The following is a 65,715-nucleotide window of genomic DNA, read 5'->3' on the forward strand; positions in this document are numbered from 1 at the left end:
GTACCTGTTGTTTTTGTACATGTTGTAGTTCTGTCGTCACCTTCTATAAATTCGCCTTGTTTGCATTGATTGCCGCGACACAGTTAACATATTTACAGAGAACCCTATACCAAACACTCTTTAAAAGTACATATTATCAATTTTGTTTCTAATAATTAGATTTAAATTTATAAAATAGTATACAAATTTACAAAAATTCGATTATTAGAACAATCGACTTATAAAAGACCCAGATGGTCCATTGAATTAAAAATTGTTTTAACAATAGAACCCTAAAACAAAGATAAAAAATAAATGGTTTCGTGTCATCCTGTTATTTCAAATTTCACATTCCTATACAAAATGATACATCTGTGTCGAATTAAATAAATTACACGTATCACCTTGTTTTGAAAAATTTTCTTTTATTTCTGTCGAAATTTTATTCAGGCGACTCGGTTTTGCGTGTAAAAAAGGTTTTTTGGAAGACATAATTTTAAAAATACAATTGATAGTTTGTATATAACAGGTTAGCCCATGTCGGTAAGTACTAAATGTGTGATTATTTTGGCATTGTGGCTGTTTCTATTATAGAAAATAAACATGGCGATAGCATTTGTTGGTGATAAACTAATGATTTTTTACATGCATTTCTCTGCAGTAAAATGTCCGACTCTGAAGAAAGTAACATATCGGACAGTGGTTCTGAAGATGGTTCCGTCGGATCCAATAAGTCGCAAAAAAGTGCGCATTCACGATCACGCTCACCTGTTCGGTCCAGGTCTGGATCAAGATCTAGGTCCGGATCAAGATCCCCATCGAGATCAAGATCACGGTCTCGGTCCCGTTCGCGTTCGGTGGGTTCAGAATCTGGTTCTGATAATTCTGTAAAAGGACACAAACAACGCCCTCGGGATGCAGAGGAAGAAGAAGACGAGGATGAAGTCGATGGTGATGATGTCGACTCGGAGGAATATGAAGAAGATGAAGACGATAGACCAAGGAAGAAAAAGAAGAAGGATCGCTTTGGTGGCTTTATTATTGATGAAGCTGAAGTAGACGATGAGGTAAATGGGCATGAATTTCACAATGTGATTAATAGAAAAAAAATTAAAATATATATGTATAAATAATAGGTTGATGAAGATGATGAATGGGAAGAAGGTGCCAATGAGTTGGGTATAGTGGGCAATGAAATTGACGAATTGGGTCCAACAGCCCGAGATATTGAAATAAGGCGACGTGGTACGAATCTATGGGAGTAAGTCAATGTCAAAACATGTACATACTTACAATTAATTAAAAATCATTTTTTTTATTACAAAGCACCCAGAGAGAGGACGAAATCGAAGAGTATTTAAGAAAGAAATATGCTGACGAATCAATTGCAAAGAGACATTTTGGTGATGGAGGCGAAGAAATGTCTGATGAAATTACCCAACAAACATTGTTGCCGGGTATAAAGTATGTTAGGAAAATAATTTTGCATTCATAAGATTTATTAAAAAAACATCTATCTGTATATTTTTAAGGGACCCTAATTTATGGATGGTCAAGTGCCGTATTGGCGAAGAGAAGGCGACTGCATTGTTATTAATGCGAAAATTTCTAACTTACCTAAATACCGATGAACCACTTCAAATAAAATCTGTTGTGGCGCCAGAGGGCGTCAAGGGTTATATATACGTCGAGTCGTACAAACAAACCCATGTAAAAACCACCATTGAAAATGTAGGTAACCTTAGGATGGGAAAGTGGAAACAGGAAATGGTACCCATTAAGGAAATGACAGATGTGTTGAAAGTCGTAAAGGAGCAAGTGGGCTTAAAGGTAAAGCAGTGGGTAAGATTGAAAAGAGGTCTTTACAAGGATGATATAGCCCAAGTGGATTACGTGGATTTGGCTCAAAATCAAGCTCATTTGAAGCTGTTGCCACGCATTGACTACACCCGCTTGAGAGGAGCACTCAGATCAACAGCAAGTGTAAGTCATATTTATTATAAACTAAAAATGAGTAGATTGTTTAATGCTTGTATTCTTATCAGGAATCCGATGATAGTAAACGTAAGAGAAAACGCAGGCCAGCTGCAAAGCATTTTGATCCAGAAGCCGTTAGGTAAGCTTTTACAGAATATTTTTTGTTTTAAAAATTAAATTGTAGAAAATAAGCTTGTTAACTAAAACTGTTTTCTATTTGAACTAAAATTCGAACAAAGTTGCAGCAATTAATTATTTTTTTTTTATTAAATTTAAATTAAAGGGCCATTGGTGGTGAAGTTCATTCAGATGGTGATTTTTTGCTATTCGAAGGAAATCGTTACTCCCGCAAGGGCTTCTTATACAAAAACTTTACCATGTCTGCTATTCAGGCTGAGGGTGTCAAACCAACTCTAGCTGAATTAGAAAGGTTTGAAGAACAACCGGAAGGTAATTTTTGTTTATTAAAAAGTTAGTGGCGACAACTGATCACCGTATATTTTGCAGATGTGAATTTAGAAATTGTTACCGGGGCTAAAGATGATCCCACTGCTGGCCATTCTTTCTCCATGGGTGACAATGTTGAAGTATGTGTGGGTGATTTAGAGAATTTGCAGGCAAAAATTATTGCTATCGATGGTGGAATGATCACTGTTATGCCGAAACATCAGGATTTAAAGGTAATTTATTGATATTAATCAATCATGCATTTAATTATGGTCATATTGTAAATTATATAATATAAATATTGTATCCCAGGAACATTTGTAGAACTTGTTCCAAAATCACTAACAGAACTACTTCAGATTATTTTATAGTGATATTACAACTACTTCTAGAACCAGTTCTGAAGAACAATTATCTAGACGAGTACGAGTTCTATATAACACAAACTAGTTCCGAAATAACCTTATGGAACCATTAAGAATTCTTTGATGAACAATAATGAAACATAAGATGAATTTGGAGGGATCAATTGTTTTCATTTAAAAAAATTTACATCGATTTTTTTTTTTTTAAATATTTTTTAAGAGTATTCGTGAATGCAACAAACGTTAAATAGATGCAAAGACAGCTTTTTAAAATAAATTTTTGAAATACAATGAAAGAAACAAGTTCCAAGTATGACTATTTCAAATAAAAAAACAATGATGGAAGTAATTAATTTAACGGTTCCGTAGAACTAGAGCCGAAGGTGACAATTTCAACCAAAAATCAATGATTGGAGAACTGGCTCCAGAACCATTCCAATTCCATAGAACTCGTTCTGAATGTGACAATTTCAAACAAAAATCATTAGTCGTAAAACCAAACTAGAATGGGTACTGGATATGAGTTTTAGAACTAGTTGTGGAACTAATACAGTTTTTCCTGGGATAAAATAATAATAAATTCTAAAGAGATAAAAAAAGTAAAAATATTGTTTATCATCCGAGTATAGGATCCTTTGGTATTTAAAGCAAACGAGTTGCGAAAATACTTCAAAACTGGTGACCATGCTCGTGTCTTGGCTGGACGTTATGAAGGCGAAACAGGTTTAATTATACGTGTCGAACCCACACGAGTCGTTCTTGTGTCTGATTTGACAAATCATGAATTGGAAGTATTGCCCAGAGATTTGCAGCTTTGTTCAGATGTTGCCACTGGTGTGGATTGTCTGGGTCAATTCCAGTGGGGTGATTTGGTGCAACTAGAGTAAGTGGTGTGGTGTAGATTTAAATATAATTAAAAAACTTACAAATATTTGTATACCTTCAATAGTGCTCAAAATGTAGGTGTTATTGTTCGTTTGGAACGTGAAAATTTCCATGTTTTAGGAATGCATGGCAAGGTTATAGAATGCAAACCTACTGCTCTTCACAAGAGAAGAGAGAACAGAAACACTATTGCTCTTGATGCCGATCAAAATCAAATTAGACGCCGCGACATTGTTAAAGTTATGGAAGGACCTCATGCGGTAAATATGAAGCCGTCGAGTTTCTGTTAAATTTTGCTAATGTGTATGTGTGTTTCTCGTTATAGGGACGGTCGGGAGAAATCAAACATTTATATCGCAGTTTGGCGTTTTTACATTGTCGCATGTATACGGAAAATGGTGGAATATTTGTTTGCAAGACGCGTCATCTTCAACTAGCTGGCGGCAGTAAATCACAAACCAATAATTTCGGACCGCTTGGAGGTTTAGGTTTCATGTCGCCACGCATTCAATCGCCTATGCATCCTTCGGGAGGACGTGGTGGCCGCGGTGGAACTAGAGGTGGTCGTGGTGGTTTCAAGGTTACCAGAGATCGTGAAATATTGGGCAAAACAATCAAAATCAGCGGAGGCCCATACAAAGGTATTGTATTATTATTATTATTGTAGTGTTAGTGTAATGCAAGAGCAAAATGATTTGTAATGCAAACTGGTTTCATTTAAAAGGTGTCGTGGGCATTGTCAAGGATGCCACAGAGAGTACAGCACGTGTGGAATTGCATACGTCGTGTCAAACAATTTCGGTTGATCGTAATCATATCGCCATTGTCGGTCCAGCTGGCAAGGATGGAAGTCTCTCCTCATACGGACGCACTCCAGCTCGTACTCCTGGCTATGGTTCTCATACACCAATTTATGCAGCAGCCGGCTCTAAGACACCTTTGTTGGGTAGTCAAACACCCAATTGGGATTCCGAGGGTCGCACTCCCTATAGCAGTTCGATGACACCGTTACATGATGGCAGCATGACTCCACGTCATGGAGCTTGGGATCCAAATGTTACAAACACACCGGCTCGCAGTAATGACTTTGATTATTCTCTTGAAGAACCAAGCCCAAGTCCTGGCTACAATCCCAGCACTCCTGGTTATCAGATCAACACACAGTTTCCACCACAAACTCCAGGCACACTTTATGGCTCGGATCGCAGCTACAGTCCCTTCAATCCCAGTCCAAGTCCAGCTCCCTCTCCATACCCTGTGGGCTATATGAATACGCCATCGCCTTCTAGCTATTCGCCTAACACCCCCGGAGGCGCTCCAAACTCACCTTATAATCCTCAAACTCCTGGCGCAAGCTTAGAATCACCAATTGGTGACTGGTGTACAACGGACATCGAGGTGAAAATCCATACCCATGACGATGTTGATTTGGTGGGCCAAACTGGCATCATACGCACTGTTTCTAATGGCGTCTGTTCAGTTTTCCTACAAGAGGAAGACCGCAGTGTTTCGGTGGTAAGCGAACATTTGGCACCAGTTTTGCCAGAAGTTGGAGATGAATTTAAGGTTATTTATGGCGATGAACGCGAATCGGTTGGTAAGGTGGTCTCGCATTCAGACAAAGACACTAGCATATGCCAGCTAAATGGTGAAATAAAAATGATACCGACAGCCTATTTGAGTAAAATGAAATCCATCGATTAAACCAATCAGTGACAAGATGAATTGCAATGATACGATGGTAAGAATACTTTTAATCTTTTTTTTTTTCCAAACACAAGTTTCATGGAAACCCAAATACATAAATAATATACTTACATACAATATATTACAACAACAACAAAAAGAAATATACAAAGATTTTGTAAAATCTTAAGAAAAACCATTTTTTATTTCTACTCATACAAAAAATATGGGTTAGTTAGTATGTATTAACGTAACATATGGAATAGTAGTATAAATGGAGCCCTGTACCAATTAGAAAAAAATTAAAAATTATTTTAAATGCGCTTGCGAATGAGATTTTCCAAAGCAACAGCATCAACGGCAAATTTACGAATACCCTCGGAAAGTTTGTCGGTAGCCATGGCTTCCTCGTTAAGCATCCATCTGAATGTAGATTCGTCCATGCTAATCTTTTCCATATTCACTTTGGCTGCCTGTTCAGCACTCAATTGGGGTGTAATTTCATCAGCATCATTTTCGAGTTCCTTGAGCAGAGAAGGTCCAATTGTCAACAAATCGCATCCAGCCAAAGCTTTAATTTCACCAGTGTTTCTAAATGATGCACCCATGACGACAGTTTTGTAGCCAAATTTCTTATAGTAGTTGTAAATTTTTGTAACGGAAACAACACCAGGATCCTCTTTAGGCTCATATTTCTTTTTGTCTGTATTGGCCACATACCAATCCAGAATACGGCCCACAAATGGGGAAATGAGTGTTACATTTGCCTCGGCACAGGCTACGGCCTGGGCAAAGGAGAACAATAAAGTCAAATTACATTTGATATTGTGTTGGGATTCCAAGATTTTGGCGGCTTGTATGCCCTCCCAGGTTGAGGCCAGCTTAATGAGAATGCGATCCTTTCCGACTCCCATGTCTTCGTATATGGAAATCAATTTTAAAGCCTTCTTGACGCTTTTTTCGGTATCAAAGGATAGACGGGCATCAACTTCAGTCGAGACACGTCCAGGAACAATTTTCAAAATTTCACAACCAAATAACACGCACAAATAGTCCATGGCTTCTTCGATTTTATCATCAGAGGATCTACAAACAAACAAAAAAACTATAATTACCGTGTCTAGTTTCTACAAAAATTCGGTCATACTAACACTCCGGTTTTGTTTCCATATTGTACAGCTTTTTCTACAATATCCTGGTAACGCTCCATCTTAGCGGCATTTAAAATGAGAGAAGGATTTGTTGTAGCATCGGTGGGCTTGTAAAGCTTCATGCCTAAAATCAATACAATATGTAATCTATTATTTTTTTTTTGTTATGAAGATTAATCATTTTAACCAATTAATTATTCCTCAAACAACTTATTTATCATAAGTGTTTACAAACAATTTACATACATACATGCATATGTATCTATATTCATACATATTTGTGTATCTACGTATGTATATACAAATTAATCTATATTGTTATTCTTTATTCTAATCTAAGACGATTGAAGGTTAGACGACTCTGTTGAAAGTAGTACTATATGTAGTATCTAAGGTTACAACTTTTCATTTTTGCAAATCACATTTTGCAATCTCACATTCAAATACCCCCCACATACGTTCACATTTTTACAAGTTGCCTGCCCCTTTATGTAAAACAATTGCCATAATTTTTGAAATGCCCAATAAGTGTGTGTACTCACTTTCAAAGTCACCGGTATCAGCCACAATAGTAGTGTATTTTTTTAATTGCTCCAAAGCCGACATTTTTGATCTTTTTTGCTTGACTTCAGGATCCATTCTAAACGCACTGATTGTACAATTGTTCTACTTGGAGACTACTTAATTATCACGTGTTGCAAAGATGCTTAAAAACGTATGAAATACAATTTAATACTAAAATATGGGAAATATTTCGTACTTTTTATAAACGTTCATTTGCGAGAAGACTGTCTCAACTCAACAAATTAGAAAACTAACGATGCTTTTGTGAGTAAAGCATCTGTGAAAGATTAAACTAGTTTTATGTCAATGAGCTATATAAAATTTTAATAAAAAAAGTCGGGTTAAAAAGAGCTATATAAAATTTTAATAAAAAAAGTCGGGTTAAAAATTATATACCCTTCACCAAATTATATTTTAAAATAAAAATTTTTAGGTAAATAAAATTGAAAATTTATGTTTTAATTTTACACAAAGTACATATCGTCCCCTTAATAAATCAATAGTGCATAATATGAATCTACATAACTGATTCTATATGTGGTCAAAATTTGATGAAATTCTACTTCCACAAAGTGGGTCAAAATATCAATTGAAATATTACTTTTGTTCTAGATGAAAAAAATAATAATAATCTAAATAATTTACATATGTATGTAATTTATGATAGTTATGGATTTTTGTATACATATTATGGTATTTATAGATTTTATATTGTATGTTATCAGGCAATATTTGCTATGTAATATAATTATTTTGGCCTTTTTAGGCTTTGTATTACAAATAAATGAAATAAAATTAAAAAAAAAAAATTAAAAAGATGTCTACTAACACAAAAATTTTATACTCAATTATGTATTTCGAAATGGCAAACAAATTATACACTATTGTTTTATTAAGGGGACGATATATTCTGGAGCGTTATATATAAAAAATCTCATCAAGCAGCTCACTTGGCTCCATTCATAACTGATTCCATTGAGATATTTGGATGCTTCGGAAAATTGATTTCAACATACAGACGGATATATATAGACCAAGCTATTGTATGAACAATTATTTCATTTTCCAGAAAATATTCTGGTCGTTATAGATAGCGGAGTCGGGTATGTTGAAATCAACTTTTTGAACCAGCCAAATATTTCAATGGAATCAGTTATGAATGGAACCAAGTGAGTTGCTTGTTGAGTGGCTGTAGTCCAGGTTCGGTTGATATTTAAATTCGGGAAAATCGGTCAATAAATGGCTGATAAGTAAAAATCAATACTAACTTTTTTATCTATATCTTGATTACTAAGTCATTAAGACTGACAATATGGATATGGCAATGGATCAAAATCGGGAAAAATATTCTTTCCGATTTTTTTTATATTAAAGTATACAAACATAGATGTGATTCGGCACAACCGAATATAGGTCTTAACAGTTAATATTAACATATGTACTCTAAACCGGGTAAAATTTCAGAAATGTATTTTGAAGTACTACACAATGATATGCATTTTCCGACTGGTCCTAAGTAATTATGTACATGGTTTTGTTGTATAAATTACAGAAGCGAGAGTTCTGAGTACTTATTATCGAGATTCAAGCTAATGATATTCATATTTATAGAATAAAAAGAACCAACTTATTTGTTTTTCTCGCTTCTCTCAAGGATCTAAATGTCCTTCAAACTTCAAAACAATCCATTGTTGATGTTTTGAGTAAAATCTCAAAATATCGCGCCATCTGGCGTATAAAAGCAAAACTTCTTCACATATGAAAATTGTTGTAAAATTTGGTGCATTATTTCTTGAGTTTATAGATTACGATATATTGATCTTATTAATATATCAGAAATATTTACTAAACAATCTGTTTCTACACAAAAAAAATGTAAAGAACAACTGTTTTTGCGACAAGTATTTTTACGGAAATTTGTAACTCATAAAAGAACATGTTCTTATTAAGTTTTAAATAAATATTTGAAATCTTTTTTATTACATTATATTATTGTAGTTGTACATTATAAATTTATTTAATTAAAAAAAGTACAAATTGGCAAATTAAATAATTTAGATAGAAGCTAACATAAAAAACCAACAGAACCTTATTTTTATATTATTGGTATTTGAGTTTTCTTTTGCATTTACTGACTGTTTTTTAATATCGTCCGACTTTCAGCGAAATAAAAAATTATTGTATTTTATCATATCGAGTTTATATAAGAAAAATAAAAGAACAACATATTGAATTTTTTTTAACAATCTAAAAAGTTTGCAGCCATCAAGAGTTCCAAAGCTATTTCAGGGGCAATCGGGAATTCTGGAATTTCTGTCGAGCTATTTGTATAGCGCACTTTGTATGTAAAGTAAATGCAAACCTTTTGCAAAATATGAGAACTATAAGAAAAAGAAATAAAGTGTTAATATTAAGTATTTAAATTTTAAATATATTTTTTGTGTTGTTTTTGCATTTCACATAGTTTTTTTTTGACTAATACATTCCCACCACTTGGGTTTTTGACAACTGAGTTAGGTCTTTGACAGAAGAGTTTACGATATATGCTTAATAAACTATGACCACAACCATTTTGAAATTTTATTATATTTGTTTTCTATGAAAATCACTCAATTTTTAATTTTTGAGTGTTTTTTATAAACAATTTTGAAAATTGTTTTGAATCAATCAAGCCTATAAGAAATACACAAAGACCGGCAACTAGAAAAAACTCAAACTAAAAAATTACTCAAAATATGCACACATATGAGTGTTATTCTTGTTTTCACATAGCTTTTTTTACTAATACATTGTCACCACTTAGGCTTTTGACAACTGAGTTAGGTCTTTGACATGAGAGTTTCCGATCTATGTGTTTATATCTACGATCAGGCCCTTAAATTTGTTTAAAAATGCGGATGCATTCATTTTATACCTGTGGTTTCTTTCTTGGGCCGTTGCTTAGAATTCTCGAATCATTCCTATACGACTTTTTACTTTTTGTTGCAGCCATACAAATCGCACCCAAATTGTCGATTAGAATATGTGTTTTTTGATTACCGTATTTCTAATTAGAATTCTGATTATATTTGAGGCGATTTTGAATACCAAACTACGTCCAGAATATATTAGAAATTACAAACATATATGTATGTGTCCTTGCCGCCCATAATAAGTATCTTTATATTCTTTGAACCAGTTCATCTGGTATTTTAAAATAAAATTGGAAATTGAAAATTGGAGAATGATGATTTAAGTTTTTGTATATTCTTAAGAAAAATTACTAAAAATAGATGTTTCTTTGAAAGGTTAAAGTTCGCTTTTTTATAACCCTTCATAAAAGATAATTTTACAAGACAATATGGACGGACAGAACAAAATTAACGCGGATGTTGGATATTAGTATAACACAGTATACTTTGTGATTATACTTAAAATATTAATCAATGATAATTTTCCAAAATTTAAAGTAAATAATATGTATGAGTACTACTTCATTATTTACTGGCATTTATTCATACATATTTATTTATGTAGTACATGTATTATGTACATATGTATGTACGTACATAGAAATGCATTTGTCATTAGAAAATAGACCCCTGCCGAAATGTATTTGCAAAAACCCGTACACCGGAAAATATAGCTAATTGAGAGATAATTATTTGGCTAGCAAATACTTACGGTATCTCGCGAAAATGTACTTCATTGGCTTCGTTTTCTGCAAACTGTCCAGGTCCCGACAACATAGCCTTGATGGTGCCAGAGGTTAAAGCGTGTTCCCGTTTGACTATAAATTCGTGTCCATCGGAAGATATAAGCTTCACATACATGGCATCAGGACCTTCACATCCACCATATATTTTATCGCTGCGTTGATCTTCCATATTAATATAATTAAATATACTTTTGTATAAATTTTTTACTTTTTAGCCGTCTTCGTTTTGATTAAAAAAAATATGTGAATTATTTGTTCAAGTTGCCAGATAGTTGTGAAACTAAAAGAGATGCCAATAATACTCTAATCAAATAAAAATTAAGACATTTCTTGAATGTCATTCAGGCAGTTTAATGTTTGTATAAATATTTTAAGTTTGTTTTAAATTTTAGATACATATGTATGTATATAGGTTTAGTAGTCAGGATTTTAAAAATCTTATAATAAATATCAATTTAAAACAACTGCGAATTGCCAACACAATGTACTTGCAATAATAAATATTTTATAATCACCCTGTAATTACAGTTTTGTTGGCAATTCATGTGTTAACAATAACATTTAATACAAACTGAAAAAGCTGACAATTTAAAAGCAAAAATAATTCTTATTTGGAAAAGTTTATGCAGCTAACAATTAAACATGGCTAATGATAGAGTTTTAATAATAGACAATGGTAAGTTCTTGTTAAAGAAACTGAATACAGAATACAAGTAAATATGATTATTTTTAGGATCATACAAGTGTCGCATTGGTTACAATGATTCGGAGAAACCATTGTTGGAATTTCGGAATCTGGTGGCCAAGCCCCGTAAGGACAAAAAGAAAGAACCGCCTGCTGTTATAAATGAAAATGCTTTTCAGATTGGAGATGAAATAGATGTCGATGCAATGCGTTTGTTGGTAAAAAATCAGTTCGAAAGAAATGTTGTTACTCATCCCATTTATCAGGAACACATATTCGATTACATATTTCGAAAGTTGGCTAAAAATCAGGTGGATTGGCAACCTCAAACGGTTTTAATAACAGAGCCGCTGGCCAATCCAAATTATTGCAGGCAAAGTAAGTCGTATAGTTTGTTTCTAAATGCATTTAATTTTTTAATGTTATCCCATCAATCATTAAATCCAAAGCGATGAATGAATTACTGTTTGAATGTTACGGTGTATCATCAGTGTGTTATGGTATAGATTCGATATTAAGTTGGGAGCACAATAAAGCTGACAATAATGAAAAGGACTGTATGATTATAAGTTTTGGTTACCATACCACGCACGTCGTGCCCATACTAAAGGGAGTTTTGCAACATGACAAAGTTCGTCGTCTCAATTTGGGTGGTTATCAAATGATATCCTATCTATATCGATTACTACAAATGAAATACCCCGCACATTTAAATGCCATTTCCTGGACTCGTATGGAAGAGATATTCCACAATCACAGCTTCGTTGCGTTAGACTATAGGGAGGAGTTAAGAAAGTGGGATAACATAGAGTACTACAATCAAAATGTTAAAAAAATTCAACTGCCGTACGTTCAACCGGCTGCATTTAATCCAATGGCAGCTGAAGAGAAACTCAAAAAACGAAAAGAGATGACGAAAAGGTTAATCGAAGCCAATCAAAAAAGGCTGCGGGAGAAAAAAGGAGAAGAGGTAAATTTATATATTTTTGCCACTATATCGTCATAAGTCGAAAGTGCGATTAGAACTCACAAATTTGAAAAAAAAAAGTATAATTTTTGCGATCAGTCGGTTATTTCGGGTCAAAAGCCAATAAATAGCTGAATGGTGAGTTTAATGAGTCTATCGCAAATTGACGGTGGAGCAAAAAAGAATATATATTAATACTTTATGAAATATTGGCTAATTTATTGTTTTTATGAATAATTATTAATATCTTTATGTGTATACATTGATATAGTCGAGTGCAGATGCTGTAATTTTGCCTACTATAACCCCGGTTACATCAAGTCGGGGTTCTAAATTCAAGCCACCCTCTGGCGTTTCATTGGAGGATTGGCTTAAAGACATAAGAAAGAAACATATGGATATAATAGAGAAGAAATCAAATCGTAGTAAACGGCGACAAGAGATGGCGAAACGACACACGGTGGCGTCACAAGAGCGTATGCGTATTATTTCGCTACTAGCATCAAATGAAAAGGGAAGCGACGAATTTGGCAAGGATGACAAAGATTGGGATGTGTATAAAAAAATTAGCAACGAAAATGAAAGTGATAGTGATGCCGAAAACGAGAAGCTTTTTGAATATGACAATATAATGAAATACCATCATGCTATAATGGATAGAGACAGAGAAAATATTGAAAATACGGCCGAACTATATCAGGTAAGTTCTTTCTTTAGCTTTTGGTATTTTATTATTAAATACACATTTCAACACAACGAACAAACTAAACTTAATTTAAATTCAACTATTCTAAACGATTTCTCTAAAAACTTTGCTTGAATCTTTGGATACTTGTGCCCAACACATCATTTTCATTGTAAGTTATATGTAGAGGAGGTATCAAAGCTGTAGCAACCATTCGATTTTCCGCATTTAAGAAATTAAATGTAGCACATGCCTAAAAGTTAAAATATTTGTTTAGAAGTTCGAAAGATAGTCGGTTTGAAGTAACTTACTTGTTCGGTTCTTAAAACTTCTACATTAATTTTATACTTTTTCATAAAACTCAAAATCTTTTTGGAGAAACTGGGCGAAGCTGTTTGGTCTCCAATACCTATAATTAATAGATCCAATTTCGGCTCCAAAGCTGTAAATAGGGACAAGCTTTCTTCGTTTATGTCATCAACCGATTCCACATTCCATGACAAAAGAGACCTAGAAAATGTTTTTTATTACAGAATGTTATTTGCTTATATAACTTAACTTATATGTATGAATGTACCTGGGAAAGACTGCAACTGGACCTATAACAACCATATCGTTGTTCATGCGAAAGCCATACTGACTGTAGCCAGTAATCATTATACCCAAATCCTGTTGTGTATTGAATATGGTGATTTTAGTTTTGCCATCATGATCATAAGCTTTACTACTTGTCCTAGAAGTGCTTGTGTATATACTACGTTTTATCAATTGAGGGGCAACTAACGTGCAACGTTTTATTAAATTGCTAAAAGACATTTTGCAGCGGCTGTCTGTCCACCGACTGTGTAATCAAAATTAAAAATTATAGAAGACTTCTGGTAGGAATTCGAATTAGCAAATATTAAATAGAGAGGGTGACTCACGTATAATTTATTTACAAATACAATTGGTTCGACAAGCCATACGCGTCGTAAAATAATCAAATAAATTTTATTATAAAATAACATATTTTCTATAGCTTCATGTTGGTGTTGAATCACTGAGAGCTCCTGAATTGTTATTTCAACCAAGCATGATTGGAATGTCCGAGGCTGGTGTAGCTGAGCTTTTAAACTTTGTTTTTAATCTGTTTAATGCGAATGATCAACAGTCATTAGCTAAAAATATCTTCATTACTGGAGGGTGTTCTCAATTACCAGGTATTATTTGTTTTTATTTAATTTTTTATTTTATCATAACAATATATGTATATAAATTGCATTTAGGTCTTAAAACCCGACTACTTAAAGAACTGCAAGAAATGCGTCCATTTAATTCGACTTTTGCGGTAAAGGAAAGTAAAAATCCACTTTTAGATGCTTGGTATGGAGCAAAAGATCTGGCCAATTCCTTAGAATTTAAAAACATTTTAACTAACAAATCTGATTATTTGGAAAAAGGACCAGAGTATTTTAAAGATTTTCCTACGAGCAACAGATATTTGCTAACACCAAAGAATATATTAAATTAAATCGACCAAACAATAATATATCGTCATTTCTTCTTTGGTAAGTATTTTCCAAGTACATAAATCTATACAATTATATTAAATCTTATATCTAAAAATGAGGAATAAATGTTTGTGCTAAAAGTATCATTAAAACTAGAAGGATATTAAATTTGTTGTATGGGTATATGACAGAATTGTATAAACAAATGGATTTATTTTTAATCACGGTTTAAGGTCATCTCATACATTTTGCAGTGAAACCAAAACCATGTTTTTTTTAAAACACTTCAAAACAAGAGCTTCGAATCTTTCACCAAAGTATACTTTTAGACAAAGATTGAAAACAATTATTGTTTAAAAACAAGTTAGAGAGCTATATTCGGCTGTGCCGAATCTTATATACCCTTGATCAAATTATACTTCAAAATAAAAATTTTAAATATTTTTAGAAAAACAAAATTTATTTTTTTTTCGAATTGTTTTTTAAATTTAATTTTTTTTTTTAAATTTTAGAAAAATGTTTATTTGTTTTTTTTTAATATTTAGCGAAAAAAAAAACTTTTGGTGAAAAAAAATCGGGTTAAAAACTATTTTTTCAGATTTGGCCCATTGTAGGTCCAACTTACTACGGTCTTATATACGTCGTTGCAAAGGTCTTTGAAATATCATATATATGGTCAAAAATCGGGTTGTCCTGGTTTTTTTCCTTATATCTCAGACATTTGTGGAACTATTTTCTCGATTTTAAATATCAACCGAGCCGGAAAAATTCTGGAGATATTGATGTATGAATCGTGTATGTAACTTATTTGGGGGCTTCGGAAAGTTGATTTCATCAGACGGACATGGCTTAATCGACTCCGATATCTATAAGGATTCAGAATATATATACTTTATAGAATCGGAAAATTATATTGTGTAAATTACAAAGGGAATGACAAACTTACATACCCTTTTCACGAAGGTGAAGGGTATAAAAATTGGGAAAAAAATTTTGGATAAAAAAAATATTTTTTTCGGTTTCAAAAATATTTTTCCCAATTTCGACCCATTGCCGGTTCCATCGACGCATTTTGACGACGTTTTATCCTTGTGTGTACAAAACCACGCCTTGAGAAACGGAGGGTGATAAATAATTTTAATGAAACATGTGTAACCCTGTTACTTGAAATGTCAAATTTTATATTTTTGTAAACAACATTACCTTGTTAGTTATGTCATGGAATTAAAGTGACCCAAAGTGAGGAGTGTTCTATTTGTATTAGCATTGGATTTTGTTAAGGATGTTTCTACGCTCAAAGGGATTTGTGTGTCCAACATACATAAATATATCAAAGAGACTTCTGTCAAACGAAATCAAAGAAGTGCTTAATACACGTTTGGATCATCCAAGTGGTATCAATGGCAATCAGCTGCAACTTGCTGTTGTCAGTAAAAATTTAAATGCACTTAACCTCGATTTGTTCGTAAATAATCTTAACCAATATGAGGACAGAAGATCCGCCGTTCTAGACTTGCTAGCAAATCTACGAGCAACGAAATTGGCTAATACTTGCTTAGAGTCTACACATTTTGCAGCAGTTAGACATTTGTTGGAAAATTCTACTATTCAAGAGGTATTACCGGTTCTTCTGGACCGTCCACAATACGGAATTTTTTTAAACGACTTCACAGGTTTTGCGGTAACTCAAACTTTACACGATGAAAAAGAATACATTTTGGGATTGCCATTGGCCTTAAAGCTAGTGTTATTGGATGAATTAGAAAGCATATTCGTCCAAGCATTTGCTTTAAAATCGTCACTGGAAACTTTAAAAAAAGAACTTTCCAGCGAGCAACCTAGCGAAGAAAAAGCCCCAATCCCACCCAAGGGCAAGGTACAAGAGGTAAGCTAAAACTGAATTGGCTAGAAATTGTTGCAAAATTTAGTATTTTTATATTTTAGAAAAAAATACGAGTAAACTTTCTTCGTAACAAGGAGGAATTTGATCAAAACAAAGAAATCGGTAAAGCAATTTTAAAAATTGCGCCCAAAATTCTGGAAGGCAATACGAAAGACAATGCTGTAGTGTTAGGTCTAGTGCTAACTGCAAATTATGCTGAATTAGATAAGACCTTAAGTACAAAATCGATCGAAATAAATGCGGATATTGCTGATATCTGCAAAGAGCTTCTATCGCGTGGCAATCAAGCAGATTTTGTCAATAAAATTGAAAAACTGCAGTCTCAAAAGTCGTTTGGGGAGTTTATCGATGGATTCTTGAAAGAAGCTGCCGTCAAAGAGGCCATATCTTTAGCTGAAAAGCAGAAACAATTATTACCAACATGGCAACAATTGAGAGCCCAAAAGAAATTAGAAGTTGAAAACGAGATAGTAGAGAAGGAAAGAATGGAGAATATTGAAAAGATAACAAATGAAATTGCAACAAAAAAAGAGTTACTTTGGTTCTTTAATCATGAGGATAAACTTGACTTGGAAATATACAAGAAGCAAGTATTTTATCCCAAGAGATGGTTTGGTAAGAAAAAGAAGCCTCGTGTTGTAGATGAACACTATGTACCACCCCAGATAAGAAAAATAAATTAATTTTTGTTCCATAAACATTGTATGTTTGTTTTTAAAATAATATAAAATTGTTTTTATTAAATTTTTATACTCGTGTATTGATTTTTGATTTATGTTCGAGTAAAAGTACATAAAATTAATGGGATATACATAGGTAGATGTGGATGACTCGAAAAATGCAGTTTCTTTAGCTTAGTAAACTTTTTAAATTACATATATTAAATATCGGCTTAAATGTTTAAAACAAGGTATATAAGAAATTGAGAAAAAGTAATCGGATCGGATTTAGTCAGCTGTAGCTCCGGGATATCTTTCTAGGAGCATAGCGACACCTTGACCGCCAGCGGCACAAGCAGCTACTACACCAAATTTACCATCCTCTCTTACAAGACGGTTGGCAGTATGCATACATAAGCGTACACCAGTAGCAGCGAAAGGATGACCAATGGAGAGAGAGCCACCCCAGTTGTTAAATTTGTTCATGTCTGGAGCTCCATATTTTTCACTCAAACCCAAGTAGGTCTTACACCACCAGTCGGATTCTAAGGCTTTAATGTTTGCCACAATCTGACCGGCAAAAGCTTCATGAACTTCCCACGTGTCTACATCCTTTAGGCCAAGACCGGCTTTGTTCAACAACTTGGGAATACCATAAGCAGGTCCCAAAAGTAATTGGTCCACGGGATCCTGGGACACATATGTAAACTCACGTAAGTAAGCCTTAGGTTTTAGGCCCAATTGCTTAGCTTTTTCTTCAGTCATTATGAGGCAAGCAGAAGAACCATCAGTCTACAAATATAATTTAAATATATAATTAAAGTCCCCTGATTCTGACTACAATATCGAGTATACATACAAGAAACGAGGCATTGGCGGCAGTTATGGTACCATGTGGCTTAATGAAAGCTGGTTTCAATTTACCCAATTGTTCCTTGGACGACACTCGAATACCATTATCTTTAGATACCAACTGATCAACTCCAGAAACTAAATTTTTTTTTGGTTAGTTAAGAATTACAAATGATTGGCTAGTGATTACCTTTAAATGGCACTAAATCTGTGAAGTATCCTTTTTCTTGAGCTTCATGAGCCACAGTGTGGGATCTTAAAGCGTATTCATCCTGTTCTTGGCGTGAAACATTGAATGCAGCAGCCAAGCGATCGGCCGAATGACCCATTGTTTCTCCAGATGAAAATTCTGCAACAGCCGGTAGTTCGGGCACCAAAAAGTTAGGTCTAAATGTCGAGAGCAATGCCAAACGTTGGCCCAATGTCTTGGCCTTATTGGCTCTCAGCATGAGGGAACGCATTTTGCGGGAAAATCTAATTGGAACATCGGACATAAACTCAACACCACCAGCTACAATAGTATCATAAGTGCCGGTAGCAATTAAACCCATGCCAGTAGTGATTGCCTGAAATGTTTCAAATTGAAAAAAGTCAATACTGATTGATTGATGTTGGAGGCGTATTGTTTTGATTATACCTACCACATTTGAGCTAATACAAGCCATGGTAACCGTATGAGCGGGAGTTTTATTACTAAAACCAGCTGCTAAAGCTGCCTCACGGGCAATATTAGATGTCTTCACTTCTTGTATAACTGAGCCATAGACAATATAATCGATAAGTGACTTGTCTAGTTTGGTTTTACGTAAAAGACTCCTGTTAAAAAAAAAACAAAAAACAAATAGACGTGTGTAAATAATGAGCTACAGAATAAAGTTCATTTGTGGTCAGTTGGTCGTATGTTTATAAACTTAACACTTACAAAAGGGAATGGCGCGCCAATTCATGTGGCATTAATTTTGAGTAAGTTGTTCCTGATAATAAAAATGGACTTCTCACGCCATCAACAAGTACAATATTATTTTTCTGAGTTTTCGTAGTGGGCGTTGAGGTGGACAAATTGCGCAAAGCTCCTGTAAAAGTTATAAATATTTAAAATTTTGGATTATTTGTATCTAATACACATAGTTATGCACATAGTATAATCAAAAATCTAATATATGATTATGATTAGAGACTTTCATTTTGTTGTTTTTGGCATATTGTTATTGTCTAGACGCAATCTTATTTATTGGACTTTGACCATTACTTATGACAAACAACAAAAATGACTAAATTTAAAGCTAAATCAATTAAACAACAAAAACTAAATAATTAACAGTTATTTTCTTATATTTATTAAATGTTAGTTAGATATAAATGACAATATTGGCCCTAAATTCGATTATTTTTTTTTTTTAAATACAAACATATTCAAGTACATAATTATACAATTTTTAAAATTTATCGAAAATATACATTTTGTTTTTCTCAATTCATTTGTTATACTTACCAATGGTGCACAATTTCTTGGCCGAATTTGTAACAGCAAACAATTTAATATTTGCCAACATTTTTGCAAATTTCGATTTAATGTTAATTAGTTAAAGTATAAAATGAAAATATATCGTACGCCGGGTATATAAAAAATCAAACAAAACTAAAATTTAGTACACGGTACAAAGATCACTGAGTATTTGCGAAAATGTCTCTGCTTGCTGGTGGATACGTCAAACGAATTTCGAAAACAGCTGATAACAAATTGTCACAAAAAACAAAAACAACAACGTTGTCCGCCAAGATAGCAACGAAATGGAATATATTGAAATTAACAATAGTATATATGTTCATAGTAAATTGTAACTTGAGGTTACGCGATATAATTCCCATATGATAAACATAAATCCCAATTTGCATGGAAAATTGTTTGGTCTTATTAATTTTTTGAAAATCGGTCAAAACATTTATAAACAATCAAACCGATAAATATGCTCTTAAAATTTAAAAAAAAAAAATTGCACTACTAAAACATTAAATCTGTATAATTTTTAAAGCTCAAACAATTTTTTTTACATATTCAATACAGTTTCATTAGTAACAATATTTGCATATTAAAGAAATGAGAAAAACATTTAAATTTTGCAAGAATTGAAGTCGTTTTTATATCCTTCACCATGAGTGGCAAGGCTATATATAAGTTTTTCATTCCGTTTGTAATTTCTACATTTTTAATTTGCGACCCCAAAAATTATATACATTCTGGATCGTTATAGATAGCGATGTCGATATAGCGTATGTTGAAATCAACTTTCCGTAGCCCCCAAATAACGTACAAACATGATTGATACATCAATATATAGGGAATTCTCTCGGCTCGAGACAATCGGGCCACAACGGGCTGAGAAAAACCGGAACAACCTCGATTTTTGGCCTATTTTTTTTTTATCTATATCTGGATTACTTTGTCATTAATATAGAAGAAAACCCGAATTTTTTTATCCAAAAAATATTTTTGTCGTACATTTTTTTTCACTAATAAATTAAATTTTTTTTAAAAAAAAAAAATGAAAAAAAATTGGAAAATTTTTTTTTTTTTTAATTTTGAAAAAAAAAATAATTTTGTCTACTTAAAAATATTTATAAAGGTATTTATAGACGCCAATATTGAGTATTAATATTTGTCAAAAACTCAAGTAGCATTAATTTTTAAAGTAATTTATTTGGAAATAATTTAAGGTTTATTATTAATATAAATATTATATTTTAATCTATTTATAGTTAAGAATAAATTTATTTTCGCTTTGATTTGTCCTTTTTGGAATGATGTTTTTGATTTTTTAAACGTATTTGCTGAATTAACCATTGTACACCCTCGTCAAGTCCGTCCCCAGTTTTAGCACTACTAGAACTAATGTGCCACGGCTTATCCATTACAGATGTTAGGTCCAAAGCTGCAAAATGGTTTAACTCGTATATAAATTAAATTTTTAAATTTTGAAATATGAAAAATTGGTTCTTTTATGTACATATGTTTATATGAACTCTAAAACTCGGTTATAACTAATTCCTTTGGAACATTACAGATATTCAGCAATAAAATTTATTAAACAAGTTAGTTGCTTTAGAGTCTTTACAAATATCCACTTATGATGTTGCTTTATATCAATGTCTAAAGATTGACTACCGATTCGAAACGGTAACTCTAATTTGGATTATTTCGGTGACAAGTATTTTAATGGTAACGGTAGTGAACCTAGACTATTTAAAATTCGAGCATAGCAAAATCTTTTCTCATTTTTCCAGTACACATTTTTGGGAGTTAGTTATAAATGTAAAAATTGGAATAATATTGATTCTATATTTGTCAAATTTTGTTGGAAATTAATTTAAAAAAAATTATATTAACCGTGTATTCGTTATAACAGAGTTTTATTGTATTTATGAACTTCATCATTCTGTTTTGTATCTCGGAAAGACGGAGAAGTAATTACAGACCAAATTAACTTATGTATATCGTACATTAGAGTGTTCCGGGAACGGCTTTTATAGAATAAAATGTAGGAAACTGAGCATTGATGTCCTGAATAAGGAAAAAAATCAGAAAAAAATTTGAATACGGCCCTCAGCTCCTTACCAGAGATTGAAAGAAAATCAAGCCTCTAGAAACAAAATGCTTCGCCATTTTTTAGAAATGGGTGTCAACAATTTCGTAATTTTAAGCTCAAAAAATTGGCTGTAAGGATGATATTACTGACTAACAAATTTAAAATATTTCTCTTGTTCTGTTGGAAAAAAATTTTGAATGTTTTATTTCATTGATGCCCAAAAAGTTCTTTCCTTTAGTAAAATGTTTGCGAAAGAATTTTATAAATATTTTTACCATAATAAACTCAAAGTTACGAAATGTTTCCATCCACATCGAACAATTTTGCTAAACATGTTTTGTGGAGAACTAAAGACCTAATAAAAATTTGTTTTTCAAATTTCTCACGTATTCAGCTCTTCATAAGTGAGGTTTAATACCATTCAAACCATTTGGCACTACAGGACACTCTAATGTATATAAATGTACTTTGAATTTTTTGGTGAAGGATATAAATAAATTCGGTAAAGCCGAATTAAGAACTTTTACAAAATTAACCTGCTGCAATATTGACGCTGGATAAAGAATTTTCACAATCATTTTTGTTTGCGTAGAATAAAATAGGAGTTTGTCGATTAACCAAATCCGGATGTTGTAGCAAGATATATAGTTCCTCTTTGACAACCACTAGTATGAAAAAATATCACATAAAAGATACATCATATTAAGTATATACTTACATACATATTGTATTAGGTGAATGACAAACAACATAACTTACCCATTCTCATGTTATCACTAGAATCAATAACATAGATTATACCTTGACAGCTTTTGAACTGATGTTGCCATAGGTTTCTATATTTCCAGGCACCCGACATATCTATTACTGTAAACTGAATACCATGACCTAAACAAAATTTAAAAATTTTAAAATTTTGTTCAGAAAATTTGGTTATTATATAATCATCATTCTTTTTACTTACTGTAAAATTCCTCATTTGTAAAACCTACTGTCGGCACTGATATATACGAATTGGCTTCATTTTTCCTTTTAAAGTTGTTTATAATGGTCGATTTTCCACTGTTGTTCAAACCCACAACCAGCACTGTCATTTTTTCTTTATTAATCTTTAATAAACTCAAAAAATTATCAAACATTCCCATAGTTTGGTTAGATAAATTTTGGATAGAAAATTTTATAACTTTTTAAAATGGTGGAATGTATGTATTTTACAATTAAATGTAGTAAACAATGTCCTTAAGTGTCCTGTAAAGTTTTTTGTATGCATTTGTTTTCGATAGTATTTCTATGGTAACGTATTATGGGTAGTACTTACATTCTTACTTAGGGAATTTTGCATGGTTGGCAACCATTTTTAATACGAATACATTCCTACGACAGCGGGTTGTACATACCGGAATGGCCCGAGTTCACTGGGCCAAGGGATATTCTCAGCAACAACTGATGTTTAAAACACCTTAAATAACATCACTTATATATGTATGTACATTTATTTCAACACAATCATCATCCTCAATATAATTTTTGTTTACATTTTCAACATCACATTATTCATCTCTTTCTTCTGAGCTATCATTTTGATAAGTGCTGTTTCACACACGCCAATTTTACTTGAGCAAGTCTTGAGTTTATAGAAGAGAGAGGAAGAAAAAGAGAAACATCTTTCCAATCACCTCTCTCTTCAGTGGAATCTAGACTTGCTCAAATAAATTTGACGTGTGTGAACTAGCACTTAGTATTATTTGTTTAAACATAAAGTATTGGTATTCTGCCATTATTTCAAATATTATCAAATTAAGCCCGCCTCGTCGTATGTGGATCCCACAGCTGTAAATGATCCCAGAGCTGTATTTGAATTAATTCGCGAATCATTCACACAAAAAAATGAATTGAATGAAATTTGAATCAATGAATTTGTTAAAAATGAATTGCAATTCGTTTTCAATTCATTTGAATTCAATTGATTCATTTGAATTGAATTGATTTTGAATTATTTTTTCTAATTCAATTGAATTAATTCAAAATCAATTCAATTCAAATGAATTGCTAATTCTTTTTTCTAATTCATTTGAATTAATTCAAAATCAATAGAATTCAAATGAATTGAAAACGAATTGCAATTCATTTTTACCAAATTCATTGATTCAAATTTCATTCAATTCATTTTTGAATTGCATCTAATTTCTGCATAATTCGTTTGAATTGATTCAAATTTCATTCAATGAATTAATTCAAAATTTAGCTAACTCATAATGAATTGAAATCAAAAAAGAATGATTCATTTACAGCTCTGGTGGATCCTTTGTACAGTATTTTTATTAACATCATTTATTTACAATATTATTTCAATAATTATTCGTAAGAAATTGTTCGATTATTCGAATGAATACTAGTACATAGTACATACATACACACATACATATTTAATTGTTTTGTATGCCTTTTTGACATTGGCTCCTTAAACTATGCAATGAAATAATACCAAATATACTAAAATTATCCCTACATATGGTCATATTAAAGTAAATGGCATTTTTAGTTCAGTGTTCCGTTAACGACAATTATGCAATTATTTTGTTAACGGTATTTGAGTATAAAAGTGTGAAATCACAAGTAAATTGTAAAAACCGCTGCTTTAAAAACAATTTTTAAGATTTTATTAACATTTTTTAAACAACAAACATACATACATAGTTGGTTGTCTTTTAGCAATGTCTACAAAACCATTTTAATATTTCAAAACAAGTGAAACTTTTGTTGTTAATTTGTAATAGTTCTACATATAAAATTAAATGTATCTTAAAAACTAAGATGTCAATTCAAGGTCTTTTGAAGTGAAAGTCTTTAACAAATTAAAAACACGCAATGCCAATACATTTTATAAGCAATTAGTAGTTTTATATTAAACATGTGTATGTTTGTACATATCTATCATTAGCGACAAGACCGTCATAACTCATAAAAAAGTATAATAAAATAAAAATATAAATTCAAGCATTAATTTAGACATGAATGACTTTTTGTTAATAGATTGAATTATATCAGCTAAACCGCTGATTATATTTATAACCCCATAATGTATATGTACATACATATATAGCGGATTCAATATAGCGTCTATCTGTTGAAATCAACTTTTCGAAGATCTCAAATAACTTATGAACATGAATCATAAATCTGTATATCGGGCATTAAGGTATAAGAGAAACCCCGTCTATAAACTCATTTTCGATTATGTGTTTCGTGTGATTTAAAAAATAAAATTTTTTCTCCAACAATATTTTTCATTAAATTAAAAAAAAATTTGATGAATGTAGCACTGTAACTTGTTAGATTTTCTATTGAAACTTTTGCTATATCTCAGCCATTTGTGGGCCGATTTTAAATAGCAACCTAAGCGCGGACTATGAAAGTTATTTGGGGGCTTCTGAAAGTTGATTTCAAAACACAGATGGACATGGCTATATTGACTCCGCTATTTATAACGATCCAGAATACATGGAAATTACAAACGGAATGACAAACTGCTATATACCCTTACCACTCATGGTGATGGGTATAATAATAGAATTGAAAAGTATTGATCTAAACAATTGATCCCCAAATAATTAAATGTAAATTCTAGATGGTAATTTCCTTATAAAGTGTTTATATATGCACATTTTATATAAATTACTTGAATTCATGTGACGTCGCAACACACAATTCGTGTTGAATTTGGTCAAACTTGTTTATTCATTATCATAAATGTCGTGTCATCGTTTTCCAACAAAAAAAAAAGAAAATAAATATATACTTTAACGACACCAATACTTAAGTCAATTACAGAGTCTACAAGAAATTGATTCTTCTTTTGTTCTTAATAACTTTTTCATATTATTGTTTAGAAATTAAATTTGTTGTTATTTGTAATCGGGTCTGTCTTTTGAAAGGAAATGTTAAGAAATTGATTCCATATATTGCATTACATACATACATTACCTGTATAAGACACTCTCTTTTCAAACATATTGGTGATGCAATAACAAAATACATGATAAAACATTCTTATGAATTAGTTTTTTGGCAACAGACTTATGGTTTTTGGCTCTCAGTTACCTATCTAGTTGTCATCTGTGCAACAAATATTAATTGCTATTTAAAACCAAAAAAGAACTATGGCGCTTTTAAGACTGCATTCTTTTACAAACTGACAACTGGTCAAATAATTAAAACATTGAAATAAATTTTTATCACATGCCACCATACAATTCATTTATTTCGTGAAAATATCAACTAAAGTTGAAATTAAACAAAACGAAAAAATAAAAATAAAATAACAATTAAAAAAATGGCAATAATTCACCAGTGGTTATACCAAAAACCATAGAATAATATATGTATGTATGTACGTTCATATGTATGTATAAGTATATATAGATAGAAAGATAGATAGATAGATAAATATATTTATGAGTAAAACTAATGAAACACAATTACGAATTATAAATAGTTTTATATTAAAACATTGACATCATTTTTGGCAATATAACCACCATTGTGAATTTGTTCTTTTTTAAGATTCATATCCATCATCTTCCATACTTCCTTTAAATCGTTCACAAGTTGATTCATCATTTCTACATTGTGGAATGGTGTTGGGGCCAAGCGTAATTTCTCTTCGCCACGTGCAACAGTCGGATAGTTTATAGCCTGGATATAATGTCCGAATTTAAACATAAGCAGGTCAGATATTTTTGAACTCTTCAGGGGATCACCTATGCGAATAGGTATAATATGACTGGGAGTATCTTCTACGGGGAAACCTAATTAGATAAATTGTAAAACAGATATACATGTACATAAGTATGTATGTAAATCAAAGGCAATTGTTAAATAATAACAAAAGAAATCAATGTTTTTAAAATCGTGCCAAGTTTTTTTTTCTATTTCTGTTTAGAATTTGAAAATATTTATAACCTACCTTCAGCTCGCAAAAGATTACGCAAGTAGTTGACGTTTCTTCTATGCAGTGCTCTCAGTTCGCGTCCTTCATCGGACGCCAGAATTTCAATAGCTTCAAGGGCTCCACGGCAGACAGTAGGTGGCAGAGAAGTGGTAAAAATGAATCCGGCGGCATAGGAACGTATCATATCAACTAAATTGTGGGAACCTGCAATATAGCCGCCAATATTACCGAACGCTTTACCCAGCGTTCCGGATATAATGTCAATCTTATGCACAACACCATCCCGCTCTCCGATGCCCGCTCCGTGCTCACCATAAAGTCCGACCGCATGAACTTCGTCCACAAAGGTAATGGCGCCATGTTCATGAGCAATATCACACATTTCTTCAAGAGGACAAATATCCCCAGTCATGGAATGTACAGTTTCGAATGCTACTATCTTGGGAACCCTCTTGTCCAGTTTTCCCAACATACTCTCCAGATGATCTATATCGTTGTGCCGGAAAATATGCTTGGGTACACCACTATTTCGTATGCCTTGTATCATTGAAGCATGATTCCCAGCATCAGAGAATATGTGGCAGTCAGGTAACAGTTTAGCTAAAGTAAATAATGTCGAATCGTTGGCTACAAAGCACGAGGTGAATAGAAGAGCTGCTTCCTTCTCATGTAGCTTGGCTAATCGTTCTTCCAGCAACTCATGGTACAATGAGTTGCCAGAAATATTACGAGTGCCACCAGCTCCGGTACCATGACATTCTAAGGCATCCGCTACAGCCTGCTTCACCCTCGGATGTGCCGATATACCCAGGTAATCATTGGAACACCATACCGTAATGGGACGCTCTTCCCTAGTCGAGTACTCCATTGCATGGGGAAAGAGACCAGAACCAGCCAAACGATTAACCTTTTTAAAAACGCGATACGAATGATCTTGTTTCTTTTTCATTATTTGCTCATGGAAGAAGTTGTCATAGGCAAATTGGTCAGTTGATGCATTTGTTGCTGCCCTGGGTGCAACAACTCGCCCATCCTCTTTCTTGGTTGACACCACTACCTCCTCCTCATTGTGAGCATTCACATTCGAAGTCACATAGTTTCTGGTCGAGTTAACATCAAATTGACCCACTTCGTTGGTCAAAACTGCTTGTCCATTGTTTCGCAACACAGGGCAGTAACGACTATAGACTTGCATCAGATTTTCCGAATAATTACGTACAAAATTTGCACTCAATCGATTTAGGAATGGGCAAGGCATATTGTTTTCTTTTTATTATTATTGTTTTACTCTGGATGCAAATGTGAAAGGTTCCCTTGAAAATTTTCAATACGTCACTTTGATTTAGAGAGAAAATTGCGTAATGCAAACTTTGTGTTTTCTATTTTTTGTAATTATAATAAAACAGATACACTTTTTTTATTGTTCCAATCAACAACCGCTACTGCAAGTGTGCTGACAGTCGAACTAAATGAAATATACTGAATCTAATGAATCTTTTTAATATTATTATTAAAAAAAATAAACTTGAGCAAGGCATATTCATAAGGTGTACTTGTCTCTACAAAAAATACAACTATACAAAAACAACAGGCATATTGTTTTTGCTAAAAATCCAAAGTGTCAAAAAATTATGAAAGATGAATTCAAAAACAACAAATACTCGTGCTAGAATACACACTAAAAATGTGTATTTCGTAAAATGTTTAAATACATATCAAAAATGTTGCTTTTTTTTACTTTTTAATATTTAATATATTTTTTAATTTTATCACTTTGCAATGATATCAAACATAAACAAACATTTTGACAGTTAGGGTGTAAACAGCTGATGATCAGCTGGGTTAACGAGTACACCTTATTAAATATACCTTCAACTTGTGGCTCGCGCAGCCATAGTCAGTGTTGTTAGTATTTTTTCAGTACCCATCCCCAGTTAACGTTTTTGAATCCCCATAACTCCCCAACTAAATGTTACTGGAGCCTATATACTATTCTAAACTATAGAATCATGGACTTATTCTCATAAAATTTGTTAGTATAATTGAGGTATGTATTTATAAAACTTATTTCAGTTATCGGTGAGCCAAAAATGGATTTATGGAAAATTTAAAAATCTGACGGCATAAAAATAATAGGTTTTGGTATGACCAACATGTTTTTAATAGCATTGAAAAATAGTTTTTTTTTAATCCCAAAAAATTCTTTATTTTGGGATAAATCCCCTACATTGGCAACACTGACTGTATATCCGATAACAGAGATGTAAAAGGTATTGTTTTTTGGTACTATTTGATGTAAAAAAGTACTCAGTCATAATAATAACTGATAAAATAATAGACATTAAAGAAAAGTATTTCAACGAATCTACTGTAAGATCTCATACAAAACATTATAAGCGAAATTTATAACCGTTATTTAAAATGTTCAGTTCCAAGTTCTGTATACATATTTGCATATGCACTATTATTTTGAGGTTTAGTAGAAAGTAAAAGTATTTGAATATTACCTTACCTAGATTCAAAATTTATTTTGCATTCAAAGTCATAGCCGTACTATTTAGAACTGTTCAAAAAAACTACAACTTTACCAACACTGGCTAATATTGAACACATAGCAACTAGTTTTTCAGAATTATAAAAAAAATATCCCCTTAGAAAAACCCCTATAAAATGTTTCTTTTTTAAAAACAACTAGTAAATAAAAAATATCATCTAGATCTGAGTAATCTCTTAAAAAACACATTTTTTATACTATGCCTTAGAAAAAGGCCCTATAATTTTTTTTTTTTATAAAAACTACAACAAATTTTTATTAAATTGTACCTATCTAATAATAATAATAATAGGTTTGTTATATATTTATTATAAAGAATTTACAACAAAACCTACAAATTTTAATTATCGTTTGCCCAACAACTCTTGAAAGTTGATTTGACAAACTGATATTTTATATTTTCCTATGTTTGGATACTTAAATTAATGTGGCGATAAGGCGTATTCACAAATACATCAATAAAAAACAATAGGCATTTTGTTTTTGTTAAAACCCCAACTGTCAAATAATAACGAATTCCAAAATAACTAATCCTCCATAGAAAAAATGTGTATTTCGTAAAATTTTTACACGCATGTTTCAAAACTATCATTATTTGACAAAATGGTTATATAAATTTAGAGTTTATCTCAAAAAGTTATAAAAATAAATGTATTCGTGTCATCCTGTGGTCTTTATTCATTCGATCTTTTCTGTTTCAGAAGACGGTATTGCTGAACGACATGGTTAAAAAATTTGCAACAACATTTAAAAAGCAAATAAAAATATGTTTATTTAACGAATTACTAAAATATTTATGTATGTACATTTGATTTATTTATGGACGTTTTGGTTAGTTTCACAATTAAGTGGCAACACTTTTGTTATGGTTAACTGTAAATTATTTGTATGATAATGCAGTACCGGTTCAATAATGTTCATGTGTGTGCATGTTTGATTGTTGTTCTTTAGTTTATATGTGTTTTTGTGCGGGAAATTAAAGCCAGATATTAAGGAAAAGCTTTTTTTTGTTTGTTTATATGTATATTTATAAAATAGTGTATTAATTTTTGCCAAATCGGATTATAACATGAATAAAAATGTTTAACATTAATAGTTGTGTATGTCAGAATACAAGTAAAGAAGATAATTCGAGTAAAATAATAAATACAATAAATTTATTAAGTCGTTGCATTGAAATTATGAGTAAATTGTACTTTCGATCCATTCATCCATAGTAAATGTAGCGGTTTGTGTGTTCTCCGTATCTTTGTCCTTGAAAATGTCTGAGGAAGAAAATACAAAGGAAATGGTAGTTATTTATGTACATACATACATATGTATATTAATTAAACATTAGTATTTATTATTAAATAAAAATGCATGTAAAAAGATTGTTATGTCAAACGCAATTATTTTATAATGAAAATTCTATTGGATGTAAACAGTTGGGAGTCCATTAAGTGCTTTTATGCCGAACATAACGAAGTAATTTTGTATGTCGCCGGCTCCTATGGGACTTTAATTTAGAGTTCTTTTAGTATTTTTCTTTGTGGACGACCTTCGTGCGGATGGTAATGATTTCAAACTCTGGGATGTGTCTAAAACCGACTTCGGGTGGAAGCGATTTTTACTCTAGTGTATATTCAACACCGACTTCGTTTTGTAATTTTTTTCTGTGCATCTGGCCTTTAGGCGGACGGAATGATATTCAACTCCATTGTATGCCAAAGTAGGTTTGGAGGTTCGTAACGTCCAAATAAAAAGATTAGTGTAAAAATGTTCGTTTATATTTGGAGTGGCGCCCATAAACAATAGTTTACACTGTTTTATTATTCGAATGCTATACAATTATATTCTTTAGTGCCTGCTGCTGGAACTTTTATCATTAAAAAATTCAAATTTCAAATTATATTTTAGATAACGTTATAGGTATGTTTTAGTTCATGTTGGTATTTTTTAACAAACATGATGTTGTAGGTATATTGTTTGTTATTCGTTATAATCAGATAACAACTTTATAAATGCAAAGATATTTAGCTAATATTTATGAAAATTATATGTTTGAATAGTTTAAACTTACCCATGTACGTTTTAATTTTTACAGCACACATAAGAAAATCATCAAATGCAATTTTTCCATCACGAGAACCATAACGATGTACTAAGGCATTTAAAATGCTATTGTTTAGATGATAACCAGCTGAATTTAAAGCGGTACGTAGTTGAAAACCATCAATGCGTCCTGTTTGATACACATCGTACATTTTAAAGACCGCCTTCCATTTGGCAATATCTGTTAATAGAGCTTCGAACTCCTCGAAACCCAATTTTCCTGATTTGTCTGCATCCAACATGGCCACCATGGCACGACATACATCTTTGGAGAAACCTTCGGGACATGCCATCATCACTGAAAAGATTAATAAGAGGGTAAGTAGTGCACAGTTTTTTGTTGTTGTACATAGTTGTTGCTTTTAACTAGTCAATAAACATTTCATTATCCTTGCTTCAATACAAAATGGTTGTTGTCATTTTGATATGTACATTTACATATGTATGTATGTACATTATGTACTCAAAATCAAAATAATTGGAATCAAGTTAACTGTATGAAACAATATAACCAACACCATAATTTAGGGAACTATTCAATTATGTATTATATGTAAATAGGTAGATTAATTAATATTAATAATATGCATCTGTTTTCTAAAAGTACGAAGTAGCTCACCGGTGTTGTTGGGGTCGTCTGTGGTATTACGATCCACCAGACGTTGAGTAGTATTATTTTGTTCATCAAGTCCATGCATTTCGTCATTATTGGTATTATTACAAAGTCCGCATAGCAACGAAATGATGGTATTCACAATATTATTACCATCGAATTCGGTAGTATTATTATTGTATGGCCCCTCACCATTTTCCTTGGACAAAGGCGCAAAGTTTTCTCTAACATTTTGTGCAGTAATGTCTGACGACTTTGGCAAATCTATATGTATTGTATGTATTTATATATTTAATATTGGAGTATGTGAAAGAATTTGCAAAAAAACAAACAAAAAAAAATTTGATGTTTTAATTTACTAAAACTATTTTTAACCATTACTTTAAATCAGAGTATGAGAAATAATAACTCAAATAGATACATATGTATAAAATTGTTAAAAGGAAATGAAAATATTTTTTATTAAAATTTACATGCAAAAAACAAAAACCAAGCTAGGGAAAAGAGGAGGTATTGTGTGGTTGGTACATGATTGATTCTCTAAATAACGAAACGTGCATATGTTTCAATACTATTTCGTATATGAGTCATGATGAAATGATACAAAGATATAGTGCTAATCCGAAAAATAATATATTTATACATAATAAAAACCCAAATATACATAAATACATATTTATGCAAAGTTATAAACAATAAAATGCATATACTACTACTACTACTGCTACCGGTTCTACTGACTAAATGCAAATAATAATTAGAGAAAGCAATACTTGAATATGTATACATAAGTACTATGTATAATGCAACCATAACATGTTAATCCAAGGAAAATATGAGATTTTTAGGTTAAAAACCCAATTACATATCGTTAGCTTAGTGTGAAAACGTGCCAAGTCCCTTTTGACAAGTTTTACAGGAGACAAAGGAGTTCTTTTGCATACAACAGTATAAAAACGAGAGAAAAAAAGCAATAATTTGAAAAAATTTTTAGCAATGTATTTTTACTTATTCTAACATTTTGTATTAAAATCTCAATTTTTCATAAAAAGTGAACTTGGCAAGTTTGCACACTAAGCTAACGATATGTATATCTGAAATTTACCGGCATATTATAAAATTTAAAGATTGCGTCAATGGTTTTCGTATCGTTTACATGTTTTGTAATGTTCTTTAGATATATCTTAATTGTAGAACCGATATGTTTGTATTTTACTGTTCATAACTGCATAAATATTTATTTGTATAAAATATAATTGCCCAATTCACAATTGCTGTTGTATGGACGGATTATTGTATAATTAAAGCGTCCACCATAGCGCTAATCTAATAAGCAATTCAGCTGGAATTCAGTGTCAAAACAACTGCGGTACGATCATTAAATCAAGTCTCATGTTTTGAATTATTCTCGTATTACACATTATTTCAATACAGTGGTGGTCAAAATTAATGAAATAATGGATGGATTTATCTATAGAGACATCTTGGAAGGAGTAATGCTTCCAAATTCTGAGGAAAATATGCCTCTTCGATGAGTTATTCAGTACGATAACGACCCCAAGCACTCTTCACATGTCGTTAAATCGTGGTTAGCACAATAAAGAGTTTCGATAATGGAATGGCCACTACAATTACCAGATCTAAACCCGATTGAGACCCTTTAGGAAATAGTTAATCAAAGAAACGATGCCGAAAATTGCACTAATTCAGATATTATTTTTCAAGGATTGGTAGATGCTTGGAACGCTTTTCCTACAAATTTTATTGTCGATGTAAGGCCGTCATTGAAAATATATATAATTTGCCACCAAATATTAAGTTTTATAGACATAAATGTTTTCGAAGCAATTAGTTGCATATGTTTTGGGCAATGAAATATCAACCCATACGTAGTTTTTTTAATTTTTTTCTTTTCAATGCAAAAAATTCTGAATTAAATTTCATATTCTTATTTTTAAAGCATTAATAAAAAAATATTATAAGCTAGCTCTGCCAAATTAAACCAAATTTTTCGAAAATTTTGGATAAATTTTAAACTAAAGAAATTTCGAAAAACGAACAACATTTAAAAATCATTTATTATACACTTTGTTTTTTTTTTTAAAGTATATTTTATAAAATTTTGTGACTTTCTAACAGGACAACTTCAGTTGTGAATTGGGCATACATATTTATGCTTTTGAATATGTTACTAAAAATAACGAAAACCAAACATAAACGTATTCAACTACATATGTATGTATATAAACTTATATAAATAGTTATATATGTAATTGAAGAACAGACTTACCATCTCGTAGAGAATGATCTAAAATTCGTTTCAACTCCATCCAGTCTACTTCCATGTCGGCTCCAGCAACACTATTGAAAAGTCGTTGTAATGCTTCTCTCTGGGGATCAACAGGTTTCACTGGTGATGGCATACTGGGATAAAGCTATAATATATAAATTACATATTTAAATAACACTCTTAACAATATCCACATACATATAAATGTATATGTATTCACAACAAAATCTATGCAAAATTCCCATATTTTTCGAAATTAACAAGTCATATGTACATAAATATTTAGCGGGAGAATCGTGCAATATTAAATACATTATTACATATTTATTTCTATTTGATATATGTAGCATGTTTGCATATCATATTACTTTGCTACTTACTGGTGGTTTAACATCGTTGTCAGCATCGCTGTAGCCCACATGATCGTCATTTTCTCTAAAATAATTTTAAACTCATTAATACATATATGTTCTTCAATAGTTCTACAAAAGCAAACAAAAAAACTCTTAAAATAATACCTATAAAAACTACAATTGCAAAATGTAAAAACTAAAAAAAATGCATTCCCATAGTCATGAAATAATTGCAAATAAATAATTTGTTAATACCAAATAAATGTTATTCAATTTAATACCAAAAAAGTGGACAAAATATTACAATAAGTAAAATATACATTCATCAAAAATAAAAACCAACAAGCAATTTGCAACTAAGATACGTACTCCATGTTGTTTTGCGTTTCGGAGAAGACACGTATAATAAACTCTCCATCTTCGTTTGGATCGAAGGTGGATGGTATAATTAAATAGTGGCCAGGAGGCAATCTAAAACGAGCTGTAACCTAAATTGAGAAAGAAACAAAAATGAGTAAATAATTACCTTTTGCCACAATTGTTTCAATTTACCTCTCTGGTGTTAATGAAATGAGGTGAACGTGCCACGGAAGCCTTGTATTTGAAGAAGCCTAAGCCCTGAGGACGGGTTTGCAAGTCGCGTTCATTTAAATGATAGATGGCAAAACCTATAGTTAAGCACTCCATACCCAAGTTACGCTTGGAACGACGATTCTTTTGCATTAAGGCCACAATTACAGTACATTTGCCATCGTCATCCTCCTCATCGGGATCCTCTAGGGAAATGACATATTGAGGATTGTGCCAGAAGGTATCCAGGAAATTACGACAGCCACCCGCAGTAACACCAGGCGTCCATTCACCCTCGAACATGGACATTTCCCATTTGCGCTTGCCATCATTCTGTTGGCTTTCCGTTAGGGAATCTGGTGACAAATTGCAAATTTCCACACGTTCAAAGTGGTTCAAAAAATCTTGAAAACTCATCCAAAATTCGCCGTCACGGTCAAAGTTCAAGCCAATCTCATGTTTCTGCTCGTCGGGAATGTAGCGCCACTCAGGAGAACTATCGCTCCAGGGGCCATTCCACTCAGCTTCGTTACCCCAGGGATTACGTAAACGTATCATTGGTATTCTGCCCTGACGATTAGGCGTGACGATATCAATCATACATACTTTGGTAATGGAGTAGGCATGTCCCCGGATGAGACCTTCTGGCGTTTCAGCTTCTAACACATTTGGATCGGCTTCTAAAGAGCAACCCATCATTGAATTGCGTTCACCCGCTTTGGCGAGAATGTTGAATAGGTTTGATGGAGCTTCCTTTAAATCGTACCATTCAGTAACGCCGCCCGTAAAATCTTCCATAGCCTCACAGGTGGAACCACCTTTAAGGGCCTCATAAGAACCATGCAGTCTGTGTAAAATATTTAAATGGTCAATATGAATCTTTATAATGAAATGCTTAGAAATGTTTTGTCTTACTTGGCATAAGCCTTCTCCAATAAGGCACTCCAGAATTCATTTTTTTCCGCTGAATGCATATACATCAATTCACCTCTATACGTTGGCAGTCTATCGTCTACAACCACATCTATCCATTTGCCATACTGCCAGAAGCAGAAGTGAAATACGCCGGCATAGCCGTCTTCAAAACTTTGATCTGGTGGCACAACGCGGAAGAAGAGATTCGAATCCTGAGTTAGATTTGCAGCAGCAGCCAATAGCCAACAGTCGCCCAATTCACCCTGTTGGACATCAAATCTAGAGTAGCCCTCTACGAAAAACTGTGGATCATCGGCAATTTCCTACAAATATTTAAAATCATTAAATCATTTCCTGTTTCATGCCACCAATGCACCAGTGTATGTTACTTACATGAGGTCTCAACCACTCAATATGGCGATCGGGACGTTTGGAAAACATTAGAGATTCATTGCTAGCAGTGAAAAGTGGATCTTCAAAAAGCGAACCGTTTTCTAAACACTGTTGGCGAGTTGTTTCGAAGTCCTGAATTTCTGTGTGTGGCCTATGACTGCCCAACGGCTTATCGCCAAGCTGGAATAATTAAACGAATTTTTAATCATATATCTATTTTTATATAAATATAAGTTCTGAACTAGAACTAGAACAGAACTAGAACAGAACTAGAACAGAACTAGAACAGAACTAGAACAGAACTAGAACAGAACTAGAACAGAACTAGAACAGAACTAGAACAGAACTAGAACAGAACTAAGGAGTGAGATCGAAAAATTCTTAACATACATATATGTTTATAAAAAAGAAACCACTAAACTTACAGCTTTAATTTTTTTTTTATTTGATTGAAATTATTATTACAATTTACAAAAAAAATTATTTTTATAGTTTTAATCACTAGTGATGAAATTTTGAACCTTTTTCGGAAACCCTTCCATTAACGTTTTTATAGTGCTTTCTGTCACTTTGCTCGAACATGTAGTCCATCTCCGTTTAAAATCTACCACACTTTTGGACACCTTTTTTGTACTCTTCAATTCTCTTTTAACAAGAGCCCAATATCTCTCCACTGGCCTTAGCTCCGGGCAGTTTGGAGGATTTGCCTCTCTTGGTACAAATACCACATTATTGTTCTTGTACCACTCAAGGGCTTGTTTGCCATAGTGACAGGATGCCAAGTCAGGCCAAAAATAAGTGGACACATTATGAAGTCTTATGAATGGAAGCAGCCTTTTTTGTAAACATTCCTTGATGTAAATTTCGGTATTTATAGAGCCCGTTGTAACAAATGAGTGGCTTCTTTTGCCGCAACTGCATATTGCTTGCCATACCAAGAACTTTCTGGGAAATTTTGTCTGCTTTTGGGTCCTAAACTTTTCTTCAACATTCCCTCGAGCATCAGCAACATAAAATTTTTGACCTGGAAGTTGCGAAAAATCTGCCAGAACATACGTTTCGTCATCCATTATGCAGCAAGAATATTTTTTTATAAAACTTGACTTCAATTTCCGTGCTCTGTTTTTGGCCTCTAAATTTTTAGTAGCGTTCCTGTCAGGAACTTTTTGAGCCTTGTATGTTTTTAAACCTGCATTAGCTTTAACTTTTCGTACCAAATAGTCCGAGCACTGAGCTAACCGGGCTGCTTTCCTACCGGATGTGTTGGGAGCTCTTTTGAAAATGCGTTCTATTTTTTTGGCTTTAGAAACATCATGTGGACCATTCCTTCTACCTGAACCAGGTTTTCTATCAACTGACAAGTTCTCCCGGTACTGTTTAATAACATTGGAAACAGTTTGACGGCAGACCTTTGTATGCTTGGCCAACTTTTTGTAAGACCAAGTTGGGTTTTGTTGAAAATATTTAATAATTTCAGTACGCACTTTTTTCTGGTCACTCATTTTAATCAGATTAACAAAAAAATTAATATAATTGACATTACACATAATAACTGACATGTTTTTCAAAGGTAACTTGATCAAAAAAAAATTCAAATAATACTTGGGTTAAAAAATGTAATGAAAAACGTGTGTTAAGAATTTTTCGATCTCACTCCTTAGAACAGAACTAGAACAGAACTAGAACAGAACTAGAACAGAACTAGAACAGAACTAGAACAGAACTAGAACAGAACTAGAACAGAACTAGAACAGAACTAGAACAGAACTAGAACAGAACTAGAACAGAACTAGAACAGAACTAGAACAGAACTAGAACAGAACTAGAACAGAACTAGAACAGAACTAGAACAGAACTAGAACAGAACTAGAACAGAACTAGAACAGAACTAGAACAGAGCTAGAACAGAACTAGAACAGAACTAGAACAGAACTAGAACTAGAACAGGGGGTTACTCCCTAATTCGATTCGAAAGGAAATCTTTTCGAATTACAATGTATTTTCGAACATTTCCGTTTTCGGATTGAGTTACGCAGTAACCGCCCAGAACTAGAACTAATTATGTTGTATTTTCAATAATTTAATTCAGAAAGAATTTCATGATAATAAATGACATAATATAAATTCTATAAGTAAATAATATAAAACCTTTGACTTGAATTTGTATTACATACCGCCAATCGTTTTCGTTTTGAAATCTTTAAATTTTTTTGGAATGTGTGGATGAATGAAATTTAAAATGTTTTTTTTTTAATATATTTTAGTCTATATGATTGAAATATTTGAAATTATAACTTACCACTTTCATATTTTTAATACTGGGTAATATTCTTTTAGTCTCGGCCTCTTTCTTTATGAAAATTTCATTTATTACCGAACCCATTACATCCTTAGCAGCACCCATGGCTGCATCGCCGGCTGCATTGAGGAACTCTTTGCCGGCTTGTCTAAAAAACCCTTTAATTTCATCCATTTTGTTTAGGGTTTATTATGCAGTAATTCTAAAAGCAAATTTATTTTTTTTGTTTATTCATATTGAATGTAAAACGGGATCAAAAATTGTCTACTATACTTAAACAAATTGTTGTGCAAATTTAACAATTTTATAGTAAGAATTGTGCTTTAGTTTGTTGTCATTAAGACTAATCATCATTATTTAATTTAAAACACTTTCGATATCGATAGGTTTTGTTTTTTGGAAAGTTTAATCCTTAAATAAACACACTATCTTAGTGTTATCAAAATATAGAATTAAAAATAAGTAGATATATCAATTTTGTTGTGGACGTTTCTAAAAACCTTTTTATTTAGTTTTTAAAACACTTTAAGCGAACCGCTTAAATATTTAATTTTGAATAAACTTTACTCAGTTTTTCACAGGAATTTTCTAGACGATTTTTTAAAATGTTAGTAATTTTTGTAATACATTTGTACATATACATACATACTATGTATTTATAATTCTTTTATTTGATTACATTATCTAGAGTGGGATATTGATTTGTTTCTGTCTCGGAAATATGTCTCCCAAAATTGTAGAAAAACAAAAAAAGTTACAAAATTTTCTGTCGCAGCAGTAACAATGATTTGTGTGCCAAATAACGTATTGCTATTTTTTCTCTTATGAAATTTGCAACCAATAAGTTACTATGTGTTAAAATATATGGGTTTTTTTGTTATAAATATTTATAATTGTCTATAATCTACACAAAGTATCCATTGATTTGTAATCGTTCAGGGAAAAGTTATTACATTTTTTAAATGCAAAATAACAAGAAATAAAAAAATGTTTTATTTATCATAAATTTGTTATAATCTTAAAAGTAAATGTAAATAATTATATATGAATCATTTGCAGGCGTGCAATATACAGAAGAGGCCAGTTATCTAGAGACAAAATTATTTGCTGTGTTTTTAAAACAAATTAAACAATTGTCCAAAAAAAACTTACAACATACAACGCTACGACACTGATTGAGAATTGGACAAATATGTTTGGAAAAATATATGTGCATCAACCTATTTCTCTCATTAGAAAATATTCGGGGCATATGCTGACTTTCTGGTTAGACGCTTCTTTATGTTCATATAGTAATTTAAACAATGGTTGTAGACTTGTACGGACGGAAGTGTTTTGCATACATTTTTATCCCTATCCATTGGCCTATTTTCAAAACTAACAATTTACGACTAACAATCAATAATAAACCCACATTTTATCGCTATATGTCCCTCCACTTAGAGCTCTTTTGAATTTTAAATGAGATGATAACCAAATTAAATGATTTCATTTTCAACATAGCTGGCCGCCACTGTACAATGAATATATGTACATACATCCATACCTATGGATGTATGACGCATTTTTTCGTTAAAAATATATAGTATAGTATGTATAGGTATTGTGTACAATATAAAGTTTTTTTTGGATACATGGTACGTAGGAATTAGAAATGTTTTTTTTTTCCAAATTAATGTTAAATTTAGCCAACTCTTTCAACAATAAGTTGAAAGAGTTGGCTAAATTTAAGAGCATTTAATATTATAGGCATTTGTAATATTTCGAATATGAGTTAATACTTTAGGGAGCTTTTTTATTACAGTTGACTAGATTAAAAAAAAAATTCCTAGTTTTACCCGGAATTTTTGAATCTCCTGAAAATTTCGAATCGTATAAAAAAAATCAGCCAAATAGTTCCAGCCGTTCTCACATGATGCCATTACATACATGGGCCATTTAATTTTTATATTTGCAGATTTGACGAAAATAAAAATGGTTGTAAACAAAGCATCTGTATATCACTGCGTTTTAGCTTATATTTATTTACGTATTGGGTATATGACTTAAAAGTTCGTCATTTACAACAGATGGCGTTTCTTTTCAACGCGTTTTTTAAAAACTTATATGTCATTTTGAATGGTAAATTTATTATCACTTAGTTATTGAACATTATAGTGTAAACAAAACTTATTTTTGCTTCGAAAATGTCGAATTTGCGGAAAGTTTTGCTTTACTTCTCTAATTTGAAAAAAAGTGCCGCTGAAGCACTGCGATTGCACTGATTGATACGGAAGACAAAGATCGCCCATGCCAGCTAAAAATGTTTGAAGGCCAAGAATTGGACCCATTACTCCATGAAGATTACTATAAAACTCAACAAGAGCTTGCAAAATCATTGGGAGCTACTCTAGCTCCCAATCCAAAAAGCAGTGAAATCATACGAATTGAAACTGAGAGACATTGAGAGATGATTTTACATGTCCGAAATGATGCTTGAACGCTATAAAAGAAAATCATTTTTGCAGTGAATCATTACTTGCGATGAAAAACCGATTCATTATGTGAAGCCCGGCCAACCAGCTAAATCACCAAATCCTCATTCCCACGACAGCCGGTTCTACGCACCGGAATGACCCGAGTTCACTCGGCCAAGAGCTGTCAATTCAGCAAACACTGCTGCTACAACAACAACACCAAAGCCTAATATTCATGGCGCTAACGTAATTTGGAGGTATTTGGAGGGAGCAAAATCTGACCAGACCAACTGATATCCTAACGCAACTGATTTGAAGGAGTATTGGCCGAAAAACGTCAAGAATATGCGGCCAGACATGAAATCATGACAACGCTCGGCCGTATTATCCAATAGCTGTTGTCTCCGACTACTATTTTTTTTTCAATCTATGGCATACGCTTCACTTTGGAAGAGATTATCCGTTATTGGCTTGATTCGTTTTTTTTTAAATTTACCCTTTTTAAACTAAAATGTACCTAATATAGTACAATTTATAACATCACTACTGCATTCTCAGCTAATAACTTATAAATCTAGTTGTTTTATTCTAATGATAAGAAAAATGTGTTCAAATAAATAAAACAAATGTACATAAGATGTATTCTATACTGTTTTATATACTCAATAATACTATTTTGTTTACGTTTTCATACTAAAACGATTGTTTTATGTACTATCGGCTCTATACAATAATCTCTTTGTATTTGGTTTTTTTATTATTAACTCTTTAAACATAAACAAATGAATAAATTCTTTAATAATTAATTAAATACACCCGGCACTCGGAAGATGAGTAATAAGAGTAGGTAATACATTCATTCATATGAATATGAATTACCTGGAAACTTAAATTTAAAGCTTGAGGGGAGTGGCAGCACGAACATTTTTATTCAAACTAGAAAAATCATTTAATTTAAAAATGACATGGCATCTGAGGCAGACGGACATAGTTATTCTAAAACAGTCATGCATAGGTAGAGTATACTAATGTTGAATTTGAATTAATGAATTGTCTGTCTGTCCACCAATGTCGCTAAATAGAGCAAGCAGTAAAGTGAAATCGTTTCCCTATTTGGGGCATAATCAAGAAATCGCTAGTAGTTTTTTTCCTTCTTTGTACCCTACATACAAACATAGTAGATATATTCTTGAATTAATATATAATATTCATATACTAAATACCTACTTATATAGTATAACTATGTATTTATACTAAATGTTTGAATTTTGGAACAAATCTATTATTGGAAAATATGTATTGAAAGTTTTGCAACAAACTAGTATTTACACAACATGTATGTATGGATGGATGTAGGTATGAGAATATGTATGTTATTATTTCGTTTTGTATAAATTAATATAAAATTCCATCCATATGGAATTTTTGTTCGTTTCCTAAGCAGTTTTTATGTTATTAGATATAAATTGCAATAATTGCTCATGAATAAGCAACGACAAACAACTTGGTTATACTACATATTAAACCACAATTCCACAATATAGATTATTGAGACACAATAGTAATTCAGTAGTGATAGGTTTTGTTAGCACATACAATTTATATTTATTAATTTCAAGGGATTTGGCTGCGTATTTTATTAATTATATTAATACACTTTATTATATGATGACATCATCTGTTTTGAAATATTTTCTTAAAGTTAATATTTTAAGTGTAATGCCTTTAAAATACTTTTTTTTATTTCGTGGCTATGTATATAATTTCACCGGATGAAAATCTTTATTAGAAACCACTTTAACGTTCTGCAGTTGATTTGACGTTTTGTAAATTCAAGCTGATATGTATAAAAAAAACAATAAATAAAATAACACACACACACACAAAAGCGCACCTACGAGCAGCAGAATATACTTTTTCAACCGTTTCACAACAAATTTTATCAATGACTACTGACTGTGGCTGTCTGAACTTGTGATTTGCTATTTGTATCTGGTTTATCGTATTTATTAGTGAATTATTTTTGCATCACTATCAGGGCTGATTAATTTAGTAAAATGTACAATTTTTGGTACCAATCGGACGTTCTTTGCTTTAAAACAGTGTTGCTAACATTGAATTTATTTTTAATAATGAACTAGATATCAAATGTTTTGATATCATTTGAAGAGCCAGTTTTAATTTTTCATATACAAAGTAGTAGAAATGAAGATGATCACATATTATATTCCGTTTTTAATTTGGAGCAGTTTTAAAGGAGCTAGAGCCTATTTTAGGTTTTCATATAAAAAATCGATTTTTAATGGGAAACTAAGGTGATCACAGATTATCTTCCTTTTTCAATTTGGAGCAGGTTTTCATATAAGGTGATCGCAGATTATCTTCCTTTTCAATGTGATCACAGATTATCTTCCTTTTTCAATTTGGAGTAGTTTTAAAGGAGTTAGATCCTGTTTTAGGATTTCATATAAAAAATCGATTTTTAATGGGAAATTAAGGTGATCACAGATTATCTTCCTTTATCAATTTGGAGTAGTTTTAAAGGAGTTAGAGCCTGTTTTAGGTTTTCATATAAAAAATCGATTTTTAATGGGAAACTAAGGTGATCACAGATTATCTTCCTTTTTCAATTTGGAGTAGTTTTAAAGGAGTTAGAGCCTGTTTTAGGATTTCATATAAGGTGATCACAGATTATCTTCCTTTATCAATTTGGAGCAGTTTTAAAGGAGCTAGAGCCTATTTTAGGTTTTCATATAAAAAATAGATTTTTAATGGCAAATTCAGGTGATCACAGATTATCTTCCTTTTTCAATTTGGAGTAGTTTTAAAGGAGTTAGAGCCTGTTTTAGGATTTCATATAAGGTGATCACAGATTATCTTCCTTTATCAATTTGGAGCAGTTTTAAAGGAGCTAGAGCCTATTTTAGGTTTTCATATAAAAAATAGATTTTTAATGGCAAATTAAGGTGATCACAGATTATCTTCCTTTTTCGATTTGGAGCAGTTTTAAAGGAGCTAGAGCCTGTTTTAGGTTTTCATACAAAAATCGATTTTTAATGGGAAACTAAGGTTTCCCATTTTTCAATTTGGAGCAGTTTTAAAGGAGTTAGGGCCTATTTTAGGTTTTCATATAAAAAATCGATTTTTAATGGGAAATTAAGGTGATCACAGATTATCTTCCTTTTTCAATTTGGAGTAGTTTTAAAGGAGTTAGAACCTGTTTTAGGTTTTCATATAAGGTGATCACAGATTATCTTCCTTTTTCAATTTGGAGTAGTTTTAAAGGAGTTAGAGCCTGTTTTAGGTTTTCATATAAAAAATCGATTTTTAATGAGAAACTAAGGTGATCACAGATTATCTTCCTTTTTCAATTTGGAGTAGTTTTAAAGGAGTTAGAGCCTGTTTTAGGTTTTCATATAAAAAATCGATTTTTAATGGGAAACTAAGGTGATCACAGATTATCTTCCTTTTTCAATTTGGAGTAGTTTTAAAGGAGTTAGAGCCTGTTTTAGGATTTCATATAAGGTGATCACAGATTATCTTCCTTTATCAATTTGGAGCAGTTTTAAAGGAGCTAGAGCCTATTTTAGGTTTTCATATAAAAAATCGATTTTTAATTGCAATTTCAGGTGATCACAGATTATCTTCCTTTTTCAATTTGGAGTAGTTTTAAAGGAGTTAGAACCTGTTTTAGGTTTTCATATAAGGTGATCACAGATTATCTTCCTTTTTCAATTTGGAATAGTTTTAAAGCAGCTAGAGCCTATTTTAGGTTTTCATATAAAAAATCGATTTTTATTGGCAAATTAAGGTGATCACAGATTATCTTCCTTTTTCGATTTGGAGCAGTTTTAAAGGAGCTAGAGCCTGTTTTAGGTTTTCATACAAAAATCGATTTTTAATGGGAAACTAAGGTGATCACAGATTATCTTCCTTTTTCAATTTGGAGCAGTTTTAAAGGAGTTAGGGCCTATTTTAGGTTTTCATATAAAAAATCGATTTTTAATGGGAAATTAAGGTGATCACAGATTATCTTCCTTTTTCGATTTGGAGTAGTTTTAAAGGAGTTAGAGCCTGTTTTAGATTTTCATATAAAAAATCGATTTTTAATGGGAAATTAAGGTGATCACAGATTATCTTCCTTTTTCAATTTGGAGCAGTTTTAAAGGAGTTAGAGCCTGTTTTAGGTTTTCATATAAAAAATCGATTTTTAGTGGGAAATTAATGTGATCACAGATTATCTTCCTTTTTCAATTTGGAGTAGTTTTAAAGGAGTTAGAGCCTGTTTTAGGTTTTCATATAAAAAATCGATTTTTAATGGGAAATTAAGGTGATCACAGATTATCTTCCTTTTTCAATTTGGAGCAGTTTTAAAGGAGTTAGAGCCTGTTTTAGGATTTCATATAAGGTGATCACAGATTATCTTCCTTTTTCGATTTGGAGTAGTTTTAAAGGAGTTAGAGCCTGTTTTAGATTTTCATATAAAAAATCGATTTTTAATGGGAAATTAAGGTGATCACAGATTATCTTCCTTTTTCAATTTGGAGCAGTTTTAAAGGAGTTAGAGCCTGTTTTAGGTTTTCATATAAAAAATCGATTTTTAGTGGGAAATTAATGTGATCACAGATTATCTTCCTTTTTCAATTTGGAGTAGTTTTAAAGGAGTTAGAGCCTGTTTTAGGTTTTCATATAAAAAATCGATTTTTAATGGGAAATTAAGGTGATCACAGATTATCTTCCTTTTTCAATTTGGAGCAGTTTTAAAGGAGTTAGAGCCTGTTTTAGGTTTTCATATAAAAAATCGATTTTTAGTGGGAAATTAATGTGATCACAGATTATCTTCCTTTTTCAATTTGGAGTAGTTTTAAAGGAGTTAGAGCCTGTTTTAGGTTTTCATATAAAAAATCGATTTTTAATGGGAAATTAAGGTGATCACAGATTATCTTCCTTTTTCAATTTGGAGCAGTTTTAAAGGAGTTAGAGCCTGTTTTAGGTTTTCATATAAAAAATCGATTTTTAATGGGAAATTAAGGTGATCACAGATTATCTTCCTTTTTCAATTTGGAGCAGTTTTAAAGGAGTTAGAGCCTGTTTTAGGATTTCATATAAGGTGATCACAGATTATCTTCCTTTTTCAATTTGGAGCAGTTTTAAAGGAGTTAGAGCCTGTTTTAGGTTTTCATATAAAAAATCGATTTTTAGTGGGAAATTAAGGTGATCACAGATTATCTTCCTTTTTCAATTTGGAGTAGTTTTAAAGGAGTTAGGCCTGTTTTAGGTTTTCATATAAAAAATCGATTTTTAATGGGAAATTAAGGTGATCACAGATTATCTTCCTTTTTCGATTTGGAGCAGTTTTAAAGGAGCTAGAGCCTGTTTTAGGTTTTCATATAAAAAAATCGATTTTTAATGGGAAATTAAGGTGATCACAGATTATCTTCCTTTTTCGATTTGGAGCAGTTTTAAAGGAGTTAGAGCCTGTTTTAGGATTTCATATAAGGTGATCACAGATTATCTTCCTTTTTCAATTTGGAGTAGTTTTAAAGGAGTTAGAGCCTGTTTTAGGATTTCATATAAGGTGATCACAGATTATCTTCCTTTTTCAATTTGGAGCAGTTTTAAAGGAGTTAGAGCCTGTTTTAGGTTTTCATATAAAAAATCGATTTTTAGTGGGAAATTAAGGTGATCACAGATTATCTTCCTTTTTCAATTTGGAGTAGTTTTAAAGGAGTTAGAGCCTGTTTTAGGTTTTCATATAAAAAATCGATTTTTAATGGGAAATTAAGGTGATCACAGATTATCTTCCTTTTTCAATTTTGAGCAGTTTTAAAGGAGTTAGGCCTGTTTTAGGTTTTCATATAAAAAATCGATTTTTAATGGGAAATTAAGGTGATCACAGATTATCTTCCTTTTTCGATTTGGAGCAGTTTTAAAGGAGCTAGAGCCTGTTTTAGGTTTTCATATAAAAAAATCGATTTTTAATGGGAAATTAAGGTGATCACAGATTATCTTCCTTTTTCGATTTGGAGTAGTTTTAAAGGAGTTAGAGCCTGTTTTAGGTTTTCATATAAAAAATCGATTTTTAATGGGAAATTAAGGTGATCACAGATTATCTTCCTTTTTCTATTTGGAACAGTTTTAAAGGAGCTAGAGCCTGTTTTAGGTTTTCATATAAAAAATCGATTTTTAGTGGGAAATTAAGGTGATCACAGATTATCTTCCTTTTTCAATTTGGAGCAGTTTTAAAGGATTTTTAATGGGAAATTAAGGTGATCACAGATTATCTTCCTTTTTCAATTTGGAGCAGTTTTAAAGGAGTTAGAGCCTGTTTTAGGATTTCATATAAGGTGATCACAGATTATCTTCCTTTTTCGATTTGGAGTAGTTTTAAAGGAGTTAGAGCCTGTTTTAGATTTTCATATAAAAAATCGATTTTTAATGGGAAATTAAGGTGATCACAGATTATCTTCCTTTTTCAATTTGGAGCAGTTTTAAAGGAGTTAGAGCCTGTTTTAGGATTTCATATAAGGTGATCACAGATTATCTTCCTTTTTCAATTTGGAGCAGTTTTAAAGGAGTTAGAGCCTGTTTTAGGTTTTCATATAAAAAATCGATTTTTAGTGGGAAATTAAGGTGATCACAGATTATCTTCCTTTTTCAATTTGGAGTAGTTTTAAAGGAGTTAGGCCTGTTTTAGGTTTTCATATAAAAAATCGATTTTTAATGGGAAATTAAGGTGATCACAGATTATCTTCCTTTTTCGATTTGGAGCAGTTTTAAAGGAGCTAGAGCCTGTTTTAGGTTTTCATATAAAAAAATCGATTTTTAATGGGAAATTAAGGTGATCACAGATTATCTTCCTTTTTCAATTTGGAGCAGTTTTAAAGGATTTTTAATGGGAAATTAAGGTGATCACAGATTATCTTCCTTTTTCAATTTGGAGCAGTTTTAAAGGAGTTAGAGCCTGTTTTAGGATTTCATATAAGGTGATCACAGATTATCTTCCTTTTTCAATTTGGAGCAGTTTTAAAGGAGTTAGAGCCTGTTTTAGGTTTTCATAAAAAAAATCGATTTTTAGTGGGAAATTAAGGTGATCACAGATTAAGTTAGAGCCTGTTTTAGGTTTTCATATAAAAAATCGATTTTTAATGGGAAATTAAGGTGATCACAGATTATCTTCCTTTTTCGATTTGGAGCAGTTTTAAAGGAGCTAGAGCCTGTTTTAGGTTTTCATATAAAAAAATCGATTTTTAATGGGAAATTAAGGTGATCACAGATTATCTTCCTTTTTCGATTTGGAGCAGTTTTAAAGGAGCTAGAGCCTATTTTAGGTTTTCATATAAAAATCGATTTTTAATGGGAAATGAAGGTGATCACAGATTATCTTCCTTTTTCGATTTGGAGCAGTTTTAAAGGAGCTAGAGCCTGTTTTAGGTTTTCATATAAAAATCGATTTTTAATGGGAAACTAAGGTGATCACAGATTATCTTCCTTTTTCAATTTGGAGTAGTTTTAAAGGAGCTAGAGCCTGTTTTAGGTTTTCATATAAAAAATCGATTTTTAATGGGAAATTAAGGTGATCACAGATTATCTTCCTTTTTCGATTTGGAGTAGTTTTAAAGGAGTTAGAGCCCGTTTTAGGTTTTCATATAAAAATCGATTTTTAATGGGAAACTAAGGTGATCACAGATTATCTTCCTTTTTCAATTTGGAGCAGTTTTAAAGGATTTTTAATGGGAAATTAAGGTGATCACAGATTATCTTCCTTTTTCAATTTGGAGCAGTTTTAAAGGAGTTAGAGCCTGTTTTAGGATTTCATATAAGGTGATCACAGATTATCTTCCTTTTTCGATTTGGAGTAGTTTTAAAGGAGTTAGAGCCTGTTTTAGATTTTCATATAAAAAATCGATTTTTATTGGCAAATTAAGGTGATCACAGATTATCTTCCTTTTTCGATTTGGAGTAGTTTTAAAGGAGTTAGAGCCCGTTTTAGGTTTTCATATAAAAATCGATTTTTAATGGGAAACTAAGGTGATCACAGATTATCTTCCTTTTTCAATTTGGAGCAGTTTTAAAGGATTTTTAATGGGAAATTCAGGTGATCACAGATTATCTTCCTTTTTCAATTTGGAGTAGTTTTAAAGGAGTTAGAGCCTGTTTTAGGTTTTCATATAAAAAATCGATTTTTAATGGGAATTTTTAGGTAATCACAGATTATCTTCCTTTTTCGATTTGGAGCAGTTTTAAAGGAGCTAGATCCTGTTTTAGGTTTTCATATAAAAATCGATCGAGGTGATCACTGATTATCTTCCTTTTTCAATTTGGAGCAGTTTTAAAGGAGTTAGAGCCTATTTTAGGTTTTCATATAAAAATCGATTTTTAATGGCAAATTCAGGTGATCACAGATTATCTTCCTTTTTCAATTTGGAGTAGTTTTAAAGGAGTTAGAGCCTGTTTTAGGTTTTCATATAAAAAATCGATTTTTAATGGGAATTTTTAGGTAATCACAGATTATCTTCCTTTTTCGATTTGGAGCAGTTTTAAAGGAGCTAGAGCCTGTTTTAGGTTTTCATATAAAAATCGATTTTTAATGGGAAACTAAGGTGATCACAGATTATCTTCCTTTTTCGATTTGGAGCAGTTTTAAAGGAGCTAGAGCCTATTTTAGGTTTTCAAATAAAAAATCGATTTTTAATCGGAAATTAAATCACAGATTATCTTCCTTTTTCGATTTGGAGCAGTTTTAAAGGAGCTAGAGCCTATTTTAGGTTTTCAAATAAAAAATCGATTTTTAATCGGAAATTAAGGTGATTACAGATTATCTTCCTTTTTCGATTTGGAGCAGTTTTAAAGGAGCTAGAGCCTATTTTAGGTTTTCAAATAAAAAATCGATTTTTAATCGGAAATTAAGGTGATCACAGATTATCTTCCTTTTTCGATTTGGAGCAGTTTTAAAGGAGCTAGAGCCTGTTTTAGGTTTTCATATAAAAAATCGATTTTTAATGGGAAATTAAGGTGATCACAGATTATCTTCCTTTTTCGATTTGGAGCAGTTTTAAAGGAGCTAGAGCCTATTTTAGGTTTTCATATAAAAGATCGATTTTTAATGGGAAATTAAGGTGATCACAGATTATAATCCTTTTTCAATTTGGAGTAGTTTTAAGGGGTTAGAGCCTATATTAGGTTTTCATATAAAAAATCGATTTTTAATGGGAAATTAAGGTGATCACAGATTATCTTCCTTTTTCAATTTGGAGCAGTTTTAAAGGAGTTAGAGCCTGTTTTAGGTTTTCATATAAGGTGATCACAGATTATATTCATTTTTCAATTTTTATGGACCTAGATGGATGTAGATGGACCTAGATAGAAATTTTCATCACAATAAAAAGTGCATTAAATAAAAAAAAACATCTGTATTTAGCGCCATCTTTTGGATAATTTCATAAAGTATTTAATTAAAAATAATTCTGTTCTTTCTGAAATTGACATGCTAGTTAAGGATGACTAATAGCTGCTCTAAGTATTGTTTATGACATTTTCAAGAATTTGTCTTTTTACCGCCAACTTTTAGTCTTACTATGTGGTTAGATTATTCCGAGTAACTTAATAAAATACAATACTACCTGTTATTAAATGATTTCGCATGTAGAAAACCAGAATAACTGTAGAGGTATTCTGTAATAATTAAATAAAATGAGACAAAATTCCATTTACATACAATAATATTGTTGTATGTATAACAAAATATGTAAAAATGTTCATTTGTATTTTTTTCTTTAATATTTAAATTTGAATGTTGTATTACAATATATATCGAATATATATATATTATATACATCATACAATATATATATATTATATACATCATACAATATGTATAAAATAATAATAATAATATAATAATAATAAAATAATATAAAAAAAATTCATGTATACGATGTAAAAATTTATAGTGTAAAATATACAAAAAAAAAATGTAAAGTAGAAAAGAAGATGGAAATGTTAAAATTAACAAAATGCATAAATATATATATAGTATTTGAATGTCTATATATGTATATAGTAGTAAGTAGTAGGTGTTACATACATGTTACATTACATACATACATATATACATAACATACATATGTATACATACATATTTAAGAGCAAATTTATGTAAAAGTACTAATCGCGTAAATTTTTTGCTAGCAATAGATTGTTGTGGTGGCCAGACAGATGTCGGACCAACTCTTGTACTGATTCGAAATACATTGAACAGAAGCAGCAACAATAGCGGGTGTCATTGTCGTTGCCGTTTGTGGTGATGACGTTTCTATGAACTGAACACAAGTGTTTTAATAGATGGGCCTTTTGTTTGAACATCGCTATGCAGAGGCGACAGGCGAAAGGCTTTTCGCCGGTGTGAACTCTAAGATGGGTTTTTAGGTTCCAGGACATGCCGAATTGTTTGCCGCAGTACTCGCAGCGATATTCGCGGACAGAGTTCTGCGTGTTATTGCATAGGCCTGTGTTGGGGCTGTTCTGATTGCTGGAGCCTTCGAGACTTAGATTGATCTCCGAAATGGATGTAAGGCCAGGCTGTAGATGAGATAATGAGGACATATTCGAGTTGTGCGTTGATTGCCATTGGTATACCAATTGTGGTGGCAGTTGTACTGTCTTTTCAGGGCTGTCATGTCGGGAGATGTTTTTTTCTAGCAAATTTCGATTTTGAGGCAGTATATCAGACGGGTTGATAACGCCCTCATCGAGTGGCAGTAGTAGGTTTTTTTCCGGCATATAGCCGGTCATTGGTGAAAGGGACGATTTAGCTGAGCGAAATTCATCTAGCAGATTCTGCTGATAAGATACGAAAGGCTTGTGGCTGGGCGATGAATGAAAACCGGGTCGTCGTTTTCGATGTGGCGTAACAACGTAATTGTCGGGGGAACTGTTCAAGTCGCCGTGATCTGAAAGTGGTTTAAGGCAATCCTTGGCTGAGTCGGAAAACAGTGTTTTGCGCTTTGCACTTTCCATAATGTTGAGCGAATCGTAGTCTGGGGAATAGCTGCTTTTGCCACGGAATATATTTTTCATACTGTGCTCGGATTTAGTGCGTACGCCCAGAGACAAATTAACCGGATTTAGGCCACTTATGTTGTTTGCATCGGACAGGCTGTCTATGTCATTTGTATCTTTATTTTTATTCAAATCTGCCGTACTGTCGCTGTCAATATTCAGGTTGTCGTCTTCATTTTCCTCGGATATGTTTTTTTCCGAGCTGGATGATGATGGAGGAGGGCTCTTTTTTATGTCGCTGCAAGTTTCACTTTTAAGTTTCTTTTCACAATCGGGACTTTCGGCCGGAACCGATACTTTTCTATTCGCAATTATTTGATTGCTGCCACTTTCTGAGCTGGTTCCGGTGCCACTTCCACTTCCACTGACGCTGCCACTGCCTGTCAATGTCGTATCAGTTGTCTTCCAGTTGTCCGATTTAATCTGTAGCAACAGCAGCAGGTCGTGCAAATAATTGACATCTCGTGATGTTATGCACGTCTGGCCGGAGTACAGAAAGTCCAATAAGAATTTGAAATATGTAGCATTAACATCCGGGAAATACACTGTCGTCATACAATCATATAGTTGAGTATCTTCCAGAAGGTTTCTTAAAAAGTTCAATAAAAGAAACAAATTAATATTAATATATTAAATGGTTTGTACCTGCGCAAATGTACATATGTATGTACATAATTACTATGTTAAAGTTTAAGTTACCTTATCAATGGACTTGCTGCTGCCAAAACCAATTTGTGAGCGTGTAATTTCACTTTATTCTCACAGACAATCGTCAAATCAGCGGGATGTTCTCCACGAAATGCAGCTCCAATTTCTTTAAGAATACATTCGCCATGTTTGCTGTATTGCAACATCAACATTCTCGGTACCTAAAACCAAATTGACAAATAAAATAAAAGAAATAAAATCAAATAAAATCATAAGCACTTTGGTTGGTAGGTATAGCTACAAATTCATTTCTTAAAAAGACGTCTGAAAAAGTACGCCATAATACAAGTTGAGTTAGTAAGAGTTAGATAGTAAGAGGCCTTGGATTTTTAAATTAATATTTTTTATTTTTTTTTTAATTTTCATACTGTATATACATTTGTATATATGTATGTATTTATAATACTTGATCAAAACTACTTTCTAAAAATGGTTTACATCTCTTTCTTCGTAAGCTCTCATATAGACACACACACACACTCGCATTCACAATAAAATATAGAGATACATTCATAACTAAACAAAGAGAATTTTGTAGGAGTATCATGGTGAGAGGAACGATCGTCCAATTTACCAACCAATTTGTTTGTACCCTTGTTATTGAGTATACATTTTTAGTTTTTTTGTTTTGTAAAACATTTTAATTTACCAATGAAATGGAAAGCGTTCTTAACTTGATGCTTTAACAAAACTTTAAAAATACATTAAGCAATAGTTATTTTAGTATTTGATTAAACAAATAACAACAATAACATTTAGTATTATGAATTTTTCTTTCAGTTACACCAATACCCTTGCGCATGCTCTTTGGTTCGCTAAATTGTTGCCACTCATTGTCTATCTTTCAGTCCGTCCGTCCGTCCTTCCGTCTGTCTACCGATTTCAAGTGAAGTAAGGCAGCTTTTTCTTTCCATATACAAAAATACATACACATGTACATTGTACATACATATTAAATTGTACCCACTTTTACGAGTATTAAACGAAAGCTTCACTAAACTCTCTTATTCTTCCGTTTAACTTCTTTCTATCTACAACAATAGTGTCCAATTAGCGTTATTGACACAGTGCTTTAAGCTGTATTTTTAGTGATTTTTTTTGGAAAAAATTTTCCGTCTCTTGCATGTGCTTTTCAGTGAATTTTTTCTAAAATTGTTCAAAAACTTGTTTAATATTTATAACATAAAATTATTAACCCCCGTAATGGCCCAAAGCAAATTTAAATGCAATCGCAAAAACATTATTCTTTAAAAATTTAATAATTTACTTTCGTGAATTATTATCGAAAGAGATCCTTGTATGGGAGCTATGACCGATTGCCTTGAAATTAGGACGTGTGATTTATTTCTATATGAAAATTATTTCTGATGAATTTTATTTGTAACCAACATTTTTATGTTTCTGAGTCGATCGGTATAATTTAATTCTAACATCGGGTTTTGAATCGTGCAATCGAATGACTCGATTAATTTTTTCATGTAATCAAGGTCAAACTTGATTAATATAATAACCCAATGCTCGTCACCCCAAAATCACAATAGATCATTATAAAAGGATCATGATTAGCAATAAATTAGATTAAAATCTAAACTGTGACAAAAATGTAAAAAAAACAACTTGAAATTATAATTTCTCCAAAGAATTACTAAGCTGCTTTACATTACGACTTCTAAGGATTTTGCTTAAATTTGTTATATACATTCTGATTGAAATTGTTTTATATAGGAGTACATTATGATTTGAAAAGGTTATCTTTCGAAAAATCTTTTAATAAAACTGTTGATTTTATAGAATCCGATCAAATACTAATAGATATTATATTATAAACCCTTAGAAACTTCGAACCAACATTGGACAAACAGTATAGTTTATAAGAACTATAATGGTTTTTATCTTAATTTAGTATTAAAAAATGTTCCGATAATGAACTAATTTGTTTATTAGGAACCAATATCCAATCAATGTTAATTTTACAGTAAAATATGTGATTCGGTTAGATAATTAATCTACATGGAACTTTGACGTTTGATGTCACAAATGATTCTTTACTTAAACGGAACTGAAACCTTTTTTTTTGCTTCGAAAATGTCGTCATATGCTTTATTTCTTTAATTTGCAAAAAAAAGTGCCGCTGAAGCACATCGATTGCTCAACGAAGCTTATGGTGAATGTGTTTCATCGGTTTCAACGTACGAGAGATGATTTCAGAACTGGCGATTTTAACAAGGAAGACAAAGATCGCTCAGGCCAGTCAAAAAAGTTTAAAGACCAATAATTGGAGACATTACTCCATGGAGATTGTTGTCTAACTCAACAAGAGCTTGCATAATCCACAATTTCGAAACGCTTGCAAGCAGCAGTATTCATCCAAAAGCAGGAAAATTGGGTAACATACGAATTGAAGTTGAGAGACCTTGAAAGACGATTTTGTATGTCTGAAATGCTGCTTGAACGCTATAAAAGAAAATCATTTTTGCACCAAAACATTACGTGCGATGAAAAATTTTAATCATTACGATAACCCGCAGCGTAAGAGATTGTATGTTATAAGGCCGGCCAAAAAGACAAATCGGGTCCAAAAGAGCCCTATCCATTATGAAAACCGGCCAGACCATCGTACTATAGGTAATTTTACCTATTTTTGTGGCCAAAGTGTTTCCTTAGAAACACTGAACAAGATGAAAATCGGTATACGGGGGTTTTCAAGGTTTCTGATTTCGAATCTGAGGTAAAATTTTTCAAATTCAAAATGGCGTATCCAATATGGCGGCGTAAATTTTAAAATGTCTTCTGATTTGCATGAAAATCGGTATACGGGAGTATTCAAGATTGCTGATTTCGAATCTGAGGTAGAATTTTTCAAATTCAAAATGGCTGACCCAATATGGCGTCTTAAATTTTAAAATGTCTTCTGATTTACATGAAAATTGGTATACAGGAATATTCATATCTGAGGTAAAATTTTCCATATTCAAAATGGCGGATAAATTTTTATTTTCAAAACATCTCAAAAAAAAAAATATTTTTTTTTCCTTCACATAAGCCGATTCCTCATTCAAAATATTGCCGCATTCAACTTTAGCAACAACAAAATTGTAAACAGCAGCATTCTTCTCCTCTTTCTTTTGTTCATCCAACCAAACTTCCGCAAGTTCGTTATATTGCTAGCGGAGGCTGCCCACGAAAAATGATATTTCTCAAAAAGTGCAAAAAAAAAATGCAGCATGAAATTGATAAATTAAACTCAAAATTCTACATTTAACACGTTTCTGGCCAAATTTGGCCAACTGTTTAAAAGTTTATCCAAAGTTAATTTTTCAGATAATATTATTAGAAGAAAGAAATAGTACTATTAAGTTTCCTAATGAACCACTAAAGTTTCAAGTTTATTGGTTCATTTTAATGTGGATTCTAGCTCATTCGAAACGCATTATTAAAATTAAAAAAGTACCATAGAGACCCACATTTTGTATTCCCACTCAGCATCATGAATGCCTAATTTCATATTTCAGGACCCATTATTAGTGAAAATGCAAAAGAAATGTACCACTCGAGTAACCTTTTGAGAATTCTAACATGTGTGTCTAATTTTTAGGTTTATAATTATAAAATATTCCAAAAGTACTATAACAATAAAGAAATAGTACTATAGCCAACTATTATGTACATAAGAAAAATAATTTAATATAATAAAAAGTACAATTAGAAGATAAAGTACCAATTTTCCACAATTGAACCACCGTCAAGTTTGAAATCAAAGTAATTTCCTGATTATAGGTTTAATATTAAGAAAATTCAAAAAGTATAATTTTGAAGAACTAAAATGTACTCCTTAATTTGGTTTAGTTTTCATTTTTTGGTATTATAATACAATTGAGCCCCCTATTCTTGATTATTTGTTTACTGAGAAGCATATTAGCCAACTTTAATGTATATAAGCTAACTAATTTAATATATTAAAAAAGTACCATTAATGCCCGTAACTTCAACAAATATATATCTATCAGGGCTTAGTTACTTATGGAGTAAAAATATTTGGTAATTTTTACCCGTAGATATTGATTTGAAATTAATGTCAAGTTACCTTTTAGGTAAATTTATCTGCTGGGTATTTTACACCGTAGATATCTATTTGTTGAAGTTACGGGCATAAAAGAAATAGTACCAATTTTCCTTTATCATCTTGAACATCAGTCAAATTTTAATTTTAAATTTGTTAGATTTTCCTATATTATCAACTGATTTTGTTTCTATAATACTTGATATTTAATAAATTATCACAAAACCGACCGAAACCTATCGGTTTTAAATTTTTTGGAAACTCTAGTTTATATCAGAGCTGTAAATGAATCATTCTTTTTTGATTTTAATTCATTATGAATTAGCTAAATTTTGAATTAATTCATTGAATTGAAAAAATGAATTGAATGAAATTTGAATCAATTCAAACGAATTAGGCAGAAATGAATTTCAATTCATTTCCAATTCAAATGAATTTGTAAAAATGAGTTGCAATTCATTTACAATTCATTTGAATTGAATTGATTTTGAATTAATTCAAATGAATTAGAAAAAAGAATTAGCAATTCAAATGAATGATTCAAAACTGAGTTGCAATCAATCAAATTCAAGAGCAGATCTCTAGGGGGAATGAAAGATTTCTCCTACCAAAATGAAAATATCCAGTACAAAAATTGAAAAGCCTTGTCCTGTATACGCGCCTGATCAATGAAAACATGGTGTTTGGAGTTTGTTTCTTCAAGAAGAACTGATTTTTATTTTGAAATACGCTGAACGACAAAACATATTTAATATTCAAGAAGCAATTAATAATTTTTGAAATTTTGTGACCCACGACCACCCAACAACAAACTTTTTGCTAATATTTATATTATATTTATTTCAAAAAAATAAAACTATCTTCCAAAAATAATCAAAAATCAGGAAAAATAACAATGTATGTAGTTCAAAACACAATTGAGTTTCATAAATAAGGCTAATTAGATTTAATTAGAATGCATCATTCACCTTAAACAACTTTCAACACCAGCTGACGATGGTAACGGCGCATTATATTTAAAGGAAGACTTTTTAACCGTCGATTAGTTATACTGCATACTTAATGACATTGAAGAATCTGCTAAATATGCTGCGAATTTCGCGTCGGAGTTGGAAGTGAATTGATATTTTTTTTTCTAATTCGTTTGAATTAATTCAAAATCAATTCAATTCAAATGAATTGTAAATGAATTGAATTAATTCAAAATCAATTCAATTCATTTGAATTGGAAACGAATTGCAATTCATTTTTACCAAATTCATTTGAATTAATTCAAAATCAATTCAATTCATTTGAATTGGAAACGAATTGCAATTCATTTTTACCAATTCCATTTGAATTGACTCAAATTTCATTCAATTCATTTTTTTGTGTGAATGATTCGCGAATTAATTCAAAAATGAGTGATTCATTTACAGCTCTGGTTTATATAGACTAGCTTGCAAATATAAAATAAATAAAAAATTATATGAAAGTAGTTTTAATTTCAAAACTAAGCTAAACATCATAAATTGTCGCGCAATATAAAAAAAATTTCTTTGTAAATGTTGCTATTTGTACAAAATTTTCTTTGTTTGATTATTTTTTATTGTAATATGTACTGTTGTAAATTTGTTGGTGTTTTCTTTTTTTTTTTGGAAAAAATAAGCGATTTTTCCTTGATTTTAATGCTTATTGAAATAAAAAAAAGTTGACAACGCTGGCGCATAGTGCAATACCACTCTCTCTCTCAAAACTCATTCCTTTCACGAAAAAGCTCCGAGTAGTCGATTACGTATGCGTAAAAGACATTAAGCCAGACAGTCAGCCCCACAGACGCAGTAAAAATTTTTAATACAGATACAAATATGTACGGATGTATGTATGTATCTACTTATGTACGTTTGAGTGTGTGTATCTATGTATGTAGATATAAACATTAAAGCAAAAGACGTGAAATCCAACACACTCTTTTAACACAATGTTTATTAAGTAATCTATGAAATTGTAACTGTAATGGCAAACCTTTTTTTGGTTTGGTTTGGCAACATACATATGCATGTATGTATGTATATAAGTATGTATGTTTGTATATGTACAATACATGAAGCCGTTTAATTAATGGAAAGAAGAAAATCTTTTTTTTTTTTTATTTCAAGAGTAGAAAGAGCTCCATGTTTAATCTCAACACAATGAATTTCAGTTAATGGCAGCACGGTACACTGCGCCATATGTACGTCATACCAGTCTGTTATTGAAATCTGTATGTATGTCTGTCTGTCTGTTTCTATTTTGACTTGACTTGTTCATATTGAATGCTGAAATGTTAGGTCTGGTTAGGTTTTGCAGCTCTCTTTTGTTGTATGTATTTGGCATACCTTTCGTTTTCATATAAAAAAATACATACAAACTTGTATCTACGTATACGTACGTAGCCATGTAGTATGTTTGTATGTATGTACGAGTATGTATGTGTATAATATTCATATTAATGCAAGAAGAGCAGTAAAGATTTCCCAGCAAACCAAACACTTGGTAAAACACTTCACTTTACCTTAATTGTTAATGAAATTTGTATTGAAATACATACATAAATTATTTAGAGTAAGGAGAAAAGTAATTTGCTTAATATGACCTTACTAGTATTAAAATGTGTTGTCAGTTCTACATTGTATTTTGGAATTATCAATTGTTCAATTATGCATTTTAGATACTAGTATCCATAGAGAATAGACATAGAGCGGAAACTCTTCTGTCAAAGACCTAACTCAGTTGTCAGAAACCTAAGTGGTGAGAATGTATTAGTAGAAAAAACTATGTGAAAACAAAAACAACACTCGTATGTGTAATTATTTTGAGTATTTTTTTTGTTTGAGTTTTTTTTCTGGTTTCCGCTCTATGTTTCTCTATGCTAGTATCTCTGTTTTGAAAAGTTGTTTACATTTAAGGTTCTTATTTTATATTTCATTATAACTAAAGTTGTTTTCTATCAATATGTATGTGTTCATTATTTTGTAATAATATCATAAAATACATGTTTCACTGCGGACTTTCCAATAATTTCATCAGAATAGAGCTCTTCACTTCAATCGAATTAATATTTATAACACTCTAAATATTCCCCGATTTACAAACAAAAACGTTTACAGAACAGAGATTTACTCGTAATAAAAATTGGCATAACATTATGTACTAGGATCGAACACTTTTAAAACACTTTTTTACCACTTTTATGGAAAGAATTTTGAACAAAAATTTTATCGTGCATACATTTTAAACTAGAGTTTCGTGTTCGGTTTTAATCGAAACCGAAACCGCGGTTTTTCAAGGCCTAAAACCGAAACCGACAATTATTCTTCGGTTTTTACTTTTAATCTATTTTCAGTAGACAAATTAAAAAATTTAGATATGAAAAAAAAACTTTTTCATCCAAGTATTTACTGACAATTAAAATTCAAATGACTGATTATTTTTTTAATTTAAGAAAAGAATGCAAAGTGTTTTTAACAAAGACTTATTTATTTTCAAATATCCAATAAAAGTATGGAGTACTGGCTGACCCGATGCTGACCCCAATTAGAAGAAAGAAATAGTACTATTAAGTCTGCCTTTGTGAATTAATAATAATTCGGGATAATTCTAGTTTCCAGTTTATTGGTTCATAGTAATGTGGATTCTAGCTCCTTCGAAACGTATTATTCGAATTAAAAAAGGACCATAAAGACCTACATTTTGTATTCCCACTCAGCATCATGAATGCCTAATTTCATATTTCTGGGCCAATTATTATTGAAAATGCAAAAGAAATGTACCACTAAAGTCACATTTTGCGAATTTTAACTCATTCAGAATCATGTGTCTCTAATATTTAGGTTTATTATTGTAAAATATTCGAAAAGTACTATTACAATAAAGAAATAGTACTATAGCCAACTATTATGTACATAAGACAAATAATTTAATATAATAAAAAGTACATTTAGAAGATAAAGTACCAATTTTCCATAATTGAACCCCCGTCAAGTTTGAAATTAAAGTAATTTCTTGATTATAGGTTCAATATTATAGAAAATTCAAAAAGTATCATTTTGAAGAACGAAAAAGTACTCCTTAATTTGGTTTAGTTTTCCTTTTTTTGGTATCATAATATTATTATTCTTTGTTTACTGAAAAGCTTATTAGCCAACTTTAATGTATATAAGCTAACTAATTTAATATATTAAAAATATCATTAAAAGAAATAGTACCAATTTTCCTTTATCATCTTGAACACCAGTCAAGTTTGAATTATAAATTTTAAATTAAAAACTGATTTTGTTTCTATAACACTTGATATTTAATAAATTATCACAAAACCGCCCGAAACCAAACGGTTTTCAATTTTGAAATATTTTAAGTTTTTTCACAGTGTATTATTGTGTTTGACATGCAGAAGAGAGTGGACGTCGAATATATTCAATCAGCCCAATTATGAATAAAACATTTTTTCCCATTGAATTTGAATAGGAAAAAATGAGAAAAGGGAAAAACTCCCGGGGAATTTTTATTCATAATTGGGCTGATTGAATATATTCGACGACCACTCTCTTCTGCATGTCAAACACAATAATACACTGTGAAAAAAGTTAAAATATTTCAAAATTTAGTGGTACTGCTATTATCTTGTTCACATCTGTATGTAATATGAAAAAAATTAAAAGAGTGTGGTAGTATATTGATGTCCATTCATAAACTGGACATAGAATTTATATTTGTATTCATTTTATATTGATTTATAAATAAATGAGCGAGTGTATGTCGAATATATAATATTTTGTGTTATTTTTTTGAGGATTAGTCGATTCTACCATTTCTAACGGATATATTTTTGTGCTCAAATTGGTTAAATTAAGGAATTTATTAGTGTCTTCCTAAAACAAGACCTTAACTATTGTGTTAGGTCATTTGCATTGGCCAATTCCATGTCATTGCGCTAAAAAAACCTAATGTGTCAAATTTTAGCAAATTATATTTACGTGAAAAGCTGAAAGCTGATAAAATCTTGACGATACTATGGGAACGATGAAGTTACTGAATAATGTTAAAAATATGATTTTATTTCAAGTTCCCCTGATTCAGAAACTCGAACGGAAAACAATTTTAAACATTTTGAATGAAGCTTTTAAAGTAAATTTTCTATTATATTTGAAAATAACTGCATAACTAGGACAAGTTTTATTAATATAAATATAAGTTAAAGTATTTTCACGAAATGGGTGGCAGAATATGCGAATGAAAAAATAAAGAATCTTAAGATTTGTATAAATTTTATTTAGAGATTGTTAAAATGCATGTAATTTGAAGGGCGTTGAATAAGGTCATCACATTTGGCCTATTATTGATAAGATAATTCAATGGCTCTAAATCAATCACCTGTAAATTACAAATTATGAGTTCAATTCTAATTAAAATATTAAGAAATGTGTACAGAAAGTGAATTATTTCATGAAAACAAATATCAGAGATCATTTTTTAAAAAAATAAAATTTTTCTTAACTCTACGAGCTTTCAAATGTGATGCCCTTATTTCTCAACGCCCTTCAAATTCGCATTTATAAAGTGAAAAAATGTTCAAATGAATTTAGGCTTTTTGGACTTTTTTTAAAAAAGAAAAGATTTTAACGATTATTTTAAAATAAAAAAATAAGACGATAAATAAAATCCTTTAAAACTCCCACAAAAGTTCATGGATATGATCAATTGTTTGTTTACATTATATTAATAAAATGTAGAGTTTTCAATTTTGTTTCAATGTTATTCTTTAGTATACAAAACTGATGCAAAATAACACAAATTTAATTTCATAAACTACAAGTTTGAAATTTAATAAAATTTCACATAAAACTAACATATGGGCAATTCCACGAGAATCGCTACCACGACTGAAAACACTAAAATCCTTGAAACTTTTTTTCAAGATGATTTGAATAGAAGAAAATAATAAAATGTGAAATACTATGTGAAAGTATTTAGATCATATTACAACATTTTAAAGACAAAAATAATAGTTTAAACTGATTATATTTAATTTTTTAATGTTTTAGGCCAAAATTGCGGCGAAAACTAGGCTCCCAATTTAGCTTGAATTTGACTCTTATTGTTTTTTTTGCTATTGTCAAATTGTTTATTGAAACCGAATGTATATTTTCTACTAGGCTCCCAATTAGCTTGAATTTGACTCTTATTGTTTTTTTTGCTATTGTCAAATTGTTTATTGAAACCGAATGTATATTTTCTATTCACTATTTTAGTTTTTGTATACATATATTTACAGAATATATATTGTTTTATTATAAGAGAAAAATCTGTCACGTACGGTATGTCACGTCCGATATTAAATTTTATTTATTATAAAATCATCCAAAGATTGTTTTTATTTAAATAGGACGGATTGTAAAGGAAAAATATTTCGTTTAGTGTAAGAAATTAAAAGAAAACTTAACGCCTCCATATTTCTACATGTACTTCAAAATGAGTTCCGTTTTATGTCACGTACGATATAGATATACCCTTATTTCGCTCAATATTTTGGACAACAATATTTCGAAAGAACTTTTTATTATTTTAAAATATAGTAGCCTTTGAATGGAACATAAAGACCAAATTATTTTTCAGATACTCTTATTTTTACAAAATCGATTCCACTCTATAGGCGTACAAATGTCACGTACAATGATATGGAATTGCCCATATTTTGAATCTATGTATAAATTCGAAAATATTGATGAAAAAGAAATTGTGACATGAAAAAGAAAAGTATGTAATTTTGAAAATTTTGCATAAAATGAAGGACAGGTTTAATTAATGTGCCATCCATTTTTATGTTCGACTACATAAATTATAATCGGTTAAATTGTTATTGTTAAAGATGCGTGAAGATTTTTCTTTTTAACAGTTTTTGGTTGGCTGGGATACAATACAGCACAACAGCAAGCAATAAGCTTATGAATGTTACGACTTAGTATGTGTGTGTACATATGTATTCGGCTGTGTGGTAATACCTCCTAAGCAAGCAGACAACAAGCAAGCAAGCAAGACAGCAGCAGCAACAACAAACTTTTCGAAAGTTTGTCATTAAGAAGTATGATCGATCTACTACTTTTTAGTAACGCAGAGATTAAATAAAGTCTGCCTTTCACAAAAAGCTCTAAATCGTCGTTTGTCCGACGTCGTCGTCGTCGTAATAATAGTATTCATTGGTAACGATGTGACCGACATCGTAGTCTGCTACAACAGCAACAACAACAATAACATGGAAAACAACACAAATGTTCGTAAATAACAAACAAACATAAGTGTGTAAGTATGGGAGATGTGATTGCATTAATACAATAAAAAAAATGGAAAAAAAAAACATTTCGTAAGTTTTATTTTATTTCTGTTGTTGCTGCTGTTGTTGTTGTTGTTTTTTGTGAAACTTTGAAAAGTGGTAATATTTATCGCAAGCATTTGTTGTTGTTGTTGTTGTATATATTTCTTGTTTTTATTTCTGTGTTGTGTTGTTTTTTTTTGTTTTTGTCTTACTTTTTCATATAAAACTTCTGTGAAGACCAGAAAATAAAGTAAAACAAAGAAACTATTTATGTTAAATATACGCAGAAATGAGAAAAAATTCAAATTAAAAGAAGAAACTTGAAGTGAAGGTCGTATATATGTATGAATGTCTGTAGATATGTACAAATGTATGTATAAGCTATGTATGTGTGTATGTATGTATATTTGTTGAATACAATTCATGTAAATATGTGTGTTTGTGTGTATTTATTATGTTTACATGTGTATGCGTGTGTGTGTATGAAGAAAGATGTAATACATGTATACCCGACCTACATAAAAGAAAATTATTCACTTTAATAAACTAACTAACCAACCAACTAATAACTAAACTAAACTAACTTACCTCTTTCATTTACAATAGTTTTTGTTGTTGTTGTTGCTGTCCAAAACGCAAAAAGAGTAGTAGTAGATATGTAGTAATATTCCTTGAAAATTAGTTGTTTCACTTGCTTGTAGGTATTTTGTAACTTTTTATTATATGTATGTATGTACGTAGCTATGTATGTTTTTTAATTAATTATTATTAATAGGTATGTATCTTTTGTACACTTTCTTAACTTCTTGTTGGCTTTTTTTTCTTCTTTTATTTATTTTTCTGTGATTGTGCAAACGTTTTAAGCGATCGGTCGTTCGGTCGGTCACACTTTTAAATTTAATGTTCCTTTATTTAATTCCATTTAGACCAGATCACTTACAGATCATTTATAATTTTTTGTAATTTTATTTTTAATTTATTTTTTTATTTCTTTTGTTTTGCTTTCAATATTTTTTTTCTTTCTTTCTTATTGCATACCACTAATTTGTATGTGTCCTCAAATCACTTTTATTGTTTTATTGTGAAACAACATGGGGGGAGCGCAATAAATTCCACTCACTTTAATGAACAAGAAAAAAAAAAACAACAAATAAAAAAGAAAAATCAAGAAATAACACTTTCCAACACCCAACAGGTTTTCCGATCTGCTTGCTTAAATATCACTTTTCTTACTGTGCCGAAACTTTTAAGTAAACACATTTCGTGGTCTAAAACACAACTGCAGTAAAACTTCATACTTAGCTTTTATTTTTCAGTTCAGTTTAGTTCAGTCAGTTAGTTTGGTTGGTTTCATATTTTTTTTTTGTTTGTTTTTGTTGTTTTTCTGTTCACCATCTCTTTTTTCAATGCAATTGTACTAGATACGTTTTATTTTCTCCTTCTTTCAATGTGATCTTTTCCAACCTAAAACACACTCTGTGTCTGTGTGGTG

General features: G+C 31.3%; 11 protein-coding genes across 13 annotated transcripts; 3 read left to right on the forward strand and 8 right to left on the reverse strand.

Annotated features, from left to right (window-relative positions):
* The first annotated feature begins 389 nt into the window (after positions 1–389).
* Positions 390–5,487, forward strand: Spt5 (Transcription elongation factor subunit Spt5). Its single transcript, XM_065513136.1, has 12 exons — positions 390–522; positions 641–1,046; positions 1,116–1,240; positions 1,306–1,443; positions 1,512–1,962; positions 2,025–2,095; positions 2,240–2,406; positions 2,464–2,636; positions 3,398–3,651; positions 3,718–3,913; positions 3,979–4,294; positions 4,378–5,487. Exons 2-12 carry the CDS (start codon positions 645–647, stop codon positions 5,355–5,357), a joined length of 3,273 nt encoding a protein of 1,090 aa, XP_065369208.1. The 5' UTR covers positions 390–522; positions 641–644; the 3' UTR covers positions 5,358–5,487.
* Positions 5,488–5,513: 26 nt separating this feature from the next.
* On the reverse strand, positions 5,514–7,192 carry Taldo (transaldolase). The gene is made up of 3 exons (XM_065513138.1): positions 7,033–7,192; positions 6,491–6,614; positions 5,514–6,425 (listed from the first exon to the last, which is right to left on the reverse strand). The coding sequence occupies exons 1-3, from the start codon at positions 7,127–7,129 to the stop codon at positions 5,654–5,656; spliced, it is 993 nt and encodes a 330-aa protein (XP_065369210.1). The 5' UTR covers positions 7,130–7,192; the 3' UTR covers positions 5,514–5,653.
* A 1,801-nt stretch (positions 7,193–8,993) lies between these two features.
* Positions 8,994–11,007, reverse strand: EloC (elongin C). Its single transcript, XM_065511376.1, has 2 exons — positions 10,718–11,007; positions 8,994–9,435 (listed from the first exon to the last, which is right to left on the reverse strand). Exons 1-2 carry the CDS (start codon positions 10,918–10,920, stop codon positions 9,294–9,296), a joined length of 345 nt encoding a protein of 114 aa, XP_065367448.1. The 5' UTR covers positions 10,921–11,007; the 3' UTR covers positions 8,994–9,293.
* Positions 11,008–11,319: 312 nt separating this feature from the next.
* Arp5 (Actin-related protein 5) lies at positions 11,320–14,614 on the forward strand. Its single transcript, XM_065512303.1, has 6 exons — positions 11,320–11,427; positions 11,485–11,814; positions 11,886–12,406; positions 12,675–13,103; positions 14,107–14,287; positions 14,354–14,614. Exons 1-6 carry the CDS (start codon positions 11,394–11,396, stop codon positions 14,596–14,598), a joined length of 1,740 nt encoding a protein of 579 aa, XP_065368375.1. The 5' UTR covers positions 11,320–11,393; the 3' UTR covers positions 14,599–14,614.
* On the reverse strand, positions 13,100–13,950 carry LOC135960903 (NADH dehydrogenase [ubiquinone] 1 alpha subcomplex assembly factor 3). Its single transcript, XM_065512304.1, has 3 exons — positions 13,666–13,950; positions 13,400–13,598; positions 13,100–13,341 (listed from the first exon to the last, which is right to left on the reverse strand). Exons 1-3 carry the CDS (start codon positions 13,902–13,904, stop codon positions 13,207–13,209), a joined length of 573 nt encoding a protein of 190 aa, XP_065368376.1. The 5' UTR covers positions 13,905–13,950; the 3' UTR covers positions 13,100–13,206.
* Positions 14,615–15,776: 1,162 nt separating the features above from the next.
* Positions 15,777–17,229, forward strand: LOC135962454 (uncharacterized). The gene is made up of 2 exons (XM_065514387.1): positions 15,777–16,463; positions 16,523–17,229. Exons 1-2 carry the CDS (start codon positions 15,861–15,863, stop codon positions 17,162–17,164), a joined length of 1,245 nt encoding a protein of 414 aa, XP_065370459.1. The 5' UTR covers positions 15,777–15,860; the 3' UTR covers positions 17,165–17,229.
* On the reverse strand, positions 17,182–19,654 carry Mtpbeta (mitochondrial trifunctional protein beta subunit). The gene is made up of 6 exons (XM_065514386.1): positions 19,485–19,654; positions 18,915–19,065; positions 18,634–18,808; positions 18,183–18,558; positions 18,000–18,130; positions 17,182–17,932 (listed from the first exon to the last, which is right to left on the reverse strand). Exons 1-6 carry the CDS (start codon positions 19,543–19,545, stop codon positions 17,429–17,431), a joined length of 1,398 nt encoding a protein of 465 aa, XP_065370458.1. The 5' UTR covers positions 19,546–19,654; the 3' UTR covers positions 17,182–17,428.
* Positions 19,655–20,761: 1,107 nt separating this feature from the next.
* Arl6 (ADP ribosylation factor-like 6) lies at positions 20,762–22,721 on the reverse strand. The gene is made up of 4 exons (XM_065514450.1): positions 22,541–22,721; positions 22,336–22,464; positions 22,113–22,241; positions 20,762–20,922 (listed from the first exon to the last, which is right to left on the reverse strand). Exons 1-4 carry the CDS (start codon positions 22,719–22,721, stop codon positions 20,762–20,764), a joined length of 600 nt encoding a protein of 199 aa, XP_065370522.1.
* Positions 22,722–25,801: 3,080 nt separating this feature from the next.
* Alas (5-aminolevulinate synthase) lies at positions 25,802–28,005 on the reverse strand. Its single transcript, XM_065511495.1, has 2 exons — positions 26,543–28,005; positions 25,802–26,384 (listed from the first exon to the last, which is right to left on the reverse strand). Exons 1-2 carry the CDS (start codon positions 27,783–27,785, stop codon positions 26,074–26,076), a joined length of 1,554 nt encoding a protein of 517 aa, XP_065367567.1. The 5' UTR covers positions 27,786–28,005; the 3' UTR covers positions 25,802–26,073.
* A 1,822-nt stretch (positions 28,006–29,827) lies between these two features.
* Positions 29,828–43,096, reverse strand: CalpA (calpain-A). 3 transcript variants are annotated; one of them, XM_065510608.1, is made up of 11 exons: positions 42,959–43,096; positions 38,609–38,810; positions 36,310–36,489; positions 35,917–36,239; positions 34,984–35,848; positions 34,801–34,919; positions 34,459–34,513; positions 34,079–34,223; positions 31,795–32,052; positions 31,144–31,473; positions 29,828–30,346 (listed from the first exon to the last, which is right to left on the reverse strand). In XM_065510608.1, the coding sequence occupies exons 2-11, from the start codon at positions 38,780–38,782 to the stop codon at positions 30,261–30,263; spliced, it is 2,535 nt and encodes an 844-aa protein (XP_065366680.1). In that variant the 5' UTR covers positions 38,783–38,810; positions 42,959–43,096; the 3' UTR covers positions 29,828–30,260. The 3 variants fall into 3 exon arrangements, with proteins under 3 accessions (XP_065366680.1, XP_065366681.1, XP_065366682.1); XM_065510609.1 differs by having other exon boundaries at positions 42,943–42,962; XM_065510610.1 differs by lacking the exon at positions 31,795–32,052.
* Positions 43,097–50,821: 7,725 nt separating this feature from the next.
* On the reverse strand, positions 50,822–64,948 carry ken (ken and barbie). The gene is made up of 3 exons (XM_065510761.1): positions 64,812–64,948; positions 52,825–52,994; positions 50,822–52,714 (listed from the first exon to the last, which is right to left on the reverse strand). The coding sequence occupies exons 1-3, from the start codon at positions 64,818–64,820 to the stop codon at positions 51,232–51,234; spliced, it is 1,662 nt and encodes a 553-aa protein (XP_065366833.1). The 5' UTR covers positions 64,821–64,948; the 3' UTR covers positions 50,822–51,231.
* Positions 64,949–65,715: the final 767 nt, after the last annotated feature.

The sequence above is a fragment of the Calliphora vicina genome, chromosome 5 (genome assembly GCF_958450345.1).
Source record: "Calliphora vicina chromosome 5, idCalVici1.1, whole genome shotgun sequence".
Lineage (NCBI taxonomy): Eukaryota > Metazoa > Arthropoda > Insecta > Diptera > Calliphoridae > Calliphora > Calliphora vicina.

Bases quoted from the DNA above. Each gene is read 5' to 3' on its own strand.
- Spt5 (XM_065513136.1), top strand. From the start codon at position 645: ATGTCCGACTCTGAAGAAAGTAACATATCGGACAGTGGTTCTGAAGAT. The intron at 2,096-2,239 runs GTAAGCTTTTAC...TTTAAATTAAAG, and splicing joins TTTGATCCAGAAGCCGTTAG to GGCCATTGGTGGTGAAGTTC. The intron at 3,652-3,717 runs GTAAGTGGTGTG...TACCTTCAATAG, and splicing joins GGTGATTTGGTGCAACTAGA to TGCTCAAAATGTAGGTGTTA.
- EloC (XM_065511376.1), bottom strand. From the start codon at position 10,920: ATGGAAGATCAACGCAGCGATAAAATATATGGTGGATGTGAAGGTCCT. The intron at 9,436-10,717 runs GTAAGTATTTGC...TTTTTCTTATAG, and splicing joins GTACATTTTCGCGAGATACC to TTCTCATATTTTGCAAAAGG.
- CalpA (XM_065510608.1), bottom strand. From the start codon at position 38,782: ATGGATGAAATTAAAGGGTTTTTTAGACAAGCCGGCAAAGAGTTCCTC. The intron at 34,224-34,458 runs GTAAGTAGCAAA...TATATATTATAG, and splicing joins ACAACGATGTTAAACCACCA to CTTTATCCCAGTATGCCATC. The intron at 32,053-34,078 runs GTAAGTCTGTTC...CAATACATATAG, and splicing joins AGATCATTCTCTACGAGATG to ATTTGCCAAAGTCGTCAGAC.
- Alas (XM_065511495.1), bottom strand. From the start codon at position 27,785: ATGCCTTGCCCATTCCTAAATCGATTGAGTGCAAATTTTGTACGTAAT. The intron at 26,385-26,542 runs GTAGGTTATAAA...TTATCTAATTAG, and splicing joins TAATCTTTTGCGAGCTGAAG to GTTTCCCCGTAGAAGATACT.
- Taldo (XM_065513138.1), bottom strand. From the start codon at position 7,129: ATGGATCCTGAAGTCAAGCAAAAAAGATCAAAAATGTCGGCTTTGGAG. The intron at 6,615-7,032 runs GTGAGTACACAC...TATTGATTTTAG, and splicing joins TGATACCGGTGACTTTGAAA to GCATGAAGCTTTACAAGCCC. The intron at 6,426-6,490 runs GTTAGTATGACC...GTTTGTTTGTAG, and splicing joins TATGGAAACAAAACCGGAGT to ATCCTCTGATGATAAAATCG.
- LOC135962454 (XM_065514387.1), top strand. From the start codon at position 15,861: ATGTTTCTACGCTCAAAGGGATTTGTGTGTCCAACATACATAAATATA. The intron at 16,464-16,522 runs GTAAGCTAAAAC...TTTATATTTTAG, and splicing joins CCAAGGGCAAGGTACAAGAG to AAAAAAATACGAGTAAACTT.
- Mtpbeta (XM_065514386.1), bottom strand. From the start codon at position 19,545: ATGTTGGCAAATATTAAATTGTTTGCTGTTACAAATTCGGCCAAGAAA. The intron at 19,066-19,484 runs GTAAGTATAACA...TAACTTTTACAG, and splicing joins CAAGAAATTGTGCACCATTG to GAGCTTTGCGCAATTTGTCC. The intron at 18,809-18,914 runs GTAAGTGTTAAG...TTTTTTTAACAG, and splicing joins TTGGCGCGCCATTCCCTTTT to GAGTCTTTTACGTAAAACCA.
- ken (XM_065510761.1), bottom strand. The intron at 52,715-52,824 runs GTAACTTAAACT...GAACTTTTTAAG, and splicing joins GCAGCAAGTCCATTGATAAG to AAACCTTCTGGAAGATACTC.
- LOC135960903 (XM_065512304.1), bottom strand. From the start codon at position 13,904: ATGTCTTTTAGCAATTTAATAAAACGTTGCACGTTAGTTGCCCCTCAA. The intron at 13,599-13,665 runs GTACATTCATAC...AACATTTTCTAG, and splicing joins CCAGTTGCAGTCTTTCCCAG to GTCTCTTTTGTCATGGAATG. The intron at 13,342-13,399 runs GTAAGTTACTTC...TTTAACTTTTAG, and splicing joins AAGTTTTAAGAACCGAACAA to GCATGTGCTACATTTAATTT.
- Arp5 (XM_065512303.1), top strand. From the start codon at position 11,394: ATGGCTAATGATAGAGTTTTAATAATAGACAATG. The intron at 13,104-14,106 runs GTAAGTTCTTTC...TATTTTCTATAG, and splicing joins ATACGGCCGAACTATATCAG to CTTCATGTTGGTGTTGAATC. The intron at 14,288-14,353 runs GTATTATTTGTT...AATTGCATTTAG, and splicing joins AGGGTGTTCTCAATTACCAG to GTCTTAAAACCCGACTACTT.
- Arl6 (XM_065514450.1), bottom strand. From the start codon at position 22,721: ATGGGAATGTTTGATAATTTTTTGAGTTTATTAAAGATTAATAAAGAA. The intron at 22,242-22,335 runs GTAAGTTATGTT...TTTTCATACTAG, and splicing joins TAGTGATAACATGAGAATGG to TGGTTGTCAAAGAGGAACTA. The intron at 20,923-22,112 runs GTTAATTTTGTA...ACCATTTTGCAG, and splicing joins CAGCGTCAATATTGCAGCAG to CTTTGGACCTAACATCTGTA.